Source organism: Calliphora vicina, chromosome 1, assembly GCF_958450345.1.
Source record: "Calliphora vicina chromosome 1, idCalVici1.1, whole genome shotgun sequence".
NCBI lineage: Eukaryota > Metazoa > Arthropoda > Insecta > Diptera > Calliphoridae > Calliphora > Calliphora vicina.
Window position 1 is genome coordinate 88,385,868 of NC_088780.1, and position 72,089 is coordinate 88,457,956.

Consider the following 72,089-nt stretch of genomic DNA (forward strand, 5'->3'; position numbering starts at 1 on the left):
TTTTCATGCTAAATTTTTGTGGTACTTTAAAATAAAATTCTTAATAAATGCGAAATTAACACTGGACTCTCTTTTGTTGTGTCTTATTTCTGACTTTCTGGTTGAATTTTCCGTTTTGGTGTATTCAGAGACATATAGTAAAATTTCACGGACAATATTTTTGCGGAACATTTTTACCCCTTAAATCCCTGTTTTAATGGTGTTTTTTACTCTTTTTTAAAAGAAGGACAAAAAAGACCCATGCCTTGAGGATTTAGAGGGTTAAAATATTCTACAAAAATGTTCTCCGTAACATTTTACATAAATTTTCTGAACATATTTTATACCTAAAATGTAAGGATCACATGGTTTCTTATGCCGATTAACAATAAGAATGTGCCAGAGTTGGGAAACTTTAACCCCCCTCAAATGAAATTCAGATGTAAACTTTTGAAACGCCGATACACGTGTCTTATTTTTTTGTCTGTTGAAATTTCACATAGTGATGTAGAATTTTATCCAGTTTTATCATTATGAAAAAAACTTAATTCTTAAATTTCAATGAATCGCTGTTTTTCTTTCATTTGAACACAATATGAGATGTACCGATTTCAAAAATTTTCGATAGGATCGTCATTAGGCTAAAACAGATATTTAATCAAGTCAAATTACAGATACAAATTAACGAAAATGATGTGGTGACACAAAAAACACAGAAAACATGTTTTGTGTTAAAATTCGGTTTATAAAAAAAAGCAAGTATGCATGTTATATACGGCTATGCCGAATCTTAAACATTTATCCACCCACTGACGCCGATTTTTGTGCATTTTGTATTAAAACATTTATTTTTAACGGATTTTGCCTATTTTCATTACAAAATAGATAACACCATTCTGTAGGCATTTATTTATCAAAGAGCTATTCTGGAAAGATATTTGAACTGAATACTTCTTATTGTTATCATTTTCAACACCAATTGTTGTTTTATAATAGGAATAACATGTGCTAAATTTCAATGTTTTATCTGTTATACTTTTAAAGAAAATTGCAAAATAATTAAAAAAAATATTAACTTTTTTTGAACTTATGACTTTTTAAAATTTTTAATAGTCGATTTATTGTCTTTTGATATTCACCATATTTTAATTTAAAAACAAGTAAGAAAGTATGGTCGGTCAAGCCCGACCATATAATACCCTACACTAAGTAAAAGAGCAAAAATATTTTTCTTTTAAAATTTCAATAATTTATATTTTTGAGGGATTTTTGGAAGTTGGCCTTATATGGGGGCTATGACCAATTATGGACCGATCACCATGAAATTAGGTCGTGTGATTTATGTCTATATGAAAGTTATTTATGTTGAATTTTGTGGACTATACCAACATTTTTAAGCGATTTATGCACGTTAAAGTGATTTTCGGAAGCGGGTTTATATGGGAGCTATGACTAATTATGGACCCATCGTAACAAAATTTGGTGACATGAATTTTGTATATATAAAACTTATTTGGAGCGCAATTTGTGGAGATACATTTATAAGGGCTAGGTGAAATAATGGACCGATTTCAGCCAGTTTCAATAGGCTTGGTCCTTGGGCCGAAAAAATAATATGTACCAAATTTGATCGAAATATTTTCAAAATTGCGACCTGTACTCTGCGCACAAAGTTTACATGGACAGCCAGCCAGACGGACGAACATTGTTTAATAGACTCAGAAAGTGATTCTAAGTCGACCGGTATACTTTAAGGTGGGTGTTAGACTAATATTTTTGGGCGTTACAAACATCTGCACGAACGCATTAGACCCTCTCCAAATATGGTGGTGTATGGTGTAAATATATAGTTGGTAAATATGTAAATTAAAAATAGTGTTATTTTTATTAAGTCGACTTTTCTACTTTTTTGTGATAACGTAATCGATTTTTCGACTTTTTCCTTCCAAAAAGTAGATTTCGACTTTTTAAATTGATTTTTCGAACAATCGACTTTAAGAACCCTATCAGCGATATGTATAAAATACTAACCCAACTAAACTTGGATAATTTTATAAACAGTAAATTTTCTGCCTCCCTAAGATATGCTTTGAAATTTAATACCTAATATTATATGGTAACTGTCTTGTTGCGAATTAAATACTATAGATGTCGTTGTATTACACATACACATTCATAAAGGGGTTGGTTATAAACAAATGACAAGAAATAATGCAGTATAGAAAGAAACCAGTGCATATTTATTAGAGTGACAATCAGTTGTATGGAAAAAAATTTTTGTTAAAATTTTGAAGAGTGCCGGGTGGAATATTGTGACACTAGGCCTACATGTTAAGTGCTGAAAATTTGAGCCAAATCGGGCAACGATTTCTGGACGCGCATCGAGGTCAAAGTTCAGATATATGCAAAATTTTACTGTTAATATGGAATAAATATGTGAAACTCGTTAACTTTCTGCATTGTTTTCTAGAAATATGTAGATTTATTTATATTAATGAATATTACATCAAAAAAAAATTTTGGAAATTAACCCTGTATCTCCTTTGGTTCAAAATGACCCAAAAACTGTATTATCGCCAAAATTAGAGAAAAATGCAATATTTTCAGTTTTTGAAAAAATTTTGCTACTAAATAAATACTATTGCAATTGAATGCAAAAAAATCGAAATATGTACGTAATTATCGTTAGAATGAGACATAAATGACAAAATTTGATTAAAAAATTTTAAAGTTATTACAAATTCGCCAGACCATTAACGTGTTTCAGGCCACTTGAACAAAAAATTTAGGAAACAAATTAAGATATTTCGAGAAAAATTAAAATAAAAGCCCATTTTTACTTAAAATATGTCCATATTTACTTGTATATGAGTTTTTGTCTTCGTAGGATACCGTTAACCTATTCGCAGGTATGGCCAAAAAAAATAATTTTTTTTAACGGCTGTTTCAAAACTCCATTTTCAAATTTTTAAAAATTTTGTTAAACAAATTTCAGATTTTTTCGATCATCACATTGGGGTTTATTGAGATCAAAATAGGGAATAAAAATATGAAAAAATTATGTCAATACCTTTTACAGTTTTTCCGTACCTGCGATTTAAATTTTGCGATTTTCAAGAAAAACTAATTTTTTGTCCATATTTAGGCGAATGAGCCCAATTTCCTTACTGTTATAAATTTTAAGTAAAACTTATTCATAATATTATAATCCTGGCAATTCTAAATATGGTCTGAAAGTTTTACTAAAATCGGAAAACGTTAACCTTTAAATCGTGAAGGTCAAAGGTCAAATTTTTCAATATTTTGAATTTCTAATGAAAAGATAGCGAAATGTTACATATTTTTGGGACGATTTTAATGCAACTTAAGGAAAATATAACATAAAGTCCAGAATTTAAAATAACAGCACAAAAGTGGAAATTAACCCTTAGCAGCACTTGGGGTCCAAATTATTCTCAACTTTTAAAATCAAGAAAAACACAACCATTTTGACCCCAAGTCCTCTTAAAGGTTAAAATTCATTTTTGCACTGTTGTTGTAAATGCTAGACCCCAATATATATTTTCCTCAAGTTTCATGAAAATCGGCCCAAAAATATGTAACATTTCGCTATCTTTTCATTAGAAATTCCAAATATTGAAAAATTTGACCTTTGACCTTCACGATTCAAAGGTAATCGTTTTCCGATTTTAGTAAAACTTTCAGAACATATTTAAAATTATAAGGACTATAATATTATGAATAGGTTTTACTTAAAATTTATAACAGTAAGGAAATTGGACTCATTCGCCTAAATATGGACAAAAAATTAGTTTTTCTTGAAAAACGCAAAATTTCAATCGCAGGTACGGAAAAATTGTAAGAGGTATTGACATAATTTTTTCATATTTTTATTCCCTATTTTGATCTCAATAAACCCCAATGTGATGATCGAAAAAATCTGAAATTTGTTTAACAAAATTTTTAAAAATTTGAAAATGGAGTTTTGAAACAGCCGTTAAAAAAAATTATTTTTTTTGGCCATACCTGCGAATAGGTTAACGGTATCCTACGAAGACAAAAACTTATATACAAGTAAATATGGACATATTTTAAATAAAAATGAGCTTTTATTTTAATTTTTCTCGAAATATATTAATTTTTTTCCCTAAATTTTTTGTTCAAGTGGCCTGAAACACGTTAATGGTTTGGCGAATTTGTAATAACTTTAACATTTTTTAACCAAATTTTGTCACTTATTTCTCAATACAACGATAATTACGTACATATTTCGATTCTTTTGCATTCAATTGCAAAAGTATTTATTTAGTAGCAAAATTTTTAAAATATCTGAAAAATTTGCATTTTTTCCGAATTTTGGCGATAATACAGTTTTTGGGTCATTTTGACACAAAGGAGATGCAGGGTTAACTTCCAAAAAAATTTTTTTAATGTAATATTCATTAATATAAATAAATCTATACATTTCTAGAAAACAATGCATAAATTTAACGAGTTTCACCTATTTATCCCATATAAATAGTATAATTTTGCATATATCTGAACTTTGACCTCGATGCGCGTCCAGAAATCGTTGCCCGATTTGGCTCAAATTTTCAGCACTTAACATTTAGGCCTAGTGTCACAATATTCCACCCGGCACTCTTTGAAATCTAAAAAAAAAAAATCGGCTGTCACTCTAATATTTATGCATACATATTAGAGTGACAGCCGATTTTTTTTTTTTAGATTTCAAAGAGTGCCGGGTGGAATATTGTGACACTAGGCCTAAATGTTAAGTGCTGAAAATTTGAGCCAAATCGGGCAACGATTTCTGGACGCGCATCGAGGTCAAAGTTCAGATATATGCAAAATTTTACTGTTAATATGGAATAAATAGGTGAAACTCGTTAACTTTCTGCATTGTTTTCTAGAAATATGTAGATTTATTTATATTAATGAATATTACATTAAAAAAAAAATTTTGGAAATTAACCCTGTATCTCCTTTGGTTCAAAACGACCCAAAAACTGTATTATCGCCAAAATTAGAGAAAAATGCAAATTTTTCAGTTTTTGAAAAAATTTTGCTACTAAATAAATACTTTTGCAATTGAATGCAAAAGAATCGAAATATGTACGTAATTATCGTTGTAATGAGATATAAATGACAAAATTTGATTAAAAAATTTTAAAGTTATTACAAATTCGCCAGACCATTAACGTGTTTCAGGCCACTTGAACAAACAATTTAGGAAAAAAATTATGATATTTCGAGAAAAATTAAAATAAAAGCTCATTTTTACTTAAAATATGTCCATATTTACTTGTATATGAGTTTTTGTCTTCGTAGGATACCGTTAACCTATTCGCAGGTATGGCCAAAAAAAATAATTTTTTTTAATGGCTGTTTCAAAACTCCATTTTCAAATTTTTAAAAATTTTGTTAAACAAATTTCAGATTTTTTCGATCATCACATTGGGGTTTATTGAGATCAAAATAGGGAATAAAAATATGAAAAAATTATGTCAATACCTCTTACAGGTTTTCCGTACCTGCGATTTAAATTTTGCGATTTTCAAGAAAAACTAATTATTTGTCCATATTTAGGCGAATGAGCCCAATTTCCTTACTGTTATAAATTTTAAGTAAAACTTAAGTAAAACGCAAAATTTAAATCGCAGGTACGGAAAAACTGTAAGAGGTATTGACATAATTTTTTCATATTTTTATTCCCTATTTTGATCTCAATAAACCCCAATGTGATGATCGAAAAAATCTGAAATTGGTTTAACAAAATTTTTAAAAATTTGAAAATGGAGTTTTGAAACAGCCGTTAAAAAAATTATTTTTTTTGGCCATACCTGCGAATAGGTTAACGGTATCCTACGAAGACAAAAACTCATATACAAGTAAATATGGATATATTTTAAGTAAAAATGAGCTCTTATTTTAATTTTTCTCGAAATATCTTAATTTTTTTCCTAAATTTTTTGTTCAAGTGGCCTGAAACACGTTAATGGTCTGGCGAATTTGTAATAACTTTAAAATTTTTTAATAAAATTTTGTCATTTATATCTCATTACAACGATAATTACGTACATATTTCGATTCTTTTGCATTCAATTGCAAAAGTATTTATTTAGTAGCAACATTTTTTCAAAAACTGAAAAATTTGCATTTTTCTCTAATTTTGGCGATAATACAGTTTTTGGGTCATTTTGAACCAAAGGAGATACAGGGTTAATTTCCAAAAATTTTTTTTAATGTAATATTCATTAATATAAATAAATCCACATATTTCTAGAAAACAATGCAGAAAGTTAACGAGTTTCACCTATTTATTCCATATTAACAGTAAAATGTTGTATATATCTGAACTTTGACCTCGATGCGCGTCCAGAAATCGTTGCCCGATTTGGCTCAAATTTTCAGCACTTAACATTTAGGCCTAGTGTCACAATATTCCACCCGGCACTCTTCAAAATTTTAACAAAAATTTTTTTCCATACAACTGATTGTCACTCTAATACATATGTATATTTATTCAAGTTCGAAAAACGAAAATTTTCCTTGTAATATGGGATCATTTATATGTTATTCACATAAACTGGATTATCATGATTATCACTATACGGCAAAAAGGTTATCATTATTGCTGTTGAATCGATCGAACATGTATATATTTTGGGTCATTTAAAATGTAAGTGCTCTTAGTAGTGTAGTGCAGTGAGAAGTCAATTGGTTACTTTACACATTCCATGTGATCTAGCGTGAAGTCAATTGTCACTTTGTGTGTATTCACTTTAAATGTTTATGCACTTTAGAAAGTAATTATTTTAAAAACCAGAAAGTAACAGAGAGTCAATTGTAAATGTCTCTTTGTATTCTGAAATGCAGTATGTTTAAATTTTTTATTTTCATTCCATTTATGGTTTTTATCCCGGAAATTCTGGGGAAAGATTTTCCGGGAATTTTGCCAATATTTCACTACTCAGTGTTGTCAGATTAGGGGATTTTTCCCCAAATTGGGGATTTTATTTTGTAAATGGGGATAAATAATTGGGTTTGGGGAGATGGGGAACAGTTGGGCAATGTTGTATGTTTTGGGGAATTTTGAATTTTTTTTGGGGATTTTTATTAGGTTTTACTTTTCGTATTTACGGAATTGTTCTATTTAATTTATGTAGTAAATACGATTTAATGTGTAATAAAGAACTAAGATTAAATGAAATGATCTAGCAGTAAGAATTTAAAAGCTATCAATAATTGCGGGTTTCATCATACTAGTGAATGGTATGAAAAGCGAATAATCGATTTTCGATCAACCATTTTCATATCGATTTTTACAGTCGATTAATCGAACCCAATAATCGATCTGCATTTTTAGGAACTATAGCAAATTACCCATAACGTTATAATTACGGAAAAATACATATTTTGGGAGAGTATTATAACTCAATTATTGAGAGGTGCTCATTTTATAAACGCAAACATTTGACAACAATTTTGTGGACAAAATACTCCGAGCATAAAAATCGGAGTATATAATCGATCAGGAAAAAATCGTTTTTAGACCCTGAAAATCGATTTTCGACCATAATCGTAATCGATTTACATAAGTTTAGATTCAATGGTTTTGGGATACAATGTTGAAGAAGAAATTAAAAATCAACCATTGATTTTGTCGTTTAAAATAAAGATTTTATGTAAATTCTACAACAGGTAGTGAATCACGTTTTTGATTTTATAAACAAACATCATATTTAACTTATATCATTGGTCACCAGTGTTGCCAATTTAGCCCTTTTCAATCTTGTTTAGCCACAAAAATATTAATTTAGCCTTTCGCCTTTTTTTTAGCCTTTTTTATTTTCATTTAGCCATATATATTTACTCTAATGATCTGAAATTTTTGCTGTTGAAAATTAGTAAAATCAGTTCAAAAAAATTGGCAGGGATATTATGACAAAAATTAACTAAAAATGTTGAACCAGTAAACAATTTAAGCAAATACAAATTGTTGGACCTTCCATACATTAAAAAAATGCCATAACTAATATAGAGAAAATGGACGTTATTTGAATAAAAATTGTTAATAAATATGTTAATGTTTTACGCGCGGGTCCGGGAGTTTATAAAATCATATATAGGGTTAAAGAGAATACTTTTAACTTTATCTGGGCGATGTATTGACGTCAATAGTACTTTAACAAATATTTTATAACACATGCCATGTAGTATACCGTTTTCAAAGACTACAATCCAACCAATTTAGAAAGAAAAACTCAGTTCATTATCGATAATAATTTAGCTATGATAATTTCAAATATAGAAAATTAACTGTTTTCCAAATTTAAATTAAATATTTATGTTTACATATTTTGGCTACCTTAGTTTTGATATGTTTACTAACTAATGGCAAAATTTATGTTTTTGCCAATGAAAATCAATTCTGTCCGGCGACGTGTATAATTTTTAGAATATTTTTTTTTCTGCATTACATGAGAGGCATATTTGCCATATATTCACTTATCAAAATATTCTCCATCGAAGTTATCACAAAGGATTACTTTACACATAATTTGTCTTTCATATAAAAAAATGTGCCTAGGAGCATTTTGCAGGCCAGGTGATAAATACGAGGCTTTAAAAACATCGGCATATGATATACGAGTGGCCCCATATTACGTTATTTTAAAGTTAAGGATCAACATACAGGAATAAATATTCTGATTTTCTTGCATTTGAACGTGTGTTATATTCATACATTTTTGGCGTAGCCAAATGTAACATTCTAAGTTGTTTTTTGTGTCAAATGTGTGTATTTTTTTAATTAAAAATGTTAGCCCTTTTTAGCCCTTTTTTTAGCACTTTTTAGCCTTTTTTTCTAAGTATTTAGCCCTTTTTGTTCACCATGAATTGGCAACACTGTTGGTCACTGTGAAAGTATTGTAGTACAAATAAAGTACAAAGTAAAAAAATTAAACTATTATTTTTAATGGGGATTTTTGGGGATAGCACAAACTGTTTTTTGGGGAATTTCGGGGATGAAAATTTTAAAATTGGGGATAAGTCTCGAAAAAAATCTGGGAACCCTGTACTTGATTCCCGGGATTTTTTGTCGGGAATTCAAAACTGACGAAGACACACAGAAAATATGTTGGAATCCCAATTCTTCTACCAAAAAAATTTAAGATTTTTTTCAGATTATTTGTATACAAAAATGGAATTAAGCGTTCGTACGCTTTTGATGTCCAAAGAATATAGAAAACAAAACTTTTCCTATCATCTTTTTTGCGATTCGATAGCATTTTGGTCGCTCTATGTTAAGTGCAAAAGATGGATTCCATCTAGTTTAACACCCATTTTTTCATTTTTTTGGTAACGATAAACCTCCAATTAAATTTGTATGAGAACTGTCAGTTTATTGTAACGATAAAAACTAACCAGAGATTGAGAAATTGGAGGTAAGTTTACATAATGATAGCTATTAACATGTGGTCACGAACGTACGCAAAATAGAAGTCAACTTTGGCTGACAGTTGTGAAATGTGAAAATCTGCGAAATGGAACGGAATATTTAAAAGCGATTAATTTATTTTAATAGTGCATTAATGTAGGTCTCTATCCGGTATTTACACAATAAAATATCGCTATTGGTTTTTGTTTAATTGACCGGTACTTAAGGTCGCGAACGTACGATTTTTCCATATGGTTTTTTATTGTAATCACCATGATTTTTCCCATATTTCCTTAACAAACAAGTAAGAAAGTTTATTCGGTCAAGCCCGACCATATAATACCCTACACTAAGGAAATTATCAAAAACATTTTTCTTTAAAAAATACAATAATTTATATTCTTGAGTGATTTTCGAAGTGGGCCTTATAATTGGAGCTATGACCAATTATTGACCGATCACCATAACATTAGGTCGTAGGTTATGTCTATATGAGAGTTATTTATGTTGAATTTTATATGTACATATACCAACATTTTTAGGTACCGTGAAATAGCTCCCAATGAAATAACTCCCAATGAAATAATTCCCATCAAAAATGAAATAATTCCGAAACATAAAAAATTAAATAACTACCAAGGGGTAAAATGAAATTAATCCCAATAATCGGCGGATTGATAATTTTAAAAATATTAGTCCCAAAAAAGCGAAATAACTCCCAATGAAATAAATCCCAAATAGAAATGAAATAATTCCCAATCCGAAGCAATTTATTTATGTAGTCTAAAAAAAGGAACTTCAAAACATTTTTTGCATTGCGGGCCTATGGCGTAGCGCAAAGTTTTACTCCTCCGTGATGTGTTAAAAACTGGCTTCACTCAGAAAATTTGTTTTGCATTACCGGCCTTCGGCTGGGCGCTAAGGTTTTCTCCTCTGGGGTGTATCAAAAACTGCCTTTGCTCAGAAGAGTTTTTAGCATTCTCCTCCGGGGTGTATCAAAATCTGGCTTCGCTCAGAAAAGATTTCTTTCATTGCAGAAAGGTTTTATAATATTTCAGAAAGCCGATTTTCATTTCGCACCAGATTAAGAAATCGTTGCAACCTAACAAATGCCGACGATGTAAAAATAATCTTATATGAGCGAAGCCGGTTTTTGATACATCCCAGAGGAGAAAACCTTTTCGACCGGCCGAATGCCGGCAATGCAAAAACTCTTCTGAGCGAAGACAGTTTTTGATACACCCCAGAGGAGAAAACCTTAGCGCGCTTTTGCAAAGTAGAACCCAACAAAAATGAAATAACTCCCAATACAGTGAAATAACTCCTAATTCCCACAATAAAATGAAATAAAACCCAACAAAAATTTCCTTTTGAGTTGTTTCATTGGGAGTTATTGCATTATGAAATAACTCCCAACAAAAAATTATGAAATAACTCCCTATGCGTTAGGAATTGTTTCATAATGAAATAAGTCCTAAGTAGTATGAAAAATTTGTTGGGTGTTATTTCATTTTTTCGTGGGGAGTTATTTCATTTGGGAGTTATTTCACGGTACCACATTTTTATGAGATTTATGAACGTTAAAGTGATTTATGGGAGCTATGACTAATTATAGACTGATCATAATAAAATTTGGTGACATGAATTCGGTATATATAAAACTTATTTGGAACAATATTTGTGTAGATACCTACATAAATTAAACATTTATGACCGATAAAGCCCAATTTCGGGAGGACATTTGTATGGGTGCCAGGTAGGGTTCCTACGCGGGAAAAATTTTCCGGGAATTCCCGGGAATATTTTTTGATAATTTTCGGGAAATGTTTTCGGGAATTTCTTCATAACTTTTCTTCTAAAAGTTACAATTTTCAGATTCGTTTCGGCCAAATTTGTTGCTAATTGAATCATTTCATTATATCCATAGACTTTTTTGGTTCTAGCAACAGGTAGTCAGTTGGCAAAGAAGTATTACGGTTGAAATAAACGATTTTTTTTCACTCAACTTAAGCCACAACAGAAAAATTTGGTTATTAAGAATGAATCTAATTCAAAGTCAAATTAGGAACCCTAGTCCTAGGTGAAATAATGGTCCGATTTCAGCCAGTTTCAATACGCTTCGTCCTTGGGCCGACATAATTGTATGTAGCTAATTATATCGAAATATCTTCAATAAAACACGATGATTATCAACATTTTATTTTTCGATCCTGGTTGACTAATTGTAGGAAATGCCCTTTTAACTTCACTGACTACTTGTAAAACTGCAGGGACTTTTTGGATTTTACTCTTACCTTCATAAATATTAATCATAGAAAATATTATAACTATACCATTGAACTAAATTTAAATCTGTTGACATTTTCCTATTTATTTGATCTTGATTACAATCTCTTGTAAATTCTAAGATGTAATCATCAGCAATGCAAATGTGTCAGTTTTTGAAGCTGATTAGTATTTTCCATACAAGTGTTACAAAATCATCCACAACAGAAACTGCAAATTTTCTCACATATTTTTCTCAGATTTAAAGATTTTTAAAGTCCATCAGGTGAAAAAAACTCTCGCTTACACCCACTAAAAATTATAAATAAAAAACTTTCCTTAATGCGTGAGAATGTAACATGACATCATATCTAAGAAAAAAATCAAATCTTAAACAAAATGACACAATCTTAAATAAAACTATGTTTTTTTTTGTCGTAAATCCATACAAACAAGGATACGCAGGAGTAAAGGACAAAAAGGCAAACACTCATAACGCTTGCTAGTTAAAACAAAAGTACGGACATCCTACTTAAGAATGCGGATGGTAAGATGAGATGATGCCATAATGATTTTACGTTGTTTTAATGTTGAATTTTGCATAAAAAACATATTATTTGAATTCTTTTTTTCAAAAAAGGCACTCAAAAGTCCTTAAGTTATATTATTCCCGTCAGTTTGCCAGTCACTCACATACTTAGACAGCCAGATACAAAAGTGCTGAGAGTACACAAGTAAAAACTGACTACAGGAAACAAAAGAACTTTGAAATCATCATCTACACAATAGATTTGGAATTCGAAATACAAATACACGCGAATTACGAAAAAACTACAAACAAAATTAAAAGGAATTACGTATTCGTTGGTAAAAACAAAACTACAACAGAAACAAAAACACAATAGAATGATGATGATGATGACAACAACGACTTCATCACTTGTTTTCCTTTTGCTTCAGTATTCGAGGATCTTCAAGTTCTCATTATTATTGAGATCTGTAAAAGGAGATCTTTTTTCATTTCCAAAACCAAAAAAAGATATCAGGTTAACATGTACAATTTGTATATTTCTTTATAAGAAATGAAGGTGTGTCCCATGTGTATGTGTAGTCTGTCTGTCCATTTTATTCTATTCCATAAATAATTTCATGATAAGTAGTTTTGCACGTGCATTAATGTCTTGGGAAAATAATGCCACAATCCTTAGAGAACTCCAAACATAATTTAGATTCTCTTTCTTAGTTGCGCAACCATTTCAGGCGTTTTATGCCGATAAAAGTTGCTCAACTTACTGGCTTGTTAGAGAACAATAGAATAAATGAATGCGATACAAAAATTTCGAAAACAAAGTTCCTTCCACTTCCTTTCGATGTCTTTATTTCTTTAGTTCATTTATTTGGTTAAAATTAACTCACATGATGATTATGGAGACGATGAAGTTCATGATGAGGTTGGTTTCTGCATATCAAATTGCTTATCGTTTGGAAATCTTGAAATTTCGATTGTCTTTTTTATACCCTACACCACCATAGTGGGGAGGGTATTATGCGTTTGTGCAGATGTTTGTAACGCCCAAAAATATTAGTCTAACACCCACCTTAAAGTATACCGATCGACTTAGAATCACTTTCTGAGTCGATTAAACGATGTCCGTCCGTCCGTCCGTCCGTCCGTCCGTCTGGTTGGCTGGCTGGCTGGCTGGCTGTCCATGTAAACCTTGTGCGCAGAGTACAGGTCGCAATTTTGAAGATATTTCGATCAAATTTGGTACATATTACTTTTTCGGCCCAAGGACCAAGCCTATTGAAACTGGCTGAAATCGGTCCATTATTTCACCTAGCCCCCATACAAATGTCCCCTCGAAAATGGACTTTATCGGTCATAAATGTTTAATTTATCTACCTATCTACACAAATTTCGCTCCAAATAAGTTTTATATATACAAAATTCATGTCACCAAATTTTGTTACGATCGGTCCATAATTAGTCATATCTCCCATATAGACCCGCTTCCGAAAATCACTTTAACCTGCATAAATCGCTTAAAAATGTTGGTATACACACAAAATTCAACATAGTTAACTTTAATATAGACATAAATCACACGACCTAATTTTATGGTGACCGGTCCATAATTGGTCATAGCTTCCATATAAGGCCCACTTCCGAAAATCACTCAAAACTATAAATTATTGATATTTTAAAAGAAAAATATTTTTACTCATTTACTTGGTGTAGGGTATTATATGGTCGGGCTTGACCGACCATACTTTCTTACTTGTTTTTGTTTTCATTTTGATTTGACGACGTTCTTCGAGTTCAAGTTTGTTGCATTTTAATTCGTCTATTTTGTGATGGGTAATTGCGTTCTTTTATGTATTGGATAATAACTCATTTCCTGGGTTCCATTTACTTACTGGCTTTTTCAGTTTTTAGTTTTGGTTTTGCCTCAATTTGAAGTGATTTTTGTAGTCGTTTCCTGTTGATTCCTTTTCCCTTTTGTTATTAATTTAAATTTAATGTTTGGGGTTTTGAAGACGAAATGTTGTTCAACGGTTTTTTATTTCCGGTGTTTTTTTCTTATAATTGTCTACATAGTGACAAAAACCCTTTCATAGGCAAAATAAATATTTGGCGCTAAAATCGAAATATTTACATAATAATATAAAATCTTGTATAATTTGTAATATTTGCGAAATTGCTTGAGAAATTTAAGAAGAGAATTCTTCAATCAGATAAGAAATATGAAGAAAAATTTACAAATGCGTCTTAAATATTATATTGCTGATAAAAATTCGAATTGTAATAGTTGATTAAAGTACTTAATACTATGTAGTTTTGTTAACATAAAAGTGATAAGACGGAAGGTAGAATTGAATAGGAAAGGAAGTTTAAGAAGTATTGATTGATGTCCCAACTATTATGCTTTCAAAAGAAATAATCACAAATAATGTCCAATAATGCCACCTGTGACTAAGTCAAGCATTTATATACATTAGAGTGTCACTTAGAATTAAATGTTGAAACGGTACCCGCTGAATACTTTCGCAATGGCCTAAAATACTACCAAACATTTTTTAGCTTGTTCTAAGAAAGGCAGTCCTTGCCACTCGCCGCTCAAAGTTTTGAAATGCATTTTCTGGGGTAAAATATAAAATTTTTTCAGTTTTTGTAAAAATTTTCACATTAAAAAATTTCTTTTGCAAAGAATCGAAATATGTACGTAATTGACGTTCTAATGAGATATAAAAGACAAAAATTGGTTAAAAAATTTTGAAGTTATTAAAAATTCGCCAGGCCATTAATGTGTCTCAGGCCACTAGAACAAGAAATGTAGGAACAAAATTAACATATTTTGAGAAATTTTAAAATAAAGGCTCATTTTTTCTTAAGTTTCATGAAAATCTTTTTATATTCCTCGAGATAGTAATTTGGGTCCTATATTATTATTAATATGCAAAAATATTGATGAACATACATCTTGAAGTTATATTAGATCTTTATAATTTTAACTGATTGATCTGAATTTGAAAAAAATTTAACGGAAACAAATATCAACTTGAAATGTTGCTGTATTCCGTGACAATAAATTAATTTTAAATTTTGTACATTTCGCTAACTGCCAATAAAGTCAAAGGGTTAATAAGTTAATAAGCAAGAGCTTCCCACATAATTGGGAGTTACTCAAGCAGCAACTTTAAAACGTTTGCGAGCAGCAGGATTCATCCAAAGGGTACCATACGAAGTCGAGAGTCCTTGAAAGATGTTTGGACGCATGTCTGAAATGATGTTTGAATCATTACTTGCGACGAAAAATGGTTCCATTACGCGTAAGAGATCGTATGTGACGGGTCCTCTCTATTATGAGCTGTTGAAATCTGACCAGATCATCAGATGGAACCTGTACCGAACGCAACTGATACGTCTGAAGCCAGAATTTACCGAAAAATCCCCAAAATATGAGTCACACTACTATTTGTTTCGATCAGTGCAGAACGCTCTCCCTGTGATATGCTTCACATTGGAACAGAGTATCCAATATTGGCTTGATTCGTTCGTGGCCCCAAGAGATAAGCAGTTATTTTGGCTCGGAATCCATATTTTGCCAGAAAGATGGGAAAAGGTCATAGCTTAAAATGGCCAATACTTTGAATAAATTTATATTGTACAATTCATTCAAAATTAAAGTTAAAAATTTGAACAAATCCCACATTTTTAAGTCAAACATCCAATTATACATAAAGTAGCGAGCATAAAAAATGCAACGCTATTTAATTTACTGTTAATAATAATAAATTCAAGGACATGAAATCTACAAAGGATAACAGAATTAACGAATGATGCATTTTCTGTTCAATATGGTGAATTTTTCGAAAACCAAGAAAATTTTAAGAATTTTTATTTATTTCTTTACCAATTTAAAATCTTGCACATATTCTCTATGAAAAGGAAATCAAATAATTGTGGTGGTGTTCCTGAGTGTGTACTAAGTGTATAAGAGCTCAAGATCAAAAGGATATGACTAGTTAATGTTAGAAGGGTGCTGAAATTTAATGCTCAAATAATATTTTCACAATCATATGATATCATGTGGTGTTTAAAAATTACAAATAATGAAATCATATTCAAATATTCATTTATTTTAGTAAGTAAATGAATTCCAAAACAGCGGAAGACAACTGTAAATAATATTAAATTTGACACTGTTCCTATTTCATAGAATCCTATATTTAGCTTACGTGATTACTAAGTTATCGCAGTTTTTACTATTTTAATTTAATATTTAAGGGAATATCTCTGACTAGACGGAATGTGTAACATATCTAAACTATCAGACTCGAATAAATTAAAATTACGTTAATTGACCTTTTATTTTAAGCATAAAGGACTTGCTTCGAAAAGCACAGGCGCTTTATTTATTTTTGTAAATAATACTTATATGGTTTATTTCCTTATTATATTTGCATCATTAAATTATCTTTTGGTTGATAAATGTCCACATTGTTTGTTTGGGTAGCATCAAATATATGATGTCACTTTCCATGGATCAGGTAACACAACCTTGATTACTTCAATGTCAAACGTTTTAGTTTTATTTCAATAAAATCCAATTCAAAACTAGCCATCAAAATTATTTCGGCACTCTAATCATAACACAATTCTTAATTATATCTAAATTTTTATAACGGAATAGGAGTATGGCGTTTTTTGGATAAAATGTTTATCCTTTTGGATTTTAATGTCCTTAAATTTGTTTGTATCAATAGTAAATGATGGTAATGCAACATTTTTTATAGTTTTTTAGAAATTTTTTATAATTATTTTTTTGAAAATTTTAAAAATTAAGTAAATTTCCGTAGAGTTGCATTATTTTTGCTCGCACAATTTTACCACTGTTTTTTCTATTCATTTTATAATTATCCTTACTTAAAATAATATTGGACAAAATGTCATACTATAATTGCCAATGATCAATAAGAATATAAAAACAGCAGATGTGGACAATTGGATATCATTGAAAATCACATTGCATGGCGTTGCGTTTTGTATGCTCTTATGAATAATATATTTATAGTGGGAAATTTAACATACCTTTGTACCAGAATTTCATTATATATTTAAACTAATACATTGTAATAAGTTGTTCCAATTTTTTTTTATAAAATAAGTATAAGAGTTGCACCGAAAATCAATGAAAACATCTCCACAACTACTAATACATAAATGATAAAACGTATAATTTCAGTTTTAGAATTCCAAAAATGCATTAATCTATCTTGACATCCCAAATAACGAATTATAAATGGTAATTGCTCATATATCATTTGTGGATAATCACTGGATACAAAATTACAAAATATGGTGGCAATAACATCATAATAATGATTCTCTTCTTCATAGTTGTTCTTCGAATTATGATAGAAATGACACTGATATTGCATTTCGTTAAGTAAACCTTTCCAGGTTGTATCCATTAAATTCGTTACATTGTAATGGTATTCTTTGAATTTTGACTTAATCCACAATATGAAAACAATTTGTAAACTAATAAAAATTGATATAAAAAAGCAGTAAAATATAAGACACAGTTTGTTTTCACTTATGACACCACACAGGCCAATGAGAGCCATCACAATGATAATGCTGCCCAAGACAAGAGATGTTATCCAGATTTTGTTAATATTTTCAAATAGTATTATTGTATTATGGGAATAAATATTTTCACTGAATGTTGAAAAGATGGAAAGTTTGTCAAATATAATATAATCAATATGTAGAAGTAAAGCCCCGCTTGACATAACAATTAACACCGTTATTGAAAATAAACACTTAATTAATAGAAGTTTAAACATGGTTTGTTGTTTATTTTAAAATGTAAATTTTTTTATTTGGTTTTGCTGGTAATTTATTGACAAATTTTATAAAATAATTGATTATAACACCCAACAAATTTTGTTAGTTAAAAAGTTTTATAAAAACTCAAACTTTTCGAATTAAAGTATGATCATTAGGGACATAGACTAATTAATAAAAATGTATCAATAATAAAATTTATTGTTTAATTTTATCGAAGTTTAATTTGGCACAGAATAATTAAAAAAAACTGCTTTCCAAATTCCACAACAAATAATGACTATCGGGATGCATTGAACGATTGGTATCGTCTTAAATTCGGAAATGGGCTTCACCTTAAAATAGACCACCCGTTTTGATAAAATAATATTATCATTTGCACGTGTTGTTGAATTATATATCCGTCCATAGTGTTATGGCAAAACAAACTGAATAAATGACAGCCAATTCGACAGATGTAGCTTCAACAATATGGCCTCTATCAACTGCTAAGCTCGGAAACCACTATTGGAAGACATTCAATTATTTTAAATTACTCATTAATCATTTATGGAATCTCTAAGGTATCTCTGGTGGACAGATTCATCATTCCAATTAACTACATGTTATTAATATGCCATTAGTTAATTTAATTGTCATTATACGTTACACCATCATAGTGGGGAGGGTATATTGGCTAGAGGGTTAGTGCTGATATTTGTAACTAGGGATGCCAAACAGGGAATCCCGTTAAAAATTAGTTTTTCTCGAAAATCGCAAAATTTAAATCGCACTAGGTGCATTTACAAGGTGAAAAAATAATTTGTTTTCAGTTTTTGTAAAAATTTTGCCATTAAATAATTACTTTAAATCGAAATGTGTACGTATACAGTTATAACTGTCGTTCTAATCTTTATATATACATATAATTCTTCTGTACGTGTGTTAGTAATAGGGGGGTCAGACGGCATGTATAGCTTGTGTATTGGGACATGTATTCGATACATATGGAATTCCATGTGTATGTCAAAATTCACGTTATACATACGATTCATAATTTCCACGTTCAAACAGGCATGTGTAATTGCATGTGACATAACCTCTATTAGTTTATATATTTGTTGTTTTTAACAATATATTTAAAACATTTTTAAATAACAATAAATATATTTAATGCAATGAAACTTATTTTGTTATGATTTTTCTTTACTCTTTTTTGTTTTGTTTTTTTTTTTATTTTGAACTCACACAGTGTTGTATTTCAAAATACAACACTGTTATACACACGAAAATAGAACATGCTCTAATTGCCAAAAATGTCACGAGTAATACACATGTATTTTACATACACAAAATTTCATATGGATCACACGGTATGTATATGTTTACATGTGGAAAAATGTCCCAATACATGGCACAAAACACAAGCAATACATGCCGTCTGACCCCCCTTTAACTGAACTCCTCCTTAACGGCTGGGCCGATTTCGATGAAATTTGTTGTGTGTGTTTGAATGGGTCCCTGGATAGTTTAGATTCTCAATTGACCTATATAGGTACAATGGGCATGGCACCTCCCATACAAAGTAAAAATTTATTAATGCATATCTGGAGTAGTATTATAGCGGGTGTCTTCAAACATTGTGTGAGTTATGGCAGAACAACGTTTGCCGGGACAGCTACATAGTAAGATATAAAATACAAAAATGGTTAAGAAATGTTAATGTTATTAAAAGGTCGCCAGGTTATTAATGTGTTTCTATCTGAAAATAGTTAAGCTCTCATAAATATCTTAGTTATATAGATATCCAAACCATATTCAGCACAAATATATTTTATATAAACCGAACTCGCACTATCAAATTTTGTGATGATCGGTCCATAATTAGTCATATTTAGATTAACTAGCATAGATCTCTTAAAAATATTGGTATCCAAATAAAATAATCATCTTCTCGCTGTAGGGTATCATATGGTCAGGCTTGACCGACTATACTTTCTTACTTGTTATTATTGAAATTGTTGCTAATAAAATATTTGTCAGTGTTTCAAAATGATTTAATTATTTTACAATAATCTGAAATTTCAATAAAATTTTGTACAAATTTTATCTACTTAAATTTTTATTAAATTATTTTTAAACTAACATTAGCTTTAAATAAAAAAAACTCATTCGCGAACGTGTAGATTCGACTAATGCATTATAATGAAACGAAAATAATAAAACATAAAAGGTATCCTCCAAAAGCAACTTAACCTTAAGTAGTACTTGAAAATTGAACATTTTCGAAATCGCGATTTAATATATTCATAGTTAAATTAAGTCTTTTATTTTAACAATTCCCCTTACAGAGTAGCGGGTTAAATGCTAGTTGTAACTCTTATTTATCACATTTAGACAAATTTTTATACCCTACACCACCATAGTGGGGAGGGTATTATGCGTTTGTGCAGATGTTTGTAACGCCCAAAAATATTAGTCTAACACCCACCTTAAAGTATACCGATCGACTTAGAATCACTTTCTGAGTCGATTAAACGATGTCCGCCCGTCCGTCCGTCCGTCCGTCTGGTTGGCTGGCTGTCCATGTAAACCTTGTGCGCAGAGTACAGGTCGCAATTTTGAAGATATTTCGATCAAATTTGGTACATATTACTTTTTCGGCCCAAGGACCAAGCCTATTGAAACTGGCTGAAATCGGTCCGTTATTTCACCTAGCCCCCATACAAAGTCCCCTCGAAATTGGACTTTATCGGTCATAAATGTTTAATTTATCTATCTATCTACACACATTTCGCTCCAAATAAGTTTTATATATACAAAATTCATGTCACCAAATTTTGTTACGATCGGTCCATAATTAGTCATAGCTCCCATATAGACCCGCTTCCGAAAATCACTTTAACGTGCATAAATCGCTTTAAAATGTTGGTATACACACAAAATTCAACATAGTTAAATTTAATATAGACATAAATCACACGACCTAATTTCAAGGTGATCGGTCCATAATTGGTCATAGCTCCCATATAAGGCCCACTTCCGAAAATCACTCATGAATATAATTATTGATATTTTAAAAGAAAAATATTTTTACTCATTTACTTGGTGTAGGGTATTATATGGTCGGGCTTGACCGACCATACTTTCTTACTTGTTTTACTCATGGAGTTCTCATAATGAGTCCTTAACAGATGTCCATCATTCATACATATATCAAGATATTTGTAGAGGCGTTTAAATAAATATTAACAATCACACGCTTAATTATTTGAGAAATCATTTGTTAAATACCTTTAACCAATATAAACAATAACTAATGTAAACACTTCCATGGAACAAATGTTTTGGTACAGAAATACTATTACTTCCTTTGAATAATAATGACTTTCAAATTCATAAAAAGACAACTCTTGAAAGCCGGAAGATGGGATTAGAATTATTAAAGTCAATGCAGCAAAAAGTTAATTCATAAAATATACAAACTACAACACTTCAAACCAAATATATAAAAACTGCTTAATCATGTTTTAATATTAACCACGATCCAATTGGTCAAGGGTACAATACAAAATACAAACTAAGGGATGAGTCTTGTGAGAGAGACACCTCAACCGACATTAAAAATGGAACAAATACAAGACAATGAACTCGAAATACTTGAGACAGTGTTAAATGAATTTAATAAGAAAAATATATTTTGTTTGTTTGTTTTCATACTCAACACTTTTGCTAATCTGCAAGTGTCAATCGAACTGTCAACTCCCGCATAAAATATTTATGTATGAATATTATTCTCAATATATATGTACATATATAGTATTTTTAGGTTGAGTAGAATTTCAAAATTCCGTTTCAGAATAAAGATTCGTTTATCCTTTTTGTAAGAATTTTAGCAAAAGAAAATGAGAAAAGAAGAACCATGATAATGAAACGTGTGCGTTCCTTGAAACACAAAAGTTATGGAGAATTCCTTATGAACAACCATCAGATTTTTTAAGGGTAGAAAACTCAAACTAAATTCCTATGAATCAAGTCATCACAACCAGTCAGTCAAACAAGAAACTATTCAACCAACCCTTCTGATTGACATGTAAGAACTTTTGTTTTGCCTTGGAGATTTCAGTGTTTTAGACATGAATTCAAAAAGTTCTTTATATTCGCCAAAGGACCTGTTGTTACGCCCTACTACTTTATTCATACATACATATGTACGTTCATTTCATTTGTTGTTCATATTGTTTTTTGAATTGTTCATATTTTTTTATTGTATATTCGAGTATGGTTGTAAGACGAGGAGAGAAATAATTTGATATTAAATTAATTCTTTGCTCATTTTTAGCTAATGTTGCCAGCACAATTATTTTATCATTTTCTTGGGGGATTTTCATAAAATCAATATGTTGTTTATATAAATTTAATGAAACCATGTATAAAATCAAAAAGGAAATAACGGTTCTTTTCCTTCAGAACTGATTCTGGGTAAGTTATTTAATATTTGTTATTTAATTAAAAAAAAGGCTGAATAATTTTAGAATTGATTTCGAAATAGAAATTTTATGGTTTTAGATTAAAGTGGTGTGATGGCGAATGTGATTTCGAAAGTGATATTGAGGATTACCTTGAAAATAGAAGTGTTGCAAAATATTTAATAAATTTAAATATAAACACAAAATATTGCAAACTTACGTTTTGTTGCAAGAAATACATGGAGTTCGTTTTATACATGATGTTAAACATCGTTGGACATCTTTGTCTAACATGGTAATAAATTTATAAATGCGTCAATCATGCACAATCTGACATCAAATTAGCCACTGACAATGATATCAAACTTTGGCCAGATTTGTGTAATTCTCTAAGACCACTTGATTAAGCAAAGATTCGGCAACGTTGATAGAGCTTGAGGGTATAATTTTTTTTTTATATTTAATAGATAATAAAATGATTACAAAATAAAATAAGAAGAAATAATAATTATCTATATATGAGGGTATAATACAATTTGTTATAAATAATTTAGAAAAAGTGAATAATTCATTTACGAAAGAATTAGTTACCCATTTTAAAAACCGAATTAATGATCGACATAAAAAAGTTCTTGATACGTTTATATTGTAATTGAATTCAGGATCATGTCCAACTAGGTCAAATTTAAAGCATAACTCCAAAACGGAAACTAAAGAGTTTGCTAGTCAATTGTTTTGTAGATTGTTCGGGAGGGAATCTGATCAGAGTATTTCTGATGAAAAATTAATGATAGACTTTGATTTCGAATTTTTTTTAACATTATTAATACTTAAATAAAATATTAAAAAATCTACATCAAAACTTTACTCTTTTTAAAAAAATTAAATTATTCGAATAATTCGATTAATTTTAAACATACAAATTTTCAAAAGTTCAAAATTGGGAAAGAATGATGTGAAAATTCGAAGATCGGCTTCACGAATAGACCTAATGCAAATAATGTATTATTGTTTTAGGCTTAGCTACCTATATAAAAAATATTTTTGTAAAAATGAGTACCAAAAAGAGAAATAAATTTGACTGTTTATATGTTCAAATTTCAAAAAAATTACAAAATCCATTTGAATTTTTTTTAAGGACTACAATTCCATTTAAATTAAATTTCTTGAATATGGGATACAAAAAAGTACTAAAACTTGGGTTTCGTCCATTTTATCCCCTTAAAAGTACAAAAATAAAAAAAGTTTCACACACCTGTCCACTAATTTGTTGCATAAATGGAGATTCGAAACAGCCGTTTTTTTGGCCATACCTGCGAATAGGTTAACGGTATCCTACGAAGACAAAAACTCATACACAAGTAAATACGGATATATTTTAAATAAAAATTAGCTTTAATTTTAATTTTTCGAAATATGTTAATTTTTTTCCTAAATTTCTTGTTCAAGTGGCCTGAGACACGTTAATGGTCTGGCGAATTTGTAATAACTTTACCATTTTTTGACCAAATTTTGACATTTATATCTCATTACAACGATAATTACGTACACATTTCGATTCTTTTGCATTCAATTGCAAAAGTATTTTTTTAGTAGCAAAATTTTTTAAAAAACTGAAAAATTTGAATTTTTCCCGAATTTTGGCGATAATACAGTTTTTGGGTCATTTTGACCCAAAGGAGATACAGGGTCAATTTCCAAAAAATTTGTTTAATGTAATATTCATTAATATTAATAAATCTACATATTTCTAGAAAACAATGCAGAAAGTTAACGAGATTTAACTATTTTTTCTATATAAATAGTAAAATTTAGCATATATCTGAACATTGATATCGATGCGCGTCCAGAAATCGTAGTCCGATTTGGCCCAAATTTTCAGCACTTAACTTTTAGGCCTAGTGTCACAATATTCCACCCGGCACTCTTTGAAATCTAAAAAAAAAATCGGCTGTCACTCTAATATATATATCAAAATAAATGCTTTCTAACTCAAGACACAAAATTTTTGAGTTAAAACATCGAATACCACTACGAGACCAAAAAGCTCATAAAGGAAAAAAAATTTAAAAAAAGTAGAAATACTACTTTTTTAAAAAAAAGGAGTAGAAATAGTACTTTTTTTAAAAAAAAAGGAGTAGAAATACTACTTTTTTTAAAAAAATGGAGTAGAAACACTACTTTTTTGAAAAAGGACTAGAAAAACTACTTTTTTAAAAAAAGGAGTACAGATACTACTTTTTTTTTAAAAAAGGAGTATAAATACTACTTTTTTCAAAAAAGGAGTAGAAATACTACTTTTTTTAAAAAAAAAGGAGTAGAAATACTACTTTTTTTGAAAAGGAGTAGAAATACTACCCTTTACCTTGTATATTAGTGTGATCTGGTTCCCAACACAGCTTCAATGCGTATTGTTTGCTGAGAGCATGAAGCTCTATTACAAAACTGCTGGCCACCTTAGATCTAATATTGCAGTTATTATTTATTCCTGTAGATTGTGTTATCGCAGGTCTCACAATTAATCAGCCGCGTAGATTTTGGCCTGAAATATACTAATTACATTATACCAGAAAGTACTAACTTCTATTCAATATCATTCTTTGAACTATCCGTGCGCAACTCAATGACTTCAATATCCCAGTATGTTCGTAATAATTGCCTAATCCCAAATTATGGATATGTGATAGTCAGTTCCAATACCGTTAGTGCGTGTATTAGTGCAATATTTTACAGCATGAATTTGATAGGGGGCTCTATTAATGCGGTTCAAACCTGCCTAGATGCGTCTAAATGAATCAAATCAAAATGTAATCTTAGAAGAAAGTAATATTGAAAATTATGATAAATGTGATTTTTTAAAAGTTAAAATCTGTTATTCGAATTATTCGTTTTATTCGAACAAAAGAAAAATTTAATAATTTGGATACTCTATTGTTGACATACTTATATGGTGGGTGACATAAATGAGTTTAGCTAATGTAACAATTATGCATATCATGGCGCATCGCCATGATAATGAAATCGTTCGTCAGATAATTTAAAACTGATTTAATCGCATTTTTGGAATTTGTAGATTCTAGGATGTCCAAGAAAAGTTTTAAATATCTGATACTAACTAAGAGCACCTATAGGACAAGCTCCACAAAGGTCGTCCCTTTACAAGGCCTCTGCTATTTATAGCTCGTTGCATCCCAGTGGCAATGGTGGATTATATTGTAGTGCAGTGAAACTTGAGGAATCAATGCTAATGACAGGAACCGGTTGTATTTGATAATCCAGTCGTAGAATAAAAAGAGAGTAAGAATGGGAGATAGATTAAATGTGGATCTTTAAAATCAGTTGAATACGAATCAATATACGAAGTCAATCCCATTACCCATTTATATCTAAAAAGTAGGCAACTCTGTCTCTTAAACGACATTTCCTCAAGTTACGTATGTTGTTCTTTTGATTGTAGTACGAGGGGCGTTAACTATGCAGAATATAAACTCTTATTGTAATTCATTCTCTTCCTTCGTCATAAACATAAATGACGTTCTTTTGTTGTTAACATTTCATTTGATCGTTTTTGAAATTCACAATGATTGTGATTATATTCCTATATGTGTGAGTTGATCTCAAATAACAGATTGTTTTTAGTTTTGGGAATTCTTATTGCGCCTGTTGAATAATTTGATTGCTGTTTTTTTTCTCATTTCTCGTTCATTTCAGTGATACATAATTTTAGGGTGAGGGTTCCCGTGTATTTCCCACGTATTGGTAATTTGATCTGGCATAAAATCAAAATGCCGTCATTCAGTTAAGAAAAGTTATCACTCAGTTTTTAGTTCTACAGCTACAATATGAATTAATCTTTCACCTGTACCAAGAGTGATGATGAAAGCACTTGCAATTTTTTGAAACATTTCTAAATATGATACAATGTGTTGAGATTTTTCAACTATTTTTAAGAAACTACAGAAAAATATGGGAATTGTGTATATGTAATGTTTTAAGTATTTCTATTAAGATCATTTTTTTAATAGCAATCCCGACAAAAAGAGTGTATTTATGGAATAGCTAAAATTATGTAACTTAAATAAATAAAAATGTTAATTCTAGCAGAGCAAGGTTTCGATCCTCGGACCTCTGGGTTATGGGCCCAGCACGCTTCCACTGCGCCACTCTGCTTGGTAATAAACATATTAAAAATAATTATGAACACTAATTACTTCGTCAAAAATCTTAAAAGCTTCGATTAGCTTTTAGAACATGATACAAGGTTATTAAGGTTCTCATTATACAGCACCATAGTGGGGAGGGTATATTGTATTAATGCTGATGTTTGTAACATGTAAAAATATTGTCTTAACACCTTAAAGTATACCAATTGGCCCTTTCGTGACTAATGGGATAATTCGTCCCAGCAATTTCTTATCTAAATAACACCTAAACAATGTTTAAGAGTTCATTATAATATTTGAATAAAAACATAACGGTACATGTCAGCGTATTCTTGCAGCTTGAAAATGAATTTCACAACATTGTTGAAATTTAAGCATTTTGAAGTCGGCCGCACAGTAGTATAGACAAAATATAGAGGAAAATAAATCTCTTACTTCTAAACGCTTAGTCCAATTTGTTTGAGTTTGGACCTCATGGACCCACCAGTGCCTCGGACAGGGGATTCCAAAGTAGGTCCTTTTGAGATCCCCTCGTTTGGATTCCGATTTAAAAAAAAATAGAAAATAAAGAATATCCTCGCCGAGCACTATAAAAACCCAAAAATTATCTATTATAGCTTAGGAGATATTCGTATTTGAAAATTAAATTTAAAAAATTTGTACCCATCTTGCTCCAGTTTTTTGATATTAGAAGGTCCAAATATTTCCCGAATTTCTCCATTTTTATTTTATTAGACCAGTATGCCAGTAGAGCATCCTGGTCTTCACTTGGTATCCAAATGTGTACAAAGATGATATGCTCAGGCTGCAACAACGATTGTTGTTACAAGTGTTTTTTGGACCATTCCACAAATTAAATCCCTAATTACATTTATAAAATGCTATAAATAAGCAAATAAATGTGTACTTTCATCTAAATTTAATAATATTCTGATATTTTATTCATTTTTTAATTTTGAATCTCCCATCAAGAACATTGATTGGGATTATATGTCCCAGGATAATAGGACGATTTTAGGTTTTCTGAGTATGCAGAACATAATATTTTTTCCTCATCTTTTAGAATATGCAAAAATTTCTACCATATATATATATTGGTTCTCTAAATAAAACTCCGTCCCGAAAGGGTTAAGCGATGTACTTCCGTCCGGATTTCCGTAAGGCCCACTTCCGAAAATTACTTTATTAAGCATAAATATCTTAAAAATGTTGGTATTCAAATAAGATACAATACAAAAAAGTTTCATTTCAAGGTCGGACTTGCTTGTTTTGTAAAAGGAAACTTTTTCACACAGAAGCAATTTAAATATTGAGAAAAATATATATATTCCTTTATAATTTGTAAAACTTTTGTGATTTCGTTTATAAAATCTGTCCCTAAAATATAATTTTATACATTACGATTACACTCTAATAAATTTTTCTTCTACTATAATTATGGTAAATATTTAAGTACATTTGGTAAATTCACAAGGTCTCCTATAATGTCCTAATATTTCACAATGGTTTAAAAATGTTGATATTGTCCTTCAAGCATAAAATGTCCTAAAATAATTCTACTCTGTGTGCTATGTTTATTGTGTTATCGTAACCAACCAGCACAGACCTGCGCCGAACGCCTAAGAGTCGGTTAAGCCGACCCACAGAGTCGTGAAATATTAGGACATTATGACCTTGTGAATTGATCAATTTTATGTAAAGAAATACAAATAAAGTGTAAATTTAACTACTTGTGTGTTTAAAGAATGTATAGCAACACAACAAAATTCTTGTAAATTTAATTTTTTTGATACAGTTAAACATGACTGCGATTTTCGAAGGCTGTTATATTAAATGAAAGGAAAATTAAATACTGAATAAAATAATTATATTAAGTAATTAATATTGAAAATGTCAATCAACAGTTATTATTTTTTCAATATGATTTTAATAGGAGAAAGTCTATTTTAAGTCAAACTACTTCCAATGATCGGAAAGTAATTTATTAAAAGTTAGAAGACTCTAGCTTTAACAGTTCTTTAGATATTCGAAAGTAGCTATTTACTTAGTTTTACTTCCCCCTAGGGAACAATACTTTTATTTATGCCCGTAATTTCAACAAGTAAATATCTATCAGTGCTTAGTTGCTTATGGAGTAAAAATATTTGGTAATTTTTAAACGTAGATATTGATTTGAAATTAATGTCAAGTTACCTTTTAGGTAACTTTATCTACTGGGTATTTTACACCGTAGATATCTAGTTGTATAAATTACGGTCATAATGACCGTAATGCATGTTGTATTAAGTATACATATGTAGTAAAAATTGAGATTTTAAATTAAAATTTTAAAAAATAGTGAAATGAATCCTAGCAGAGCAAGGTTTCGATCCTCGGACCTCTGGGTTATGGGCCCAGCACGCTTCCACTGCGCCACTCTGCTTAACGAAAGTCTATGTTTTCTGAAAAAATTTTTTTGTCAATAAGAATTGTAAACTTATTTTACAAACATAAGTTCTAAAATGATATGTACTTGTATCCATCTATATTAGAGTTAATTTAAAAAATTTGATTTGTGGGTATCATCATTATACCATACACCACCATAGTGGGGAGGCACGATGAAAAGGCATTTTAAGCTTAAAACGGCATCAATATTTCCTTTCTACCACTAACCATTAAAAACTTATGAGGCTTCAAAGTTATTGATTTAACAAGAAAATAATAATTGTTAAAAAATGTTTAGAAATTTTTTTATTTGTTTGCCTTAACAAAACATTTTTAAAGCCACATAACTTTTTGACGGGTTGTGATAGAAAGAAAATATTGGCATTGTTTTGATAAGCTTAAAATGGTTAAAAATCTAAAAATGTTTAAAATGTTTGTGTTAGTAGACATCTAGAACAAAAGTAATACAGTGAACTCGCGATAACGTGAACTAATTTTTACCAAGGCGGTCCACGTTTACGAGTTTGTTCACGTTATCGAATGCTAAAATTCAATGATAAACAAGTATTTTAAAACAAATATTTTATTAATTTTTAATAACAAAAAATACATATACGCAATAATTCGGTTCACTTTGCATTTGATAAATAAAAAAATAAATTTCTTATGAATATAACACATCAAATTAAAAGAAACTAATAGGAACATTTATTTGGTTGAAGATAAATAAATTTAAAATGCTTTTCCAGAATTTGTGTAAAATTTCTTGTGAAATTCGATTCCAGATTTATTCCATATTTTAAAGATAACATTTTAATAGAATCTGTTTTCCACCGAGCACTCTTCTCCAATGATGACACGTATGTTTTATCTTGTGGCTGAGCCGAAAGCTTTTCTCCGGAAATTTTGAGGCAAATTGGCTTAAATTTTTGAAGCCAGCCATCGCTGGCATTAAAATGTTGATTTAACAACACCATATTTTCTTGCCAAACCACTGACAATATAACACTTTTGCAACAATTCAAGTATATTTACTTTATCTTTCAAAGTAACACGGTTTTTAATGACATTTCCATGAATAAGAATTTTTAATAATTTTCAACTTTTACCTAGCGATGCACAGTGGTATGAGAATAAAAAAAAATGGAAATAAATATGTAACTTCTAAACCCTTACGCCGATTTGAATGAAATTTCACATGCGCAAAGAGGAGTGTAGCCGAATTTAAGTTTTGAATTTGGACCTCATGAGCCCACCAGGAGCGGGACCAGGGGTTCCCAAAGTAGGACACCTCGGGTATGTTTAATTTTTAAAATGATCCTATTTCTTCGTTTGTGCACATTTAGAATCTCCTCGTCGAGCACTACATAAAACCTCGTCGTATCTATCAATTATCTCTTATAGCTTAGGAGATATTCGCATTTGAAAATTTAATTTTCAAAATTTTTACCCACCCTACTCCAGTTTTTTGCTGAATGCGGTTCCAAATATTTCCCGATTTTATCCATTTTTCTTTTATAGAATGAACAATAGATCTATATATCAAATAAAAAAAGAACTCATGGCTGAGTCCAAAGTTATATTCATTTGAATTTAAAAAAATTAAAAAAGGCGATTTTTCGCAATTTTTTGGAAAAAGGACTTTTATTCTTTTTAAGTTATCTAAAAAGTTTCTAACAGGATGTATAATGAATTTGTACTTTTTGAAAAGCTAACTTTACGCCAAATATTTTAAATGCAAAAAACATTTATAATTTTTGATACCGACGGGATCAGGTCCATTAAAAAAATGCCTATTTTTTATTTTTTTCATTCAAATCGGCGTAAGGGTATAGAAGTTACAGATTTATTTCCCTCTTTTTTTATTCTCATACCACTGTGCGATGTCAAAGAATAACTAATATACATGGATACAATTAAGAAAAAAGAACGCTGTAACATAAACCAATAAGTCACTCAATTCGGGGATTTCCCAATTAAATAACAAAAAACAGTTTAAAAAGTAAAGAATAAAAAAAGTGTTCATGTTTTAGAGCTTCAATGTTTTGTTCACGTTTTAGAATAGTACGTTCACACTTTCGAATGTTCACTGCATTTCAATTGATCTTTTGACCCACTTTGTAGAAGTAGAATTTCACCAAATTTTGACCTCATATAGATGCTTATACACTATTGTTTTATTGAGGGGACGATATGAGGCTAAACCACTATATATCCCATATATCTGGAAGGAACAATATTCTTATTTTGAATATATGTAAATATTTTTGGCTAAATTTTGCCGGATTGGATTAGATACATATTTTGTAATATTTGGAGAACAATAATTGTGAAAGTTTTTTAGCTTAGTACGTATATATTTCTGCAATTTCCCAACTAAATCATACATAAATAAAGATATATAGGACAGGTGTCTTTTAACACTTGACAATTTTCTAACAAAAGATTTATAACAGCTAAATCTATTTTTCAATTTTAAATCTTTCATAGAATTCAATTCAATATTTTTACATATGATTAAAATATTCGTGCAAAATAAAATAAAACAATTCAAATCCCATTCATAAATCAAACCAACATAAATACACAAAGAACTTGAATGAATTCTACAGCAAAATGTTTAACAGAATACAAAACAAAATAAAAAATAACGATCAAGATATAAATTTTCTAATAAATTTGTTGACATGTTGTTTTAGCTTCTTTAGTAGTACTAAATAAGTACTACACAAATTTGATGATGACAAGTGATAACAACGATTATGATGATGAGTCCCTTAATTCAAACACAAAAAAGGACATGATCGTGATAACACTTTTTTCATTCTATTCATTCACAGTTTGTTTTCTAAATGTATGAGTATGACAGACAATGCGCATGCCTAAACACACCCCATACATATCTATGTATTTTCACTCTTTCTCAAAACAAATGATGTGGGTCCTTTTTAACAAATGATTCCTAATGAATGGAATAAGAAGAATTTAAAAAAATATTACGTATTTATAATCAAAACAAAAAACTATCTAGATGTATTCTAAAGATGAAGCTGATCATCATCGATAAATACACCCACTATAAAAGGATTATTTCATAAATATTTATAATAATCATTTAACATATTTTGCACAATTGTTTTTTATTTGTTGTCTTCTAATACATATCTAAACAATGAAATCTATTTGTATTATTATTATTTTTAAATCAGCAACCCTTTTCTCAGAGAAGAAGTGAAAATAATTGTTGTTTTGTTCATTTCACTTTTTGTTGAATCTATTCTGCTTGATTCTGGGACTATTTATTTATTTCACTAAAACTTCATCGTCATTTCATGGAAGTTAATTGTTATTAAACCGTATTCTTTTTAACAAAGTGTATTCAAGTTCAGAGTTCATAGAAATCATTATTCATTTAATCGTTATAAAAATCGTATTGATTTCTAATAAAAGATCACTTGTTCTCACATATTCGTGTAAAATTCAGCAATAATCATAAGGGTTTATAAATTGTAATCTTCTATGTACCTCATTTCTTACATACCGATCTTATTAACTAGTAATTCTTTGTGCTGGGAATACACTTGTCTATCCCACCATTTATTTTTATTGAAATTACTCGTTTACATTGTTATGTAATTGATCTTTAGAGCGCAATTCAAGTGAAATTAATTGCGGTTTTTATTAATAATGAAAAAAATCCTGAGAAGTTTTAAACAATTATTTCGTGATTTTAGTTTTTTGATTGTTGAAAACACGTAATTAGTATTAAATATCAGCGAAGCATGTATCCTCTTCTTATTTTTTTTGGTTAGTTTTACAGGATTAGGTTAATGAACTTGATGGCAATTTTCTTTAAGAATAAAGAGAAAAATTTCGAGAATACTCTAACCCCCATTTTCACAATATCTAGTTGTTTTTAAACTAAAGTTATACGGACAGTTTTCAAACAAAAATTATGTTAACAGAAATATTTTAAAAAAATATTTACAGTGTAAAAAAAAATTAATGAAATTAATCCTAGCAGAACAAGGTTTTGATCCTCGGACCTCTGGGTTATGGGCCCAGCACGCTTCCACTGCGCCACTCTGCTTAACGAGCGACTATGTTATTCTTTTTTGCGATGATACCAAATAAAAATTTGATTCTCATTTGTTATTTTCCTAATTTCAAATAAAAAATTAAAATGTTCAACTGAGCTTTTCCGAATTTAAATGAAAATTCTCATTTTCATTTTCAATTTTTCTTTTTCGAATTATAAATGAAAATTCTCATTATCAATTGTTCTTTTCGGAATTTTAAATAAAAATTCTCATTATCAATTGTTCTTTTCCGAATTTTAAATTAAAAATCTAATTTTCAATTGGGATTTTCTGAATAACAAATGAAAAATCTCAATTCCAATTGATATTTTCTGAATTGAAAAGTTCTGTAGTTGTTTTTTAACCTAAAGTTATACTGTCTGTTTTCATACAAAAATTATGTTGACAGAAATATTTACTGTGTAAAAAAATTAATGAAATTAATCCTAGCAGAACAAGGTTTCGATCCCCGGACCTCTGGGTTATGGGCCCAGCACGCTTCCACTGCGTCACTCTACTGCCAAATTTTATTTTTCAATAGGATTTGTAAATTAATTTTACAAACTTGAATTTACTTCCAAAATTAAATTATACCAATAACATTATGTTAAATACTGCTTTCTTATTTTTAAAGAGGATGATGAAAATTTAAAAAGTTTTTAAAACATTAAAATAGAATTTTTTATCTTATTGTATATTTCACAATTGTCATTAGCTTTTCGACAGGGTTTTTTCTTAACTCAAGCGACCTGAGTATGGTGCAGATATGAGCAATTGAAAATATTTTTTTTAAATAGTATATGGTACTATTTTAAATTTTAATTATTTTAAATTATATTGGCGTAGTTCTGAGTTTCTAATCCATATTTCCATATCGTTAACTTAAAAACACGGGATAGGGACTTTCTATATGGCCCTATCTCGTGTTTTTTGAGTTGAGATTCTTTGCTAAATACACACAGAAAAAACCAAAATTCAAATCCAATTACAAAATTCATAAAGTCAATCGAATATTTTATTGAAATGGGACCTATCACAAAAATCACAAAATCAAACAACAAAATTTGTAAATATATTATCGAAAAAAAAAATTTTTTTCTTATTAAAATATTATAACTATTAATGAAACATATTATCAGCCCAATTATGAATAAAAAATTCCGCGGGAGTTTGTTCCCCGGGAGTTTTTATTCATAATTGGGCTGTATATGAAATTCCACATAAAATCGAACAATATTTTTAATAAAACCATACAAACAAATAGTTGGATTTGAATAGATATTCAAACAATATTTATTATTAAATCAATTAAATTATTAATAACATTTAAATACAAAATCATTAAATATTTTAATTATATATAACAAATTGCATACGCCATAAACAATAAACTCTTATAAACAATATTTTCTATAGACACTACTGATATACACAATATTTTCTAAAGAAAATACTGTTATACACAATATTTTCTATAGAAATATACTGTTATACACAATAGTTTCTAAAGAAAATACTGTTATACACAATATATTCTATATAAAATACTGTTATGCACAATATTTTCTATAGAAAATACTGTTATACAAAATATGAATTAGTTTCTGCCAAACTTACGGACTTTCCAGCAAACGGGAATCCAAGTTATATGGATATTGTTCACCTGTGGGAAGATAAACCAGTTTTCACATTTATCTTAATTGAAAATCAATCGTCTTACCATTTATGTTCTGCAGTTTTCGATGTTTCATGAGTTTTTTAAAACACAAAAATTAGCTATTTTCACGTAAAAAATATAGTTATTGCTTCAATTTGTTATTATAACTCCGAAACTACTGAGCCGATTAATACGCAATATACAACCGGATAAAGGTTATGTAAATTTGAACAATTTTAAGTTAACTTCAATAATATTGGAATTACCCTTCAATTGGAATTAGCTCATCAACAATATAAATTTGGAAAATTCAATCTGTTGTTCTAAGACAATAAAATTTGTGTTGTAAAATATTTATTTGAGAAGTAATTTCATTGTAAGATTAGCCTTAAAAGGCAAAAACGGGTTATACGGGGAACAGATTTAAATTTATACAAATAGATAGATGGAAATGTAGTTAGAAAATAAAATCCCAACAAAAGGGAATATTACAATATATTATTGGTACTTTTTTGAATACTTTATTCTAAATCGATAAAAATTGTATTGTAGCTTCGTAGAGTCACAAAAATATGCATTTCTAAAGTACTTTTTTATAAGACGGGGGGCCTTGACTTAAGATTTTAAATATAGTACATTTTTTAACCACAAAAGTTCACAAACAATTTACATTAGGGAAATCCATACTTGTTAATAAATTATCTACAGACGTAGCACTTTAAGAATCGAAAGTTCATTGAAAAGATACGCTTGGAAAACTCATAATCATGTTTTAAATTCGACACCAATAATCGTCATGTACACAAAAATCGCCGCACGTAATTTTATGAAGATCGGTCATAGGTCAAATATAAGGACCACTTCCACTTCCAAACAGATTAACCTAAATAAAAATCTTTTAAATATCGATTTCGAACAAAAATATTACACAGATAAGTTGTATTCAAAATCACACTATTGGCTTTAGTGACGATCAGACATTATTTGCCATAGCTCCCATATATGATTTATTGAAAATCGCCCCTTAATATCTTATTGTAAAGCCCAAAGCTCATAAATATCGATATTGATAAAAAATTTATTATTTTATCACAAATATAGCTGATATTTTTTCCGATCAAAACATTTTCAACTTAATATTTTTTGGAGATATTTTCAAGTACTAAATGTAAATGTTTTAACATTTGAATAAAATATGAATATTTAGTGATTTTTTAAATTTTGTAAACCTTAGTGACTAATTTGGGAGACCACCAGCTAGCCACCAATCCAATAATGAAAGAGTGTACATTAGGGTGGGCCGATTTGTAAGGCCAATTTTTTTTGATATTGTTCCATTGATTTTTCGATGGCACAATATTCTATTTTTTTATCATGACCAAAGCTATCGAAAAATCGATAGCACATTATTGATTGCTAATCGACCCACCCTAGTGTACATTTATCCAAATCAACTCAAAAACCTCTGACTGTGTAAATTTTTAGTATGTGTTTTTTTTTTTGGTTGTTTAAGTAGTGGTAAAAATTATGATTTCTTTAAAATTTTCCTAATTTAACCCTTCTATGATACGAGTCTACATATAAATAGTCCACTAACTGATATAATTCTACTGAATATGTTTACTAAAGGCAATTAGTGTTTGGCGTCTTATCTATTGTGCTCGAGTGTAATGTGTACATACAATTGTACAAAAATGTTCAATTTATTTTGGTTCATAATTTAACCCTTTTGTAAAGAAATAGTAACAGCCAAAAAAAAGAAACAAAAAAAGGGTTATACAAATTAGTAAAAATTATTAAACACAACAACAGTAAATACGACTAAATAGACAAAAGTACAAATATGACAATGACCAAACAATACGTCGTCCTACAAAGAGAAGCAACAAAACAAAAGAGGATAATGATTATTTAAAACAGCATGTACATTTTTACACACGCACACACACATAGCCAGACATACAGACACAAGCATACATACCTGTACATGTGCCTGGTCACACTTTTAAAACGGTGACTAACCAGGATATCACACACACACTCTCAATACAAGGACAATAACTAAATAAATACAGTTGTGTGTAGCGTGTAATTATTGGCTTGTTTTCTTTGGGCAGAAAACAAAGAAACAAAAAAGGTGCTAAATGTGTTTTCCAACATGATAATTACATACTCCTACCGTTTAAGGACTACCCAAACTAAATCATAATTATTATTTCAGCCACTCGTAATTTGAAAGGGAATTGTACCTGTGCCACTGTTTTCTTTGAATTTTGCTTAAAATAATATTTGAAAGTAAAACTAGAGCATTTTTACAATAATTAATACGAAAAACTAGTTCATATTTTGACATTTTTTATGATTTTTAAGAAATTCCATCCAACTTATTATCTCTTTCAAAAAATGTAACAGATTTTTAAAATGGAAATGTTTCAGAAAAAAAAACTGTAAAATAAAGTCATTTGTCCTTTGAGTGTTCTTTCGTTGTCGGTTCGTCGTTCACCATAAGCGTTCATGTTAAATAGTTGCCCTACATATTCAGGTACTTAGATGTTACGGTTGAAACTTAGGAGTCAGTTTAGAATTTAGTATACGTACTAAATTTAGTATAACTCTTGTGGTGGATTAGCGTCTTAATCCGTTATAGTTTTTGTGAATGTGAAACTAAGAAGAGTTTGTAAGTATGTATTTTTGTATGTTAGTGTGCAGTTATGCCATGAAAGGTTGTAAAATAATAGGGTTGTACTAAATAGAGAATAATGTGTATTATTCTAGTGATAGAACATTTTAATAATAATGGAAGGAAACAAACAATTTTGGCAACGCATCGATCATTATCCTTTGCAAATTGGTTAAAATTTGGTAAATAGGGGTTATATAAGAATGGCGTAAAATCGTTATTCAAATTATTCGATTTTTCGCTTGTTCGAATAAGATATTTGAACTTGTTCGAATAATTCGATCACAAGTTTAAAATTAATCGAATTATTCGAATAATTTAAATTTATTTTAAAACAAGTAAAGAATGAAGTTTTAATGTAGCTTTTTTAATATATTATTGTTAAAGAAAAACAAAAAGTAACGTTAAAGTTAACAATTCAAGTATTGATAATGTTAAAAAACATTCGTAACAATGTCCATCATGATCCTGAATTTTTTTTCTGGTTTTAAAATGAGTAACTAACTGATTCTTTAGTAAATGAATTATTCAGTTTTTCTAAATTATTTATAACAAATTGTATTATACCCTCAAGCTCTATCAACGATGCCGAATCTTTGCTTAATCAAGTGGTCTTAGGGAATTACACAAATCTGTCCAAAGTTTGATATCATTGTCAGTGAACGTGGACTATTTAAAGTCAGACAGTGCATGATTGACGCATTTACAAATACGCAAAAAGTTTATTACCATGTTAGACAAAGATGTCCAACGATGTTTATCATCATGTATAAGACGAACTCCATATTTTTCATGCAACAACACGTAAGTTTGCAATATTTTGTGTTTATCATTAGTAGGGAGAGGATTTACATATATGCAAATGCATGTTTTTTCTCGAACGTCCAAATACAATCTATCCGAATTAGATACTTTGCAGTAAAATGACATCGAATTGTTAGGGCATATTTATGCATATTTTATTGATAATGCATATTTTGTTATATTTAACTTGAAAAGGCATATTTATATATCCAAATTTTTAATATTTTTTTGTAGTCAATTGTGTGGACAAAAATACTTTTGTCGAATTTGTTATAGAAATAGCATTAACTGTTAGCGACTGACATCTATCGACAGAAACTGACATTAATGGTGTTTTCTTTTCTGACTCAAAATGTTGCCTATATATTGTGTACCATTTATTAAATGTTACAAATACCCTCATAATGTGTTGCATTTTTAACGATCACAATAGAACAAAATCACTACCATTTATGCAATTTTCTTTTATGTAGCTTATAAATATTAAAAAACTATACTTTTTGCTTACAATTTGCATTTCTAACCCTTTGATAAAATTGAGTGTGAAACATGTAGCATATATTCAGGGTTTTACGGTAACATTATTAGAAAAGAACACGACCAAACTACATTTTTTTCAGAAAAGAACACAAAAAAGGGTAAAAGGCAGAATAAGTGCATCATTTATGCCAGAAAAGAAAACATCATAAGTCTTCTTCATTTCTCCATCAGCAATTGAAAATTATCATTTCAAAACATTTTGCTTTAAAAAAGTTTATACTTTTTTTATGTATCAAAAATTCATTGGATGTATCGAAAACATTCATATTTGTTTTCATTTCAATTTCAATTTATAAGAGATTCCGTTATCGAAATATTTTGTAACTTCACATACACTGTTACCGCTCCGACAGTCAATTCCCAGCATTTCTAGAAGACTGTTCTGAACTGGTGATTTTACCTATCATTTAGGACGACAACTAAGTAGTTACATAACAAGCTACGTGAGTAGTTACTTACTATTTCAACGTAATCATTATAAATGTCATCCTCAATATCGCTTTCGACGACAGTTTCAAAATCATATTCGCCATCACTTTTAGATGCTAAAATTTCGGTTTCGAAATCAATTCTAAAATCATTCGGCCTTTTTTACTAAATAACAAATATTTTATTCCGTACCTTTTATTTTCATTGGTTCAAGTCCTAAATTAAGCATTTTGAAAGACTTGTTTTTAGTATTGTAACTTCTTGTAGTAATATTTAACGAACCACTCATCTACAGCGATCGAAAGACTTTAGTTATTTGTCGAATTTCAGAAACAATAACATTTTTGTAAGTCATTTTTACTTATTTAAATTTGGAATTATGAAAAATATTTAATAAATTTAAATATGTATGTACATTAGAGTGACAATAAGTTGTATGGAAAAAATTTTTTGTTAAAATTTTGAAGAGTGCCGGGTGGAATATTGTGACACTAGGCCTAAAAGTTAAGTGCTGAAAATTTGAGCCAAATCGGGCAACGATTTCTGGACGCGCATCGAGGTCAAAGTTCAGATATATGCAAAATTTTACTATTTATATGGAATAAATAGGTGAAACTCGTTAAATTTCTGCATTGTTTTCTAGAAATGTATAGATTTATTTATATTAACGAATATTACATTAAAAAAAATTTTTTCGTCAAAATGACCCAAAAACTGTATTATCGCCAAAATTCGGAAAAAAAAATGCAAATTTTTCAGATATTTTAAAAATTTTGCTACTAAATAAATAATTTTGAAATTGAATGCAAAAGAATCGTACATATTTCGGCCAAAAAATATATAACATTTCGCTATCTTTTCTTTAGAAATTCCAAATATTGAAAAATTTGACCTTTGACCTTCACGATTTAAGGTTATCGTTTTCCGATTTTAGTAAAACTTTCAGACCATATTTAAAATTACAAGGACTATAATATTATGAATAGGTTTTACTTAAAATTTATAACATTAAGGAAATTGGGCTCATTCGCCTAAATATGGACAAAAAATTAGTTTTTCTTGAAAATCGCAAAATATAAATCGCAGGTACGGAAAAACTGTAAGAGGTATTGACATTTTTATTCCCTATTCTGATCTCAATAAATCCCAATGGGATGATCAAAAAATTCTGAAATTTCTTTAACAAAATTTTTAAAAATTTGAAAATGGCCATACCAGCGAACGATATCCTACGAAGACAAAAGCTCATACACAAGTAAATACGGATATATTTTAAATAAAAATTAGCTTTTATTTTAATTTTTCTCGAAATATGTTAATTTTTTAATAATTTAATTTGTAATAACTTTAACATTTTTTAACCAAATTTTGTCATTTATATCTCATTACAACGATAATTACGTACATATTTCGATTCTTTTGCAGTCAATTGCAAAATTTTTAATGTAATATTCATTAATATAAATAAATCTACATATTTATAGAAAACAATGCAGAAAGTTAAGGAGTTTCACCTATTTATTCCATATAAGTAGTATAATTTTGCATATATCTGACCTCGATGCGTGTCCAGAAATCGTTGCCCGATTTGGCTCAAATTTTCAGCACTTAACATATAGGCCTAGTGTCACAATATTCCACCCGACACTCTTTTAAATCTAAAAAAAAATCGGCTGTCACTCTAATGTATATGCAATTATTCTACATAAAATTATTCGAATTATTCGTTATTCGAAAATGGTAATTTTTAAATTGTTCGACGATCATTATTAAGTATTATAATTTCAATATATTTTCCTAAAAACCATTTCCTTTTGATCACAGGATAAAATCCTTTATTAACAGTTTTATATTAGGTATTTTGAACGCATCTATTAAAAAATATATAAAAACTAAAGTGAATTTCGAAATTCTGTAAAACTTTAAATTTTGTATGTAAATGGAAAATATGTATACCAAATACTATTGAATTCTGAAGAGTAAGTAAATTCAAATATTTATCAATATAAAAAGCTTATCTTTAACTTATTACCTATTGTACTTGGATAGCGATTGCTTCAATCTTTTGAAATTTTTTTTTCCAAAATCAAAAACATTCTTGTTTTTTTTTCAAAAGAAAGATTAGATCTTTTCATTGAAGACCTTTTTGGAATGCGAGTTGGATATATATCACAATAAAAATTTTAGACTTTTTTTCAAAATCAAAAACTTTTTTTAATATGGACCCTCTTTTAAATGTTTTTTTGCTCAAAAGAAAGCTTAGGTTTTTTCCTTTAAGAGTTTTTTTTTTGTCGCTGAGCAGGATATATATGAGGGTGCTGTGGCTTAATTGGTTAGCGCGTTTGATCATTAAGCATGATATGGTATTTGTGGCCTGGGTTCGATTCCCAGCCGCTGCCAATCAGCAACATCAGTTTATAATAATTATTAGTTTACTAATAACTAATATTTATCACAGCGCCCTCCTTCGGTGGTATAACACTAAAACGCCACCGAAGTAAAATAATTAAATAAACATTGTTGGCTTGACATACCACGCAATTGCAGAGTTGTCAATTAAAAGCTTTTCTCCTCCTTTCACCACCTTTTCCTCTACACTCTATCCCCTTTCCAAAGAAAGTAACACATTTAATATAGGCATATTAATTGCCTGAGTGTTACTTCTCTTTAAAAAAAATAAAAAATATCGTACTCGCTTCCCACTAAGCGACCAAAAAGCTCTTAAAGGAATAGACCTCAGCTTTCTTTTGATCAAAAAAAGTAAAAACACGGTCCGTTTTGGAAAAAAAAAGTTATATTTTGCAACAAAAAAAGTCAAGAATTGTATGTCTTGCGTTAAAAAACATTTATTTTTATAGATATCCCAATCGCATCCCACTTATCGACAAAAAAGCTCTTGAAGGATGAGACCTAAGCTTTCTTTTGAGCAAAAAAAAATAAAAAAGTTCCATTTTGAAAAACAAATTCAACAAAGTTTTTGATTTTGCAAAAAAAGTCAAAAATTGTATGTTACAAAACATTTATTTAGATATAGATATTTAACTAGCATTCCACTAAGCGACCAAAAGGATCTTCAAGAAAAAAATCTAAGCTTTCTTTTAAGGAAAAAGGGCCCATTTAAAAAAAAAAAAGTTTTTGATTATGAAAAAAAAATATTTTTTTTTTCGAAAGAATGAAGAAATAGCTATCTAAACTATTTGGGGCACATTTTGCTAAGAACAATAGGTAAAATACTAACCTTGGTGCAAATTTCATATTGATCGGATGACATCGATTTATAAAGTTGGTTCTCTTGACAAGAAATCCCCCATACATTTATAACATAATTAAAAAAAACTGTGCTCATTTGATAAAAGTTGAAATTCATTTAAAATTTGTTCTTCTTTTGCTTCAAGTAGTCGTTTTCGTTAAATCTGAGGTGTATGAAAATAAGAAAATATATTGGCGATCCTAACAAGTTATTTATTCTCCTAAGTTTAATTGATAAAGCTGTATGGATACTATCGCAAATATTTCTAATAGATAAATGGTTAGGATCGATTTGTCATAACATTTTTTTATAAACAAGTTTAATTTATTACTTCTACATTATAATGGTAAAAAGTAAATTTTTAAATTATTTTTTTTATTTGTTTTTGGTTTTTTCATCCTGATTGCTGTCTTATATATTCTTGAAAATATTCACCAGATCTAATCATGATCATTATTAAAAGAATGAAACAAAATTCATCAATATTTTAACAAATTGTCTTTCCCCCATAATTATGGAAAATTCTGTATGAATTATTGACAAATCATTAATTGAACAATTTTCATTAATATTGTTAGACAAATAAAATATTAAATTACTTAAATGAGCTAATAATAAAATTATTAAAATACAAGGCAAATCTCATTAGATCATAAATATATTTTTTGGCAGCCGGATTAATTTAAATATTTTTCTCCAAGGCTTTACAAATGAAATATAGTTTTCTAAAATTATTTTCAATTTATTAAATTTTTTACTTATCTTATAAATGTGTAAAAAAGTATTTACTATTTAACCCTAATTAATTATTAAAAAATATATGAGGAACTAAATTCCACTACCAATTAACTAGAATGTATATCAACTAGTACATAGATTAAAATAATTATACTTCCTTTCTGTTTACAACGCATTTAGTATATGTTTTAGTTATTTTTTAACTTTTCGACTTGGTGAAGAGATTAAATATTAAATCCACCGCTAATCCTTATACTAAATTTAGTATACATCCGTCAAATAGTCAATAATGTTTTTTTACTAACGCCTACATTGTTGCACAGGTAAACAAAAAATATACTCGTAGTTCAAGCTGAAAGTTTTTTATGACAGGTAGTGTCATAAAAACATTTGCAAAAACGTTGAATAAAATTTCAATGTAAAAAAACACACAAAAAAGTAAATGATTTCATATTTTAGTTTTTTTTATTAGTGGAATCATAAAAAATAAGACAGCAAACTCGAGCATATGCACGATAATATTAGTTTTAACATTTGCATATACTATGTAAATTTCTAGGAAATATAAAATATAATTTTATATTACTTTCCATTCAATGCTATAGTGACAGTACATATACATATTTGTAGTTTTTCCAGCATTATTTATTTATTTATTACTGGGTACATAATTACAAGGTACATACTATGTAACATGAAATTGTACATCGAATAAACGTTTTTCCTCTATATCTAGCTATAGAGCCTTGTTATATGTGCTAATTAGCATTGTATTTGATTTCCTGAAATATTTTAAATAAATGCCAACAGTTAAATAATAAGTAATACCTTTGAGTTCTATGCACTTTTTCCAAAATTTCTCAAATTTTGTACACCCTCCAAAAAAAAGAAAGTGTTGAGGTAATCAAAATAGGTAATTTTTGTGAGTCGTTGGAGTCAAATCTCTTTCCGCCGAGGCATTTCTTCAGGTTTGAAAACAGCAAATAGTCAATCATGGCTAAGTCCGGAGAATAGGCCGGAAGAGCTTTCCCAATTGATCATTCAAAATTTAAACCACTTAGCCATGTGAGATGTCTATGGCTTCCACAATTTCTCGCACTTTCTCCGATCGGCCAACACTATATCGTGATTTGTTCAATTGTTTGGGGTATAGAGACCTCAGCTGGACGTCCAGAATGATCGGCATCTTCTGTGCTTGTACGGCCACAATGAAATTCTGTAAACCTAATTTTTACCATTGAAATTGATGGTGCTGAGTTCCTATAGTATTTATCAAGCTTAGTTTTTATTTGAGTGATAATGCTTAAGAGCAGACGAGATTCACTTTTTTCCAATTTCTCCTCAAGTCACGAGGTAGTCTGCTATGCCTGTCAAAAACAAACTGAATGATGCAGCTTGTTCAAATTTTGACAGGAGTCATCTGACAGATGCCTTTCGACAGGAGCAGTTAAGAGCCAGGAAATTTAAAAAGTCGTGGACTTATTCATCCTCGTATATAAAAAATCGAATAATTTTAAAAATTTTGTAAGTTAATGTCTGAGTTATATTGTGGAATTTTATGGGGATCATTTTTGTGGAAGACCTTAACACTCTTGCTCCTCTCTTTAGGGGTAAATTTGACCATTTTTTTTTTCGAGAAAATCAAAAAAAGTCCTTTCAAAAGTGATATTTTAGGATTAAAATATTCTACGAAAGTTTTTGCCGGAATATTTCAGTGGGGGTCGCTAAATACACCAAAGTTGTTAATAAAGCTCTTTACGCTTAATTAGCAAAATTACACACCACCTCGGGACTCACGTTTTTAAAAAAAAATCGCAAAAAATCCAATTATGATCCGACTGAGCTGAAATTTTTAATATAAATAGTCCCTAAGAAGATCTACAAAAAACATACACACATATGTAAGTACTCTCTTTTAGTTCACGAGATATATAGGTTAATTTATTTAATTCTGCTCGATCTTGCTTTGGTTGGATATGGAGTGTCTATGGAGGATCAACATTTTCTTTTTTAAATATCAGCTAAATTTGTTAGCAAAACAATTTACTAACAGTTATCTCGCACGTATAAAATGTTACATGCATCAAAAGTTGGAACACGTAAAAATGGCCATATTTTTTACGTATAAGATATATATTTTTTGTAGATCTTCTCGAGGACTATTTAAATTTTTAATATCAGATCATTCAGATCATAAATAGATTTTTCGCGATTTTTTTAAAAAAAAGTTGGAACCCAAGGATTTTAAAGGATTTATTTCAGTGAATTTTGTAAATTATTAAAATCTACGTTCAGCGCTTTAAAACTAAAGCCAGTGATTAATGTCGATTACAGCTAAGCATCCAATGCACACGTGCATAGCCGTCTAAGCTGATGGATATAGCGGCTAAAATCTACTTAAAGGGTGACTTAGTTGAGGGCTGGAACTTTTCAAGGTGGACTTAGTTGAGGTGTGAGTTGATCTACTTCAGTAATAAGAAAATGTTTGAGGTATTTAATGCTAAGCTAAAGTTAGAGTCACACTAAATAAAATATATTTTAATTCTTTTATTTATTTCAAAAACTCCTTTTACAATACAATAGGACAATTCAAAATAAATATTTAGTTTTATTTTATTTGAAGCTGTTTGATCTTACAAATCACTTGTAAGAGTAAATAACGTCAAACAAATTTGATCTAAAAAAAGTTGTTACGCTTTCTTGAGTAAATATTTGACATTATAAATACTGACTGAAAATACATATTATTATTTGTATTGTTAGACACCAAATATAAAACTTATTTAACAAAATTACATTTTAAAAAAACTAAACAAAATAAAATATTTAAATAAGACATAATTACACAGTATGTTACTACTTTCAAAACAGGTCAGAAACTTTCCTCACGAGCAGATGCTAATGTATTTCTCAGTAAATTTAAACTCTTTCGTTTTTTTTTTGTGTCCTTCAAAATTGCTCTAATTACTGAAGAGTTTTCTAAAAAAGTCATTTTATTTTAGGAATTCTGGGAATTTGCAAAAAAAACACATAAAGCAATAAAATAATATTTCATTGACATTTATGAGTTTTAATGCAAATGTTGTTATAAAATTTGTCCTTTTTAAAATGTGTGCATGTGCGCACAGGTACTCAGGTACCTGGCGCATGAGCATTTCAGCAAACCAAGCCAAGCTACTAATTTTGTGAATAGACTAAAAGTTAGTACAACCTTTAGTACATATACTAACTTTAGTTGCGGTGGATTAAATGCTTAATCCCTTTACTAGGGTTTTTAATTCATTTAGTGAATAACTAAAAAATGATAGAAAAAGTGCCATTAAAAAAGGAAGTATTTAGGGGAAATGAAACATAAAATAATAACTGAAACAAAAATATTAATGGAGATAGTTATATTTTTAATGAAAGTAAAATGCAGCATCTCTCCGGTTATGAGAACTTTTATAAAATTCCCACGTTTGATTATTTCAGATGACCCTCTGATGATGATGATGATGAGTAATTATTTATTTGTAATTTAATTACACCCACCTTAACATTTCACCAACAATGAAACTACTCTCGTTGTTGATATTTAAATATCAAAATGTCATGTCATCTGTAACAAAACTTTACAACTTCCCATCACATTGCATCTCAGCTACGAATAATGAATAATGATCATGTCCTTTTATTGAACATTGCATCACGCAACTTTTTTTGTTTCAATACAAATTCCCATGCACTGTGTGATCAAATTACTTGGTGAAGCAAACGCTAGTTATGTTTAATGAAGGTGGTGGAAATAGAACCTCAAATGTTCACCCACTCTACTGATAATTAGATATTGAAAAAGAAGAAATGATGCCACCCTTGTTGTAATTCGAGTATAGAGGGTGTTTTTTTTTTCTTTTCAATATTTTAAACTACAATTGTTACAATTAAATATAACTATAATAAGAAGACCCTTTGTCTGTTTTTATTATTACTGTATGATTAGTATTTTTAAATAGCATGTCAAGCATTTTATTGACCTAAGATCAAATGTCATTGTGGTCTTTTTTATGTTGAAATATTTGTAAACTCTTTCAACTTTTGCCAGACTCCTTTTAGCTTTATATAATTGAATGTTAAAGGTATTTACAGGCGAGAGTAATGTGTATTAACATATTTCAAAATTAAAATATTATTGAAATCATTCGATATGCCAGGAAATCGTTTCGTAAAATACATTTCATGTTTACACGATAGTTTACGAATACTTAATATATTTTGATATATTTGTGCAAACTGTATTTAAATTTTCAAAACAATTGCATTTATTTTCAGAATGTTATTTGGCTATTTTTTATATTTTTAGGAAGATCAAAAACCGCATGATTTTAAAATCATACGGTTAGTTTTTGAGATATTTCGAGATTTAGGTTTGGCGTCTCAAAAATGATTTTTTTGATATACCGTAGTCGTTTTTTCCTCATGCACAAGGTATCGAAAAGTCGATTTACCTTAACGTGGAGTATAATTGAAAGTTTAAAAGACTGTTAATGGATTTATAAACTACGAAGGTAATCTTCTAATAGAGTATCATTTCTTATTTCAATATTTAAGGAAGTTTGCAGGATTATTTATAAAATTGAAACAATGTCTGTGAAAAATGTATTTATTAAAATTAACCCCTTTGGAGCAGCGCTGGGTTACAGATTACATTTGCATAATGGTCCATACTAATCTCTAAATGTGTCAGAATTAAAAAGAAATTCATAAATATTGGCTTTAGAATGTTTTTTTTTTTCAATTTCTAAAAAATATGAAAAACCACGGTATTATTTTTTTGCGGTTGTTAAAAAAGTTCACACACCAAACGCAATAAAGTTTTTCATTCAATATTTTCAATTATAGTGGAATTGCCTAGAGCTAAAAAAATGTAATTAATGAATACTTCCTATCCAAATTTGCTATCGAAGGTAAAATAATATAGATATAAGTGATTTTTAGTTAAATTTGAACTATTTTTTTTCATGCTAAATTTTTGGGATACTTTAAAATAAGCTCTCTTTTGTTGTGTCTTATTTCTGACTTTCTGCTTGAATTCTGAAATCCCTGTTTTAATAAAGTTTTTTGCTCATTTTTAAAAGGAGGACAAAAAAGACACATACCTTGAGGATTTAGAGTGTTAACATATTCTACAAAAATATTCTCCGTAACATTTTACATAAATTTGCTGAACACATTTTATACCTAAAATGTAAGGATCACATGGTTTCTTATGCTGATTAACAATGAGAATGTGCCAGAGTTGGGAAACTTTAACCCCCCCCCCCCCCTCAAATGAAATTCAGATGTAAATATTCAAAACGCCGATACACGTGTCTTTTTTTTGTCTCCTCTATCAAAATTTATTGGTCGGAACTTGTAATTATTTTTTGTGTTTTACAGCATTATTTAGAAAAACAATATATTTTATATTAATAATAACTGCGGACATACTTCAAAAGATAATTTTTAAATAAGGGAAGTATGCCTAACACTTGCCAAAAAAAAAACTATGAAATTATTTATATTAATTTTCAGAGAAAAAAAATTTGGTTTATTTTAGAAATTGGTATTGGTGCGTGATGTTTTTGATTCCAAATCTGTATCTGTATCCTGCAAAAGACTGAAATAATAATGCTTAAAAACTGAAATTTTTCCAATAATCCGAATACAGCTTTTCTAAAAAAGTCGATTTTTGGAATATTATTATTTTGTTATGTTAAACCAAGCCACAGGCAGAATTAAAATTTTTTTGTAACTAAATCCGAATGGCTGGCCCGATCGGTATACAATTTGACGTTAGCAAGTTATTAAAATGGAGCAAATGCTCCAGGGGCGGCGTTATTGGGCTCAAAGTAGGGTACCTTCGATATCTAAAATGTTTAAACACGTGCCTTTTTTTTGCTTCCCATCAGATTTCAAATAGTTTTGGAAAGCGCAAGGCTAGGTCTGCAATATTTTTTAATGAGTTTTAAAGTTACATATTTGTTAATCTATTTGAGATATTGAGTTGAAATTGTTTCTGTATGACCAAATATTAACTTATTTAAACAAAAAGTTTACTTATCTAACTTCAAATAGTTCCTAATATTTGCAATCCTTTTAAAATTTTGATACAAATTTTAGTTTTAGAGACTCAATAAATATGTAAGGCCGTATTCATAAACAAATTTTAAATTTAAACAACGCTTTAAAATCAAATTTTGTATGGAAATTTTGCTTTAAAACATTGTTTAAATTTTAATTTTTTATGAATACGGAGGCTAATATGTAATAAAATATTTATTTATTAACAAAACTCAATGAAATTTTTAATATTTTTTAAATTTGTCATTCTAAATAGCAGAGTGTAAATAAACTTGTTAAAAGGTCAAAGAGAATCACGCAATTCTTATAAATTTAAGCGAAAATCCTAAAAATGATATATTTTTAAATTTTGTCCATAGGATCCACTTTTTCTTCAGGGCTGGGGAAATACTTTGGGGGTAAATAGGGAACACATCAAGGTTTTCAATGCTGCTTTCCGTTTTCTGATCCCAGCTTTGGAATTTTATACCAAAATGTTCTCCGTAAAAATATCTTACAGAAAAACATAAAACTTTATATGTTCTTAAATGAAGTTTTTTTTAATAAAAAACAGCAAAAATTTACTATTTTTTGAATTTTTAAATAGAAAATCGTTTATTTTTGGATCCATAATTGATATTGCTCTGACATCCAAAAGTACGCCCTATATCTTTAAAAAAGCGGACATACCTTTGTCAATTTTTTAAATTTAAATTTTGAAATACCTATAACTCGAATTACTCGGAAATTAAAAGAGATAAATAGTCCTCGCAAGCGCTTTCCAAAAATATAAAAATCCTTGAAATCGGATAGGAAAAAAATGGCACATGTTTTAAACATTTGTAGGTCCCATTTTTAGCATTATTAATTAAAGTATTAAAATTTTGGAGAATATAAATTTTCAGAGTACAATTAAAACTTGATAATACATGATATAGTTATTTTTCGTGAGAAGAACAATATAACAATCTTATATCAGTCAATTTTAATATTGTACTAAAATATTTAAATTAGAAATCAGAGATTTTTCTTCAAAATTGTTCAAGTTAGGAAAGGTCTGAGGTGAGGTTCTGTTTTCTTCAAATTTAATACGCATTTACATTATGTTTTTTTTTAGAGTTATACATATACAAATTGTGTACGAGCCCAAAGAAATTTATTTTCCAAAATAAAAGAAAATATGTGATTTTTACATTGAATTGATGTAATTGTTCACGCGAAATATTTTTTTTATTTTTTGGTTAAATATTTTCCCCCATATTCATAAAAAATTTTAAATTCAAACAATGTTTTAAAGCAAAATTTGCAACAAAATTTATTTTAAAACGTTGTTTAAATTTAAAATTTGTTTTTGAATACGACCTTTAATATGTAATCCTTCATATGTAATCTATTTTTATAATTATTCCTACATGTGTATGTATATGTTTTCCTCAATTCTTATTACCATTTATTTTAAATCTTATTTCCAAATAAGTATGTAGGTACGCACTTGATTAATTTAAATCTTGTTCAAATTCGATTTTCTTGGCAAACTTAAATCCTGTCCTGACATGACCTTTTCGCTATGTCTTCACAAATCTCTTAGTGTTTAAAAAGAAAACACGAAGATTTGACGAAGATTTACATATATCTCTCACTAATCGATGATTTAAATTGTAATATGCACATAATCGGGCGATTTGTGACGATTAAATATGGCCAAAGTTAAGTATTTGGCTTTAATACCACCACCCTGCAATAAGATCATGTAAGGCACGCACACGCACAATCAGGCTATGAGCAGCTTAATCTGGTGGATCTAGCGGCGCAAATCCATTCTTAGTTGGACTAAGTTATACGTGTGTGTGTGTTTAAGAAAATCTTGGCGATTAGCTGAGGGATAAATGCAGGCACACACATGTTCGTAAGTCGTGTTAGGAGGCTTCTAGCGGAATTTAATTTTGAGTAAGTAGCCTTGCAGATTTATCAAATCTGGCAGGCTTTGTATTAATAAAGTTATATGATTGTATTAGGTTGTAGTAACTATCACTCCTTTGCAAAATACAGTACTTGATTTTAGTCGTTGAGATTTTGATATTAAAGTAATATGTAGTTAGATTTGAGTGCACTATTCATATGAGAATATCTTTGCTAAATCATTAGATCATTTTAAAGAAATGTCACTTCCTTTTTTGTCAATTAAATATAATTGTTATTACAACAAAAATTAAAAATAAAAAAATTCTGCTGACGCCAGAGTTGAACTCAGAACTCATGTTTAGATTTATATTTGACTCGATGAAGATGACTGCAAAATAATAAATTTCTTTATGCATGATATTTGAAATAGTCAGATATTTGAAATAGTGATCTCGCAACTGCTTCTAAATCCCGATCTGTGGAACAATATTGTAACGCTAAAGTACTTCTTTAGAGTATATAATAGATTTGTATTCGGTGTACTTTGTAAACAGAATTTAATGATGATTAAAATCGAATGTATAAAATTGTATTTTAATCGGTATGATTTGAGGTTAGCTAACCTTATCTAGACTGATTCGAACAGTATTGGATTATAATTGCATTAATTTTTAGATTTTAATGATAAAAATAAATTGATTTATCTTTTCATTCAAATCATAGACAAAAAGATTTTATATAGAACTATGTTTATAGATTTTATTTCTAATAGACATTTCTATAACATTGAACAACTTATACCAATCTAAAGTATAAGCCTGCCCATGAAGAAAGTGAAAATATGTATTTTTTATTGAGAATTTTAATAAAATATACATATGTATATCTTTGGAAAGGAATTAAAGCAAACAAAATATCATTTGTATAATAAGACTTTGTTTTGTTTAAAATCAGAAAATTTTCATTGGAAATAAAACTAGGTTTGTGAATAGTGTTAGAAGAAAAATTTTAAAATTCAGGTTTATAAGAAAATTCCAGCAAATGTTCATTTTGTATAAGCTCTGAAATCTTATTTTTTGATTCCTATTCAATGCACTTTATGTAATGAAAAATAAACTTCGTTTGTTTTTTCGTTTTAATTTACACTAAAACATTTTTAAAACTTGTTTTAAGTATTTGTCGAAATTATCTTTTTGATATATTCATAGTCATTTTATAATATATGAGATAAATTACTTCAAATTTTCAGATAGAAATCTACATATATAATTTCTTTGTATGTTCCTATGTATGTCCTCTCTTTCTCTTTCCGCAACTTTCTGAAGCCATCTGATGACATATGAAGCTGAAATTTGGCATACATATGTATATGAAGTACTTTCTTTGCGGAAGATCATAACGAAGCCAGATTTTTGAGTTTCGGTCTATGGACTTATTACTTATTTTTTGTAGGGAATTTTTATATTTTCTAGATTTTCATGCTATGAGCGGAGCGGTGTGGCACTTTCCGTTTTTAATATTTCTCCATATAACTCACTATTTTTTGTAAGGGGATTTTACTTTTTTACAACTTTCTGAAGCTATCTGATGACATAGAAAGCGGCCATAAATCTTCCTATATAATTACTTATTTTTTGTAGGGAGTTTTTATATCTTCTAGATTTTTATGAAGACCGATGAAGGGAATAACGGATATGCATATAGTGTTGGTCATGCGGATAGTCCAAACGAAGCCACATTTTATGTTTCCTGATATTCACTACAATTTTCTACTCTTCAGTTATATAACTTTTAAGTTCCCAGTAATGACACATACAAAATATTAGTAGTACCACATGTTAAGGATGACTATTTGAACTGATTCAAGATCCCATTCACGGAGCGGTCAGTAGAATATCCCTGAATGAATCCACACTCATCGCATGGTTTCATTTAAATCAAAACAACATTAATGCCCGAAAAAGTTATTACTCTGTTTTTAATAAGAAGGCTGGTTGGCAAGTGCGAAAAAGAGGCGGAAATAGGGTGATTGGGCGTATGTATACTGTAAGTGTAGCTGAAGGAGAAAGATACTACCTTATACAGTAAACTGTATAACACACTCCAGCTTTAAGGAAGCAGCTAAGGCTTTCGGACTCCTACACGACGATACAGTATTGGAGTCAAATCTTTTGAAAGGAGGACGTACCTATCACTCTCAGTTTATACTTTCAGTACCGTTAACGGAGACTTCAACCTCAAGTATGAGAGCAAATACAAATGATGCCCAGCAAATTAAAAAATCCAAACTTATAATATGGAACGAGGCAACAATGGCACACAGTCACGCACTTAATGCTGTTGATAAGTTATTAAAAATTTTTACTGAAAAATCAAAATTTTTTGGAGGCAAGGTCTTGCTGCTTGGATGTGATTTTCGCCAATGTTTTCCTGTGGTGCCACATGCTCACTGGGTTGCTGTTGTACAAACTTCATTGAAGTACTCAGTTCTCTGGTCAAACTTTAAAATTTTACCACTAAAAACCAACATGCGAGCAGTGGACACGACATACAGAGATTGGCTTTTAAAAATGGGCAATAGAGAGCTAACATCGGAGTTTGGAGAAGATATTATTGAAATTCCAAATGAAATGATGGTTCAAGACTCAATTGTAAAGAGCATTTTTGGTGAAAATTTTAATTCTTCTACAGTAGAAAAGTATTCAAAATCTGCCATTCATTGCCCTAGAAATGATGACGTTTGGCAAATCAACGAGGAGGTATTAAACTTTTTAGAGGGCGAGCGTTCCACATACTTGAGTATTGACACAGTAGAATGTGATAGCATAGCCGAGAGAGAAAACTATCCGGTCAAGTTTTTGAACAACCTTTCACCATCTGGTATGATGCCTCATAAATTAAACCTCACATTCGATGCTATTGTAAGGCTTCTGCGGAATTTAAATACGAAAAACTTCCGAAAAACCTCATATGTGCAAATATCCTGACAGGCAATACCGAAGGAAGTCCCGCATTTATCCCGGGGATTGACCTGGCTTCTATTAATCCATACCTCCCATTCGTTTTTCGCATAACACAATTCCCCATAAGGCTGGCATATTCCATAACAATAAATAAAGCACAAGGTCAGACGTTGGAAAAGGTGGGGATCTATCTGCCTAAATCAGTTTTTAGCCATGGCTAAATGTATGTTGCATTTTCCAGAGCTGGATCCCTTCTAGCTCTGGAAAGTGAAAGTGATTTAAGAAGATGGGAAGCAGGGCAGTTCCACAGTATTCTCAAAGAATATTGTATATAAAGACATTTTTTGATTATCTTTTGTTAATTTATGAAAAGTATTCATATTTGCAACTAAAGGAAATTTAAGTCAATTTTTTTTATATACAGTACGGGCTCGATTTGTGCAACTACCTATTATTGCAACTGACCGATTAGCGCAACAGCCTATTTTTTAACATTAGAGTTTTTATAACTGCAATTTTTTTCAAAAAACAGACGCGATAAGTGCAACCTTATTTTTTTTTCATATGTAATATTATTCAGAAGTTATTCTATTCTCTTCTCTATTTATTCTGGTTGTTTTTTTAATCAGATGCGTAATTCAAAACTATTTGCCAAATCATAGGCACCTAAAAAATACTTTCATGACGACACTGCTCTCATAAAGAATTTTGGCTGTTTATTCACATTTATTTTTTATTAAAATATTTTTTAAAATAAAATATTATTTATTTACACCATGTATTTTTACTTTGTTATGTTTAATAAATGAATTAATTACTTTTTGTTAATTAAATTGCATGTTTTTGTTAAAAAAAGAATAAAAAATAATAGCGTATATAGTGGTTGGTTATTGCAACATTTCGAATATCGCAACAACCTCGATTTCTTTTCGGTTGCGCAAATCGAGCCCGTACTGTATATGATTCTGTCATTAGGCTTACATACAGTGAGCCTCAAAAGTAAGTATACACCAACAATTATTTGAATTTTTTTAACATAATGAAAATCCTAAAATTTATTCATCGATTAAAATTTTAATGTTTAGGTTTGTTGGAGATTGAGTTGAATAATAGATTAGGTTGTGAAAAAAAAAGATTTAAGTCGGACTATAATGATTTTCATGAAAAAATTCGCGGGTGTTTATTCACTTTTGAGGCTGTGTTTATTTGTTTGTAAATTAAATTGTGTATTTTATTCTATAACGAAATTAATTAATTAAAGAAATAAAATTGTTCTTCCTTAAAAACCTTAAACAATTCTTTACAATATTTTATTTATTAAAACCTGTTTGGATTTTTCGACTTTGATGATTTGCCTGGCATGGACAGGCTTTTCAACTGGTATAATAAAATTGATACACTTGCTAGAAAAAGTCTGCATACAAAAGTATTTATTATAATCATTACATTATATATTTGAAAATTCACAAGAAAATCAAATTTTTTTAGTCTTATTCTATGCCCTCAATCCCTATAATTACCTAAAACCTAAATTTTAAATCGAGAAACATATAAATTCATAGCTAAGCATTAAAATTTGAAAAAAGTGCATTTATTCAGACAGAAAATGTCTGCGTAAAAAAAAGAAATATTAATCTAGCATCCGGTTTTTAACTTTACGACTATCAATTCTTGTCATATGTATACGCTATTATAAAATTTATTTGAATTTGCGAAACCACAACTTTTTTGCCATGAATTCAAAAAGAAAAGTATTAATCCTGCTGCAAAAAAAATTATAGTTTATTTCTGGAAGCAAGGGTGAACCTTTGGAGAAATTGAGGAATTGGTCGAGAGAACGCTCTCTTCTAAAGCAACTGGAGGTTTTGTATCTAAACCACGATCTGGGAGCTCTCCAAAATGAACTGTAAGAGAAACGATTAGGTCTGTGCAGCAAGATATAAAAGTGACAGCATACAAAGTGGCCGAAAACATTCGATTAAAGTTTAAAAAAAAGATATGTGATGATACTGTAAGAAAAATCTTGAAGCGAAACGGATTTCATGCTCGTATAGCACGTATGAAACCACCCATTTCTTTAATAAACAGACAGAATAGAAATTTGTTCGCGAAAGAGCACTTGAATAAACCACTAGAATTCTGGGTTGCATCGTGTAAAGGAATCTGGTACAGCACTAAATAAAGCAAATTTGTGTGGTACTGTAAAACATGATGGAGGAGGCGTTATAGTGTATGGTTGCTAGCGGAGTAGATAATAAGCAGCTTATTGAATCCACAATGGACAATGGACAAGAGAGTATACCTAGACATTTTAAATGCAAAGCGCAGCGAAAATTGGTCTTGGGAAAAGTTATTTATTCCAACAAGATAACGATCCCAAACATACAGCGGATATTGTAAAGCTTTGGCTGATTTATAATGTTGCGTACGCCTCCCCAGTATCCAGATCTCAATCCCATCGAGCATTTATGGGATTTGTTGGAACGAAAAATTCGCCAGCACGTTATTACTTCAAAAACTATGCTCAAAGAAGTTTTTCAATCAGAATGGGAGAAAATATCACATGAAGAAACAACGAATCTAGTTCATTCCATGCTAAAGAGATTGGCTGAAGTCCTCAAACACAAAGGCTATCCAACTAGCTATTATTTTAGCAAAAATATTGATAATTATATCTAAAAATAGTGGTGGATACACTTTTGTACGCAGACTTTTTCTTTCAATTTTTTTTCTTGAATTTTCTTTAAATAATGGCATTATTTTGAAAGATGAATATATTTGTTAATACAAATTAATTGATCTTAAAATTAATCATATGTAACATCAAACAACGTCAAACCAAATACCTTAATAAGTATGTCAATATTTTTTTACTGGGTTGAGGAAAAGAGATATTTTCTTCTTACCATTCCAAAAAGGAACAAATTGTGGAACTGAATTATTCTACAAAATTTTGTTGGAAGAAAATATTATTAACTTTATTGGAAGTAAAGTCAAACCATTCACAACATACTACAGGAGACGATAAAATTGTATAAATCCTGTAAACTTACTTTTTGCGCTATTTTTGTAGGAACATACAAGGTTTCCACATTGTGAAATTTTTTTAAATATTAAATAACAATAATATTGTAGTGAGATAAGATTTCACTAATTTTTCAAAACATAGTTGAATTGATAAAAAACGATTCAACTTTGATTTCCTTGTGGAATATATATTTTTATTAAAATTTTATAATTAATTCATTCAATTAAAATTAGAAGTTAGCTGAATTAAATAATTTGTTATGTGAGAAATATAAATTTATTTTAGAACTAGCGAATATATTTCCCAAAATTATTATATTCTACTAGTTAAAAACACTAATAACATTTAATGAACATAAGCATGTATGTAATTAAATATATTGGATAACCCCAACAATGAAAATAGATATTTCAATTCAGAGAATACAAATACTTAATTCTTAGTAAAAAGCATATTTAACAAAACATGAATGCCAGCAAAAAAAAAAGAGAGCAATTAACATAAAACAATACATGATTACAAACTACAATACTTGAAATAGTTCAACAAAAAGAAGTGTATCACAAGAACAATACAAGAGAAACATAATTAGAGCATCGACAGTGAAAAGAGATAATATTAGCATTACCTGTACTCTGGACAAAGAAAATTCCAAAATATGGAAACATTCAATAATGGCAACACCATAAAATCAATGCTTGCACATAAACTCACTTTACCATTACGCTCTACAAAGAGACAAATGACGAGTTCGTTCATTAAAGCAAAAAATCGACAGCAACAAGACAGGTAAACCACCATAAAGAAATGTCGTAAAACATGAAACTCAATGAAAGCCAACCAAAGGATGCAAATATGATATTTGCAATGGTGTGCTAAAGGTTCTATACACAAGCAGATGCACATACACACACTTAAACTCGCTCACAAAGGATCTCACAAGAGAGTAAATAATGCTGCGTGTGTGTGTGTGTGCAAATGCTAGCAAGGCTGTTGAAGGGTACAAAGAGAGTTAGTGCAAGAAAGAGAGAGAGCACACCCTTTTTTGGCCATAACGAACCAATGAACGATGTTAGAAGAGGTAGGTAAACGGGGATGATCGAATTTATTATGTTTGATGAATGATGCTCTAACAATGAGCGAATTTGCGCACAAGGACTATTAAAGGACGAGCAGGGTGGTGAGTTAGCATCACAAACAATTCAGATCTCATAGAGTAAACACATATACAACAGCTTACGAAAAACAAAAATAAACTAAGTTAAAATATTTAACAAAAATAAAAACCACAGTGAATTGAATAATATTTACGAAACATTATAAAAACATAACATAGAATTTGTTATAAACAAATTCTACGTACATACATTAAAGGATTAACTATCTCCATTACCACTCACATATATAACAACAACATGCAATCCTCCGAAGGATCTCCCGATATTATGGATCAAAAATACAACTCCGTCAGACTATCACCAGCTCAGTCAAGTAAGTATTCCCAAAAATCTTAATTATACATATACTTTAGCCATAAAAAGTGCAATCATACGCCCCTCAAGCGTTATGAATGCAAACTTACAAATGGCAGAGTGTTAAATGATTTCCGCCTTAAAACCACCCGCTGGTTTTAAATATTTGCAAAACAATACTAATAATTATTTCCCCCTTCTTTTTATTTTAGGTCGCATTCTTTATCATGTGCCTTGCAAAGTCTGCCGTGATCACAGTTCGGGCAAACATTACGGCATTTATGCCTGTGATGGCTGTGCTGGATTCTTCAAACGTTCCATTCGTCGTTCCCGTCAATATGTATGCAAATCACAAAAACAAGGACTCTGTGTAGTGGACAAAACACACCGCAATCAATGTCGTGCTTGCCGTTTGCGCAAATGCTTTGAAGTTGGCATGAATAAGGATGCTGTGCAACATGAACGTGGTCCCCGCAATTCTACTTTACGCCGTCATATGGCCATGTACAAAGATGCCATGATGGGTGGCCCTGAAATGAATCAAATTCCCACTGAACTTCTCATGAACACAGCTGCCTTAACTGGCTTCCCCGGATTACCAATGCCCATCCCCGGCTCTCATCATTTACATCCCAGTTTGACCGGTGCCTTCCAACCACCTTCGGTTTTGGATCTCTCCGTTTCACGTGTACCTCATCATCCACATCATCAACCTCATCCCGGGTTCTTTGCTCCCACTGCTGCTTATATGAATGCTTTGGCTGCCACCCGTGTCTTGCCACCCACCCCACCACTAATGGCTGCCGAACACATCAAGGAAACTGCAGCTGAACATCTATTCAAGAATGTTAACTGGATTAAGAACATGCGCTCATTCACTGAACTACCAATGCCCGATCAATTGCAACTTCTTGAGGATTCCTGGAAGGAGTTCTTCATCCTAGCTATGGCTCAATACCTCATGCCAATGAACTTCACCCAATTGCTCTTCATCTATGAATCCGAGAACACCAATCGTGATATCAGCGCTTTGGTGTCACGTGAAGTTCATGCCTTCCAAGAAGTACTCAACCAGTTGTGCCATCTCAATATTGACAGCAATGAATATGAATACATCAGAGCCATCACACTTTTCCGTAAATCCATGTCTGATGATCACATCAACTCTTCTTTGAGCAACAGCAATGGCAGTCCCAACTCCAGTGTATCTGCCGAATCTCGTGGTCTCATCGAAAACAATCGTGTAGCTGCTTTACACGACGAAAGTCGCACAGCCTTAATCACATACATTGCTCGCACACATCCCGGTCAACCCATGCGCTTCCAAACCATCATGAGTGTTCTATCGCTGATGAACAAAGTTTCAGCTTTCGCCATTGAAGAGTTGTTCTTCCGCAAGACTATTGGTGACATTACCATTGTCAGACTCATATCGGATATGTACAGTCAACGTAAAATCTAATTTGAATCAACAAACGAATCAAATGCCGTCGGCATGCATTCAATACCAGTAAATTCAAAAGGAGCACTAGAAGTACTTCCTTCGTTGACTGTTAAAATGTTTTGGATAACGTTTTAAATTCCGGTAACTGTGATATTTGGACAATACTCAAAGTTTTGATGTGGATACTCACTATAGTTCAACCTGATCATGTTTAAATGATTAATTCGCCTTTTTTTATATTAAAATCTTCTACGAGCCTTGATCAATTTAATTTTGACAAAAAAAAAACTTCCAAGTGATCTTATAAACAAATACATATTGACATTTAGTTTTAGCAAAAGTTAAAAATTTTTGTTATAAGTTAAAAAAAAAATACATTTTCGATATTATTAAACTAAGTATAAGTTATAATGTAAATATGTATAAATATAGTAAATAGTATTAAACAAATGAAAAAAAGACAAATATAAAACAAAAAGTTTTTAAAACCAAAATACAAAATGCACTTTTTAATTATCTCTACATTTCAGCTGATCTTTGATAAACTGAATTATTATATTAGTGAATCAATATTGTGCTTTCACTAACTAAAAAATATAAAAGTGTTAATGATAATACGCCGACGGAAAAGATAACACAGGTCAACAGCAAAAAATGGCTTCACTAACCACTATATAGATTTGATGCATCATGATTTCCTAAGTACAAAAATGGTAAAATTTTTTAATTCTATGGATAGATTTTTGTTGTAAAATTTGAGTTATCATAAATTATGTGGAGAAACGTCCAAAAAAATTCACAATTTTACAAAAAAACATTTAAAAAAAAACTTCTCCATAGAATTTAAAATTTGGACCATATTTGTACTACATAAAAATTGTGTAGTGGTTAAAAAGCCTCTAAATTTGAACATTCAATTTTATTAAATTTTTCATGATTTAAATCAACATGATATTATGAGTTTTAAACGTTTTAAGCACTGCACATAGGGGCAGCTATATGGTGACTTTTGGCGATAAATGAAAAATGCGTTTTACAATACAAATGATATGTCATTGGAAAGAGGACACTTTTGTACATATAAAAAACGTTATAAAAAATACTACATTTAATATCTATCAAAAATGGAATATTAAGGTGTATATTTCATTATTAAAATATCTCATTCTTTATTGAATAAAGTAGTTTTTTTGTATTAATAATATTGATATACAGTGGTGGCCACCAATTTAAAACAAATACTTGAATTTTTTTCATCAACTCAATTTTAAGTGCGATAGAGCCAAAATAAATGGAGGGTATGAAATTTATTATTAATGTTTCTAGTTTCTGAAAAATGTTTGGAAAAATCGGTAAAACATATATGTGGAAATACGTTGACCCACCTCAGCGAACATCCGCTGTTAATAACATGATATGACCGAAACTAATGGAACTAAAAATACGAAATTTGGTAAGAATATTTTATAGTAATAAAATTATAATGATATAAATGTGAGAAAATATGTTTATTTAAAAAAAAAATTTTTGGTCAAGTTGTCGAAAAATTGTATGTGTTCATGGTGAATATGTATGAATTGACACAGTCGAATAAAAAACACTTGTGTGTTAAAACAGTCCTCATGCATACATATTTGTGGAAATATTTGAAAAAATAATTGACAATTACATGGAATTTAGCAAACAATTTTTGTCTTAAATTCCTGGCTACCACTGTATGTTGTTGGGAACTGATTTGTGATCTTTTTTTTAAAGAAATTATGAATGCACGTACTTAAATTTTGGTAAATTCCGAACAAACTATTATTATATTTTTTTTTTACATGAAAAAGTTTTTTGGAAGTAAAAAAGTAGCAAAAATGCCCATAACTTTTTATGTTGATTAAAGAAGGAAATGTATAGTATTATATTCTTTTTTAACATTTTGCTGATTGTTGCGGTTTTCGATTTTATTAAATTTTTAAAATTTTAGGCATTTATTCAAAAACGTTTATCAAAAGTCTTAAGTATAAATTTTGTATGAAAATTTGTTTTATAAATCTTTGATAAATGGTTGTAAATAATATATAGCAATACATTTTTTATTAGCAAATAAGATTTTGAAAATTTTTAAACTATTTTTAGCATTAGTTTAAATGTTAAACTAACGCTAAAAACAGTTACCAACTTTTATATAGGCAAAATTTGAAAAACGTCACTTTCTTCTCAGAAATTCGACGACTACGAAAAAGTCCAAATAAAATATAAATGAGCTTCCACAGGAGGCATCGGAATTTTTCGTGCCAACCTGCGATATATCAGTTTCAGATGAAAGCGATATACGATAGTAGTGATGAAAATGATGTTTTTATATTAGATTAATTATAGTATTTTATGTATGTTTTTTTTAATTTTTTATATTACTTATTATTGTTAAAATCACATATAATTAGTGTTTATAAACCGGATAACCGGTTAACCGTAAAACCGGGTTATCTTCAAAATCTCGGTTTTTTGCGAACCGGTTAATTTAAAATGTTGATTTTCGGTTGACTGGTTTATATCACTCGGTTAACTGGTTTTTAAAATTTGAGACTAAAATCAATAAATCTCATGTTTTGGTGCATTTTTTATATTCATTTTTATTTTATTAATCATTTCGTTAGCTTAGTGAACAAAGTTACTTTTCAGAAATACAGTCTAAAACCATGATTTGAAATATTTGTAAAACCTGATAATGGAGTTTTATTAATTATTTGATATGATTTATAATGACAAATAATAACAGTTAAGAAGAAGTGCGTTTGCATCTTATATGTCCTATTTTGGGACTTGGAACATTTTCTCTTTCATATCGAGGTGATAATAAATTTTTAAAATTATCAAATATTTAATTAAAAAAATTGTGATTTACATATTTTGGTTGAAATTTAATGAATAAACCAATAATTAAAACAAGTATTATATATTTAGTAACATATTTATACTCAATTCCATTTGAATGATATAATTATTTTGAAATTTTTAAAAAATTAAATGGAGTTAGCACTTTTGCATATTTATAGTTATATAATATTAACATTCTCGACTATTAAAAACCAAAAATTGGAAAGCTATGTAGACTTTAACCGGTTTTTTCGAAGTCGGTTAACCGAAAACCCGGTTTTATAAAAAAGGACAATTTTCGGTTAACCGAAAAACGGATTTTTAAAAAGTCAGTTTTTTATAAACACTACATATATTGTAATTTAATGTATTTTAAATGACTGATAAAATAATTAGAAAAATTAAAAAAAAAATTCCATTGTTTTTATTTTTTTATTTCAGTATTTTTCACTTTATTTTGTTCGGTGGGTTATAATATTTTTCCATATTTGAAATCTAGAGAAAAATACCTTTTCAATAATACCAATAACTTAAATTAAAACCCAGTGGTTGATTTATCTTTTAATATATCTTTGCCCATATGTGCACTGCTGAGATGCAGTTGTTTGTATTCAGAATAAGATTAGTTGCAATGAATACCATCGATTTGTTATAAATGTAACTGCCAGAGATGTAACTGAAATTAAGCCAGTGTGCAATATTTAAATTATTTTTTAGTTGTTTCCTCATAGCTTTTAATATAATAATTATTGGCACACGATACTCATTGTACTTTAAGTGCTATTTAAAGGCAGTATTGTAGATATTTTTAATAAAAAGATATATTGATGAATTCCCTACAAAATACAACCTATTTTGTAATATTATTTACTAATAATAAAAAAACGAAAAGTTACACAATTCGGTCGAACAAAATTATTAACCAGATTCTTCAAGTTTTATCGATCTAGTCACTTTTTTTCTTAGAAAATGCAATTTTTCTTCTTCTTTTATTTAACAATTTTCATTTTTAAAACTGTAAATGTCAATGTGTAAAAAATGTTCACAATAATATCAATTTTGCTGAAAATGGCTAACAAAAAAATTAAACAACTGAATCTGAGCGCAAAATCATCCTTCGCTTGCACAATCAATGAAAATCATATTCTGAGATTGGAGAGATTATGGAAAGCTGACGTTTTACAATTTGGAGTATCGTGCAACGTTTTAAAGGAGCATCAACAATTGAAAGTGCTAAACATTCAGGCCGTCCTAGATCATTAAGTGATCGCGAATGCAGCCATATAATCGAAAAGGTCATGTTTTGTCCAAAAATATCTTCAACACAGATTGCATTTTTACACTCTTGCTTTGGGCATTTGATAAATCATTTTTTGTTTGTTGAGAATTTAATAGAAAACATAAGTAAAAATTCACAGTTTGCTTATACAACGTTTACAAGTATTTAATTTTTTATGCATAAGTTCTAAGTCCATTTTGCGGTCTGCAAAAACGTGTTAAGTTCATTTTTTTTTTTGTCTAAATTACAAAATTATTATCTCAGTAAAATTGAATTGAGTATAACTTATTATTAAATAAAATAATTAACAGATTTCAAAATATTTAAACAAAGTATTTTAGAACGGTTTTTTATGTCACCAGCAACATTTTTGGAATTATTCGTTATTATCGCATTAATCTACTGATTGGAGATCAATGATTTTTGTTCGAAATTTTTAAATTAAAAATTAACTTATCGTTTTAGTACAAAATGTTACTTATTTACTTATTTGAAGAGTTAAAAATGAAATTAAATCATATACTGGAAAAATTCAACGCAAACCGAAACGACACAGATCGAAGTACGATTTTCCATACATCTGTATTGATTTTCATTTATTTGGTTCCGAGATTCATAACTAATAGATTTCACAATACAAACATTTTCATATTAACGACGCAAATAGAAGTACAAACGATGCAACTTCGAAGCCATGCTACGCATACTGAAACGAAAACGAAGCAAATCGAAGGACTAACTACGCGTAGTACGCAACTTCGAAAACATGCGACGCAAACCGGGGTATTGGCGTATTTAAAATTTTGAATAAAATTTACAAATATTTGAATCATTTGATTATTGCCCATTGGATTATATTTTAGACAATTCTATTGTTATTAAAACCAATTTTTTATGGACATTTTGTTTTAAAACTTGATATTGTGATTGTGTAGTCTCGCCATAACCTATAAGTTCCGTGTGGCACGAACTTGCATGGAAGTTTAAATGAGGAAGTGTTCGCCAAAGTGTGTATTTTAAGTGAATATTCATATCTCGCCAGCATTTTTCAGCAAACTCCCACAATTGTCATTTTATTTTAGCACAATTTTTGATTACACATATCGAAATGCTTTCGATACGGGTAATCAATTGGACAACAAACCGGCCCAAATATGATATATTAATAGAGTGAGTTCTTCAAAAAATCAATAAAAATCTGAATGTTAGCAAAAAAATCAAATAAAACAAACTGTATTTAATTTTGATTTACATATAAAAAATTAGTTCATTAGTAAATGGGAACGTATCCAAAAATCGATTTGGGACCATAGTGCACTGTAAGTTTTACATCTGCCTGTACCTTCTCGGGAATTAGATCTTTCCGCCGAATTCCATTTCTCACTACATCTGCTGCTTAAGGAGGTGTTTATTATTCTGGCCAAACCAAAATCAGCCACTATTATGGTCTTATCTTCTTTGGCCAAACAATTTAAAGAATTCAAGTCGCGGTGTATGATATTTTTCGAATGTAAATAGATCATGCCACAGGCAATATCCTTGGCAAAGGATATACGTTCGGGCCAGGTGAGTGGCAAACCAGAGTCATGCAGTAGTTCTTTGAGAGAACCACCATCCTTTAACATCATTACCTCCTTGGTAAGGCGATGGGTAACCTTGAAGACCTGGCCAAACAAGCATTTACCCAAGAGCTCACCTATAACAAGATCGTGAGGCCGAAATACTCATGGTGGTTTTTGTTCTACACGAAAAAAGTGGTGCGCATTAAGTCATACATACGATCGGTTTGAGCATCTTTCTTTGCCTCTAAATGACTTGGAGGTGGAATTGTTATTATTGTTAATGCAGGCGTTTTTGCTGGCCCGTTCCTGATCGGCTATCATATTGAGATTTTTGGATTTTCTTAATTGTCGAGTCTTGGTGCCACTTATGTAACCTTCATCCTTGCGCTTGTATATGCGTTCCTTGTCCTGTTTGGTTAAACGTGTGGGTGAGCCATCCTTGGGCTGTGTAGGACTGGTGGTGGTAGTACAACTGCCATCACTGTCATAGGTTCTGCCAAATACCTCCACACTGGAGGCCGAGGTGGCCAACATTATAATAAAACCTTTTCTTTTGATATTTCATTTTTTTTATTTATTTTTAAAATTGGACAGTGTGAATCAAATTTTCTTTATGTTATTAAGAACATTAATTTATTAACAGCGATTTTATTCTTTTTGCTAACTTTAAATGAAATTAAATATAGTTCACAGTTTACAAACTCAATTCTAGAAATCATAGAATAAACGCATAGAACTGAAGGAGAGAGGAAAATATTACTCTCTTTTCACACATACAAAAACAAAATACTTGCAATACATTCTCATGAATCAGGTTTTTGACAACAGACATAGGTTTTTTATCTAGGAATACTTACTAATTTTTGAGATATTATTGGCATAATTGTTGCTAAAATTAAATTTCAATTATACAAGATGTATTATAGGTAATGAAAATTGTAATTCTTCTTCACCTCACTAAAGGATAAAATTTGTATACTCCACTATAATTCCTTTTACTTTTGTCCGTTCGTTATATGGGGACAAAGGACTGTGATTTAATAACGAATCTGAAGAAGTCCTGATTTTATAAGATTAAAAAGCAGAAATAAATTATAAAATGCAAATTAAGTAAGAAACTATTTTTTATTTTTATACAACAACTTAATAAAACAGTTATTAGTAAAAGATCGGTTAACCAAACAAAAAAATGCAACTAAAAAAAATGTTCTACTTACTTCGAAAAATGAACTTCTTAGATGCAGTAGGGTAAGCAAATAAATACTTAATTGTATTCAGATTGTTGTGATTTCGCCTTAAATTAAATGAAATTAAAAATACTATAGAACATTTTCGTACATTTTCTTGATAACTATTGCATAAGAAGAAATTATTAATTAATATTTGTATGCTAATAACCTTAATTTCTTTTGTATTTAATAATCCAAAAATCACCCCAGTTCTGAAGCAATTTAATACATGAATATCAATTAGTTTTCACAAAAATTAATAAAGTTACAAACATAGCAACAACAACAACAACAATCATCACCATTAACAATAATTAAAACAAAAAGGGAATTCAAAAGTGATGACTGAATAATAAGGATTTAACCAAAATATACATGTTGTACTTATTATGAATTGAAATAAAATCAGAAATAACTATTTTGCAAAATAAAATGACAATAACATTTGAAGCAACAATAACAAAACTATATGATGAAATGAAAACAACAACAGAAAATATAAGTAACCACCACCACTGCTACTACATATTGCAACAAAAACAACAACAACAGCAGCAATAACATTCCAAGTTACAACAAAAGGATGAACATACCGCACACTGTGAGCTCTGAGTCTATTAAAAGTCTAAAAGCAGATAATAAAGGGCCATTAGGACTTAAAAGGTCTCAACCCAGAAAAACACATTTCCATTTTACCCATACACAACAACAACAACAACAAATCTTTGCAAGGATGTGAGTATTTGAATGTATTCGTGTGTGTGGCTATGTTGTTGATGTGTGTTGATCACATTTAAGAGAGGCTAAGGAGAATAAATACTATTGAGCATCGTTTTTTTTTATTAAATATTTTAACGTATATATTGTGCATACATCATCATCAGTGGTCTCATCCATGTCATCAGTATTGTTAAGGCATATTTAATTTTAAATCCCTGTAAGGCAAACGTACTTTTACATTCGCATTTGATAGAGACATACCATACTCATGTACTATATTTATATATGTATAAACAGTGATGTGTCCGGAACTAGCAGTGAAACATATTTATACGTTTTCAAGATCTTGGCTACTTCTTCCTGCTACCTTGAGGCTTCTAGTATTCTGGGTATTTTTTATGGTATGACCGATCCATTTCCACTTTATTATTTTTATAATGGGACAATATTGCACCATCGATATAAGTCGGCATTACTTATAACCTGGGTGCTATTTCTACAACAAATTACTAAAACAAATTTTTTGTTGGGACAATATATTGTTCATCAACGACAAAAATTGTATTTTTATTAAAAATTTGGGATAATATACATAATAATTATGCATTATAAATATAATATGCACTAACAAATCGATGCCTTGGAGAAAAATATGCATATGTGAAAGCCGAAGCACTAGTTTCCATACATTTGTATTGATTTTCATTTAATTGGTTCCGAAATTCATAATTTTAGCTGAAAAATTTAATTTTTCGATACAAACATTTTCACGAAGCGTCGACGCAACTTCGAAGACATGCTGACATTTGCAAACTGAAACCAAAACAACGCAACTTCGAAGCCATGCGACGGAAACTGAAACAAAATCAACGCATCTTCGAAATCACAGACATTTTAAGAAGACGCAATTTCAAAACGCCGTTTTATATAAAAATTCATAAAAATACGTAAATTTATTCAAATATTATACAAATTTATTAAACATTAAAATATTGGAACATTACTTGTTATTTATAAATTTATTGGGCCAGAAATACGAAGACACTCTATGCTTTTTTATGAAAGGTATTTTTTGTAAAATTTTACCTCAATTTTTTCGTTCGATCTTTTCTAAGTTCTTTAACGCATTGCGATCTGGAACTTTCTGAACTTTATCCGACTTCAGCCCAGCATTAGCTCTGACTCTGCGCAAAAAAGAATCAGAGCACTTAACTTAACGAGCTGCTTTCTAATAGATGTGTTCGGTGCTCTTCGAAAGAGTTGTTCGACTTCTTTTGCTTTAACAATATCTGGTAGACCTTTTTTCTTCCTGATCCAGGTTATCTTTCAATGTTCAAGTCTTCCTTATACTGGCTTTTTAAAAAATGTGTGACGATGAACCTTCAGATCTTTTGCATATTGGATTTATTGTATAAGTTTTAATTATTTTTTCACGTGACTCTTTGACCGAAATAACAGTTGATTAATGATTTAGACTAGATAACAGCTTTGTTCAATAACTAAAAGTTGTTACTAGTTAGTAACAATTGTTGCTGGAAAAGCGTTCATTAACTCAAAAAACTTGCAAGTAGAGAAAAAATCAAGAGCGTATAAATTTTAGAGAGTGTTCTCTCGTTGAAAACTATTACAAGAAGGCGAATTCATACAAGGTGGTGTCAGTTCTACAAAAACAACGATTGGTCTTAACAAATGTCAAAAAACCAAAATGAAAAATTAAACAAATAAGTATTTAAACATAATATAGTGTAGATAATTGACTCACTATTCTTTACTTATTTATGTAAACAATAAATATTTTGTTAATAAGCTTAGAATATGTAGATATTTAAATATAAAAACAAGCTTTGACAGTTGTTAGAACCAAAAAGCGAAAAAAAAATTATCAGCTGACTGACACCACCTTGTATAAATTCGCCTTGTATTACAAATTCTATTTTGAACTCGTAATAGTTAGCAGCTTATATTTCAAATGTTTTGTGTTATTGATTATTTATTTACAATTTTATTTTTGTAGTGAAAAAAATTTCGAAAAAACGAATTTTCAATAAAATTTAAAAAAATGTGAGTATTTATACATTTTAAAAAGAATAAAATAAGAAAATTGTATGTATAAAACAATTGTTACTGGAAAAGCGTTCATTTACTTTTTACTATTTTTGAGAATTTAAGAGAGTAATTTTGTAAATTTTGATTTTATTCTCTCGTTGCAAGTATTTACTGGGAAAGTAAATAAACCGACCTAATATCTGATATATTTTTTAAAGCTAACGTGATTAAACAAATAATAATTTGTTGGTCCAAGGATAAGTTTTGATTCGAATAGTGTGTATACGTTTTTTTTTACTCACTCTTTATTGTGGTAGATATTCAAATGTCTCGTAACTGATAAAAAGCTCAGTTTGATTTGCCAATTCTTTACTCGATATTAACTTCCGCGGCATCTTCATGTGTAGGGGAGAGCAGACAACATTGTATTACATTAGACTTAGGGAAAATGGCTTTGGAAAGTAATTCATTATATAAAACTCTGCACTTGAAACCACCTTATTTTTCTTGGATGGCTCTACCTTACAAAGGCAAAGTAGATCTGCTTTTGTAATTCACTTATTAGTTCGAGTGTATTTATGTGATCGATCGAACAGCAGTCAGCGTTTCATCATGTTTGGATGAAACGCTGACTGCTGTTGTTGGAGATTTGATTCAATCATTTTATACGGTTTAAGATAATTTGGCATTGAAAAAATGCCATTGTGTAAGATCACCTTTGATAGTTTAATAACACTACTCGACAGCCAAAAAGTTTTCCTCATGAAAAACATTTATATAACTTTAGCGCGCTAAACATAAATATGGAAGACATTTCAAAACTTTTTTTTCCATTTTATCACAAATATTTCTCTATTTTACATTTAATATATCTTAAAATATTTAAAAAATTATTTGAATTTTAGCCGAAATTTTATTTTTCAATATTAAACGATTTCAATATTAAACGAAGGGATAAATACTAAATTTGTATATACGTCCATACTGATAGAGAAAACACTTAGAAAGGAAATTTCCGGAAGGTTGGAACTAATGTATTTTCAAGTTGATATGCAGTTGTTCAGCTTTCTAGCGCGTTGCTCCTCAAAGTTGGTCACCTAGGGTCTCAAATTATTTTAAAAAATCGCCAAAAATTTATGATCCGAATGAGCTGATATTTTAAATATAAATAGTGCTTAAGAAAGTCTACAGAAAATGTGATTACGTGTGTAGGTTATCTCTATTAGTTGAAGAGATATTTAGCTTTATTTTTTTTAAATTTTGCCCGATCTTTGTATGGTTTTTTAGATGTGGCGGGCCTACGGCGGGCACATAAGCGGACACAACACCCCCAGACCTATCCAAACTTGGCCAAAATTTAAAAAACAATTTAGATTTGAGTAAAAAATTATAAAAAGGCAAAGCACCGATCCTCGAAATGGCTTCATATTTATATAACCCTATATGCTTCTTAAATCTCTGCAAAGTTTTTTACTATCTCATGGTAAATAACGTCACAGTAGGCACCTTTCTAAAAAAAATCAGTTTTTGGAATACATTTTCCACGGTTTAGGAATTTTGGTATTTGAAAATAAAAAATGTCAAAAATTATAATGTTGATGATTTAATGATAATTGAGTCTATATGAGTTCCAAATTTTGCTATGATATCTTTAACCGTTAAAATTTTACATTAATTCATTTTATATTTTTCTTTCAAATTTTGTAAGTTTGACGTCCCAAAAATTTATAAAATTATTTAATTTTACTAAAATATCAATCTTCAAGTCCTAAGGTTTTCAACAATATCAAACACTTACATAAAAAGCCTTTATTTACTCCTCAGAAGTTCAACAAACCTTGCCCTCTTTGAAATTTTTTTATGTTTTTTCATGACAACAACTCCAATAGTTCCCAAGATACCGAATTATTTCGAAAAAAAATGTTTCTAAACCACTGCAGCGTGTCAAAATTAGCTATTTTTTAGTATAGATTTTTTTTATTTATTTATTCTTTATTGAATCTTTCTATTAAGAAATTTACAATAAGTATTAAAATCTTAACGTTCGGGAGAATGGGTAAAAGGTGAAATAATGGAACGTTTTCCGGTCGAAAAAGCGAATGTGTCAAATTTTATTAAAATATCTTCAAATTGTGAACTTAGAAACATAATATTATGACCATTTGATAGCGCTACTCTTTGCTTATTCTAAAATATTTGTAATAACCCTGAATAAAGTGGAAACTCACACAATTGACTACTATAA

The 72,089-nt window shown here is 29.5% G+C and overlaps 2 protein-coding genes and 2 non-coding genes across 4 annotated transcripts; 2 read left to right on the top strand and 2 right to left on the bottom strand.

Annotated features, from left to right (window-relative positions):
* Positions 1 to 26,587: 26,587 nt before the first annotated feature.
* TRNAM-CAU (transfer RNA methionine (anticodon CAU)) lies at positions 26,588 to 26,659 on the bottom strand. Its single transcript has one exon. It is a non-coding gene; the product is annotated as a tRNA-Met (tRNA).
* A 2,343-nt stretch (positions 26,660 to 29,002) lies between these two features.
* Positions 29,003 to 29,074, bottom strand: TRNAM-CAU (transfer RNA methionine (anticodon CAU)). Its single transcript has one exon. It is a non-coding gene; the product is annotated as a tRNA-Met (tRNA).
* Positions 29,075 to 51,031: 21,957 nt separating this feature from the next.
* Positions 51,032 to 54,861, top strand: LOC135951382 (uncharacterized). Its single transcript, XM_065501027.1, has 3 exons — positions 51,032 to 51,084; positions 53,344 to 54,157; positions 54,829 to 54,861. The coding sequence occupies exons 1-3, from the start codon at positions 51,032 to 51,034 to the stop codon at positions 54,859 to 54,861; spliced, it is 900 nt and encodes a 299-aa protein (XP_065357099.1).
* Positions 54,862 to 58,522: 3,661 nt separating this feature from the next.
* tll (nuclear receptor subfamily 2 group E member tailless) lies at positions 58,523 to 60,194 on the top strand. The gene is made up of 2 exons (XM_065499200.1): positions 58,523 to 58,718; positions 58,912 to 60,194. Exons 1-2 carry the CDS (start codon positions 58,643 to 58,645, stop codon positions 60,159 to 60,161), a joined length of 1,326 nt encoding a protein of 441 aa, XP_065355272.1. The 5' UTR covers positions 58,523 to 58,642; the 3' UTR covers positions 60,162 to 60,194.
* Positions 60,195 to 72,089: the final 11,895 nt, after the last annotated feature.

What these genes read in the sequence shown, in the direction of transcription:
- LOC135951382 (XM_065501027.1), top strand. Translation starts at nt 51,032, where the DNA reads ATGGCCAAAGTTAAGTATTTGGCTTTAATACCACCACCCTGCAATAAG. An exon ending in CCACCCTGCAATAAGATCAT is followed by an intron (nt 51,085 to 53,343) that starts GTAAGGCACGCA and finishes AACACACTCCAG; the next exon opens with CTTTAAGGAAGCAGCTAAGG. An exon ending in ACCTCACATTCGATGCTATT is followed by an intron (nt 54,158 to 54,828) that starts GTAAGGCTTCTG and finishes TTTTTTAATCAG; the next exon opens with ATGCGTAATTCAAAACTATT.
- tll (XM_065499200.1), top strand. Translation starts at nt 58,643, where the DNA reads ATGCAATCCTCCGAAGGATCTCCCGATATTATGGATCAAAAATACAAC. An exon ending in ACTATCACCAGCTCAGTCAA is followed by an intron (nt 58,719 to 58,911) that starts GTAAGTATTCCC and finishes TTTTTATTTTAG; the next exon opens with GTCGCATTCTTTATCATGTG.